At 45.9% G+C, this 72,089-nt stretch overlaps 1 long non-coding RNA gene across 3 annotated transcripts; it reads right to left on the bottom strand.

Annotated features, from left to right (window-relative positions):
* Nucleotides 1–28,507: 28,507 nt before the first annotated feature.
* On the bottom strand, nucleotides 28,508–30,411 carry LOC109750638 (uncharacterized). 3 transcript variants are annotated; one of them, XR_012188745.1, is made up of 4 exons: nucleotides 30,050–30,411; nucleotides 29,422–29,591; nucleotides 29,053–29,325; nucleotides 28,508–28,983 (listed from the first exon to the last, which is right to left on the bottom strand). It is a non-coding gene; the product is annotated as an uncharacterized lncRNA (long non-coding RNA). The 3 variants fall into 3 exon arrangements; XR_012188746.1 differs by having other exon boundaries at nucleotides 29,053–29,275; XR_012188744.1 differs by having other exon boundaries at nucleotides 29,053–29,591.
* Nucleotides 30,412–72,089: the final 41,678 nt, after the last annotated feature.

Genomic DNA, 72,089 nt, shown 5'->3' with positions numbered 1-72,089 from the left:
AAGGTATTGTCTTGGGGCATAAAATTTCTGAAAGAGGTATTGAAGTTGACAAAGCTAAAGTTGATGCTATTGAAAAGATGATGTGTCCCAAGGACATTAAAGGTATAAGAAGTTTCCTTGGTCATGCTGGTTTTTATAGGAGGTTCATTAAGGACTTCTCAAAAATTTCTCGGCCTCTGACTAATCTCTTACAAAAAGATATTCCTTTTGTCTTTGATGATGATTGTGTAGAAGCATTTGAAATACTTAAGAAAGCTTTGATTTCTGCACCTATTGTTCAGTCACCTGATTGGAATTTACCCTTTGAAATTATGTGTGACGCTAGTGATTATGCTGTAGGTGCTGTTCTAGGACAAAGAGTTGAAATTAAATGTTATACAATATGCCAGTAAAACTCTAGACAGTGCTCAGAGAAATTATGCTACTACTGAAAAAGAATTTTTAGCAGTCGTATTTGCTTGTGATAAGTTCAGACCTTATATTGTAGACTCTAAAGTAACTGTTCACACCGATCATGCTGCCATTAAATACCTTATGGAAAAGAAAGATGCTAAACCTAGACTTATTAGATGGGTTCTCTTGCTACAAGAATTTGATTTGCATATTATTGATAGAAAGGGAGCTGAGAACCCCGTTGCAGACAACTTGTCTAGGTTAGAGAATGTTCTCGATGACCCACTACCTATTGATGATAGCTTTCATGATGAACAATTGGCTGTCATAAATGCTTCTCGCACTGCTCCATGGTATGCTAATTATGCTAATTACATTGTTGCTAAATTTATACCACCTAGTTTCACATATCAGCAAAAGAAAAAGTTTTTCTTTGATTTAAGACATTACTTCTAGGATGACCCACATCTTTATTAAGAAGGATTAGATGGTGTTATTAGACGTTGTATACCTGAGCATGAACAGGAACAAATCCTACGCAAGTGTCACTCCGAAGCTTATGGAGGACACCATGCTGGAGATAGAACTGCACATAAGGTATTGCAATCCGATTTTATTGGCCTACTCTCTTCAAAGATGCCCGTAAGTTTGTCTTATCTTGTGATGAATGTCAAAGAATTGGTAATATTAGTAGACGTCAATAAATGCCTATGAATTATTCACTTGTTATTGAACCATTTGATGTTTGGGGCTTCGATTATATGGGACCGTTTCCTTCCTCTAATGGGTATACACATATTTTAGTTACTGTTGATTACGTTACTAAGTTGGTAGAAGCTATTTCATCTAGTAGTGCTGATCATAACACCTCCATTAAGATGCTTAAAGAAGTTATTTTCTGAGGTTTGGAGTCCCTAGATATTTAATGATTGATGGTGGTTCACATTTTATTCATGGTGCTTTTCGTAAAATGCTTGCTATATATGATGTTAATCATAGAATTGCATCTTCGTATCATCCGCAGTCTAGTGGTAAAGTAGAATTGAGTAATAGAGAGCTCGAATTAATTTTGCAAAAGACTGTTAATAGATCTAGAAAGAATTGGTCAAAGAAACTCGATGATGCATTATGGGCCTATAGAACTGCATATAAAAATCCTATGCGTATGTCTCCGTATAAGATGGTTTATGGAAAAGCATGTCACTTACCTCTCGAACTAGAACATAAGGCATATTGGGCTATTAAAGAACTCAATTATGATTTCAAACTTGCCGGTGAGAAGAGGCTATTTAACATAAGCTCACTTTATGAATGGAGAACTCAAGCCTATGAGAATGCCAAACTATTTAAAGAAAAAGTTAAAAGATGGCATGACAAAAGGATACAAAAGCGTGAGTTTAATGTAGGTGATTATGTGTTGCTATTCAACTCTTGTTTAAGATTTTTTTGCAGGAAAACTTCTCTCTAAATCGGAAGGTCCTTACGTTATCGAGGAGGTCTATCGTTCTGGTGCCATAAAAATCAACAACTTCGAAGGCACAAATCTGAAGGTGGTGAACGGTCAAAGAATCAAACATTATATCTTAGGTAATCCGATAAATGTTGAAACTAATGTTATAAAAACCGTGACCCCGAAGGAACACATAAGGGACATTTTCCAGAATGTTCCAGACTCCGAAAAGGAATAGGTATGTGGTACGGTAAGTAAACCTACTCCAAAACAGTTCTAATGGCAATTTTTCTCCGTTTTGGAATATTTAAGAAAATAAGAAAATAAGAAGTAGTCCGGGAAGGACACGAGACGTCCACGAGGGTGGAGGGTGCGCCCTACCCCCCTGGGCGCGCCCCCTGCCTCTTGGGCACCTCGTGCGCTCTCCGGACTCCATTTTCTTGCATGATACTTCTTTTGGTCGGTAAAAATTCATTATATAATCTCTCGAAGGTTTTGACCACCGTACCACGCAAATATCCTCTGTTTTCGTTTCGAGCTGTTTTCTGCCAGAGTTGTCAAGGCCAGGCATCATGTCGTTTCCCCCCGCCTCCAACAATGAGGGCAATGATGCTTGGCTAATGAAGATGGAGCTGAAGAGAGAAGAACCCGGGGAGATCAACAAGGATGAAGGAATCAAAAGGGCCAAGGAGGATCAAGCGCCGACAGCAGAAGAAGAAGACATCCTTCCACCTCTCTTTACCTCCACTGAGATTGAAGCTTTCAAGATGATTGAGTTAGCTCGTATACAAAACAAGTATCTCACACGTGAAAATATTTTGTTGAAGGATCATATCATCGCACTCAAAGGCATTATCCGCAAATTGGAGGATCTCCTATGCTCGATGTGCGACTACCCATGATCATCATCACCCTCCTCATCAGCAGAAAGAAATTGACCACATGGGTATGGGCACTCCCCTTGGCAACTACCAAGGTTGGGGGAGGTGCCCCGGTATAGTATCACCATCACACTCCTATCTTTACCGTTTTTCTTAGTTTGATCCTTTTGGTAATATCTTAATCTAGTGGAATAAAGTTTTAGTATGATCTAGTTGTGAGTTTTGCTTTATGATCCCTCTGTGTAATCGAGTCCGTGAGCTATATATAGTAAAGATTAGTGTTGAGTCAAGGGCTTGATTATTTTACTACGATCTTGAGGGAATAAAAATAAAAGAAAGAGAAAGAATAAAAAGAAATAAAGAGATCATATTGATCTTATGAAGAGTAATGACTTCACATAAAAAGAGTATGATGAATAAAAATTGTTGAGAGTTGACAAACACAGTTTTGGTCATTGTTGCAATTAATAGGAAGTAATAAAGAAAGAGAGGTTCTCACATATACGTATACTATCTTGGACATCTTTTATGATTGTGAGCACTCATTAAAATATGACATGCTAAAGAGTTGATGTTGGAAAAGGAAGACAACGTAATGGGTTATGTTTTCTTATATCTGAAATAAAGTATATTGTCATGGATCATCCAACATGTTGAGCTTGCCTTTCCCTCTCATGCTAGCCAAATTCCTTTCACCAAGTAGAGATACTACTTGTGCTTCCAAATATCCTTAAAACCAGTTTTGCCATGAGAGTACACCATACCTACCTATGGATTGAGTAAGATCCTTTAGGTAAGTTGTCATCGGTGCATGCAATAAAGTTTGGGCTCTAAATATGTATGATTTATTAGTGTGGAGAAAATAAGCTTTATACGATCTTGTGATATGGAAGCAATAATAGCGACGGACTGCATAATAAAGGTCCATATCACAAGTGGCAATATAAAGTGATGTTCTTTTGCATTAAGATTTCGTGCATCCAACCATAAAAGCACATGACAACCTCTGCTTCCCTCTGCGAAGGGCCTATCTTTTATTCTTGTCTTATACCTTGTGCAAGAGTCATGGTGATCTTCACCTTTCCTTTTTACACTTTATCCTTTGGCAAGCACATTGTGTTGGAAAGATCCTGATATATATATATATATCCAATTGGATGTAAGTTAGCGTGAACTATTATTGTTGACATTACCCTTGAGGTAAAAGGTTGGGAGGCAACACTATAAGCCCCTATCTTTCTCTATGTCCGGTTAAAACTCCATAACCACAAGTATTGCGTGAGTATTAGCAATTGTGAAAGACTAAATGATAGTTGAGTATGTGGACTTGCTAAAAAGCTCTTACATAGACTCTTTCCAATGTTATGATAAATTGCAATTGCTTCAATGACTGAGATTATAATTTGTTGGTTCTCAATGAAGTTTCTGATTCATACTTGACATTGTGAATAGATTGTTACTTGAGAATGAGAAATCCTATGACAATATCCATATATATGTTGCTGTTATAAGAATGTTCATGATGCCCTCATGTCCGTATTTTATTTTATCGACACCTCTATCTCTAAACATGTGGACATATTTATCGTTATCGGCTTCCGCTTGAGGACAAGCGAGGTCTAAGCTAGGGGGAGTTGATACGTCCATTTTGCATCATGCTTTTATATCGATATTTATTGCATTATGGGCTGTTATTACACATTATGTCACAATACTTATGCCTATTCTCTCTTAATTTACAAGGTTTACATGAAGAGGGAGAATGCCGGCAGCTGGAATTCTGGGCTGGAAAAGGAGCAAATATTAGAGACCTATTCTGCACAGCTCCAAAAGTCCTGAAACTTCACGGAAGTCATTTTTGGAATTAATAAAAAATACTGGCGAAAGAATCCACTAGAGGGGGCCCATACCCTGGCCACAAGGGTGGGGCGCGCCCTACCCGCCTGGGCACGCCCCTGCCTCGTGGGCCCCCTGGCAGGCATCCGGTGCCCATCTTCTGCTATATGCAGTCTTTTACCCTGGAAAAAATCATAAGCAAGCTTTCGGGAAGAAACTGCGCTGCCACGAGGCGAAACCTTGGCGGAACCAATCTACGGCTCCGGCAGAGCTGTTCTGCCAGGGAAACTTCCCTCCGGGAGGGGGAAATCATCGCCATCATCATCATATAGATCCTCTCATCGGGATTGGTACCTGTGGGTTACTAGTAGTGTTGATTACTAGTAGTGTTCATCTCTTGTATCCAATCTTTGTCCCAAAGCCTCAGATTGGTACCTGTGGGTTACTAGTAGTGTTGATTACTCCTTGTAGTTGATGCTAGTTGGTTTACTTGGTGGAAGATCATATGTTCAGATCCATTATGCATATTAATACCCCGCTGATTATGAACATGAATATGCTTTGTGAGTAGTTACGTTTGTTCCTGAGGACATGGGAGAAGTCTTGCTATAAGTAGTCATGTGAATTTGGTATTCGTTTGATATTTTGATGAGATGTATGTTGTCTTTCGTCTAGTGGTGTTATGTGAATGTCGACTACATGACACTTCACCATTGTTTGGGCCTAGAGGAAGGCATTGGGAAGTAATAAGTAGATGATGGGTTGCTAGAGTGATAGAAGCTTAAACCCTAGTTTATGCGTTGCTTCGTAAGGGGCTGATTTGGATCCATATGTTTCATGCTATGGTTAGGTTTACCTTAATACTTCTTTTGTAGTTGCGGATGCTTGCAATAGGGGTTAATCATAAGTGGGATGCTTGTCCAAGAAAGGACAGCACCCAAGCACCGGTCCACCCACATACCACATTATGAAAGTAACGAACGCGAATCATATGAGCGTGATGAAAACTAGCTTGACGATAATTCCCATGTGTCCTCAGGAGCGTTTTCTCTATATAAGAAATTGTCCAGGCTTGTCCTTTGCTACAAAAAGGATTGGGCCATCTTGCTGCACCTTCTTTACTTTCATTACTTGTTACCCGTTACAAATTACCTTATCACAAAACTATCTGTTACCGATAATTTCAGTGCTTGTAGAGAATACCTTGCTGAAAACCAATTATCATTTCCTTCTGCTACTTGTTGGGTTCGACACTCTTACTTATCAAAAGGACTACGATAGATCCCCTACACTTGTGGGTCATCAAGACTCTTTTCTGGCGCCGTTGCCGGGGAGTGAAGCGCCTTTGGTAGGTGGAATTTGGTAAGGAAAAATTTATATAGTGTGCTGAAATTTACTGTCACTTGTTACTATGGAAAGTAATCCTCTGAGGGGCTTGTTCGGGGTATCTTCACCCCGACCAGTAGAGCAAAGAGTTTCTCCTCAACCTACTGAACCTACTGAAAATGTTTAGTTTGAAATTCCTTCGGGTATGATAGAGAAACTGCTAGCTAATCCTTTTGCAGGAGATGGAACATTGCATCCTGATTTGCACTTAATCTATGTGGATGAAGTTTGTGGATTATTTAAGCTTGCAGGTATGCCCGAGGATGTTATCAAGAAGAAGGTCTTCCCTTTATATTTGAAGGGAGAGGCATTGACATGGTTTAGGCTATGTGATGATATGGGATAATGGAACTACAAACGATTGAAATTGGAATTTCATCAGAAGTTTTATCCTATGCATCTTGTTCATCGTGATCGTAATTATATATATAATTTTTGGCCTCGTGAAGGAGAAAGCATCGCTCAAGCTTGGGGGAGGCTTAAGTCAATGTTATATTCATGCCCCAATCATGATCTCTCAAAAGAAATGATTATTCAAAAATTTTATGCTAGGCTTTCTCTCAATAATCGCTCCATGCTCGATACTTCTTGTGCTGGATCTTTTATGATGAATACTATCGAATCCAAATGGGATTTACTGGAAAGAATTAAACGCAACTCTGAAGATTGGGACCTCGACGAAGGTAAGGAGTCAGGTATAACACCTAAGTTTGATTGTGTTAAATCTTTTATGGATACCGATGCTTTCCGTGAATTTAGCACTAAATATGGACTTGACTCTGAGATAGTAGCTTCTTTCTGTGAATCATTTGCTACTCATAAGTCTTTGCGCAAGCGATAGGCCGAATTTTAATATGGAGGTGATCGAGACCATGAAGCAAATATTTTCGTTCATGGTCTCGATCACCTCAATATTTTCGGATCTTTTCGTAGCTCGGATAATATGGAGGTGATCGAGACCATGAACGAAGGAGGACGATTGTCGGGGCTGCAGCTGCAATTTTTTATGACTGTTTTCACTTAGCTTGCGATTTTCCTATTTCTAGATTCGAGCATTCTAATAGAGAAGCAAATAAAGTTGCTCATGAACTTGCCAAGTTAGCTAGATTTTCCGTCATTTCTGATTGGCTCGAGGAACCACATAATGCAATTGTACCAATCCTCATAAACGATGTATTGGTTATTTCTAATGAATAAAGCTCGAACTTTCTTTCAAAAAAGAAGTGCAAACCTGCTCACACCTAGCACGTATCAAACCTGAATGTGTTCCCACTATGCAGGTTTTAGTACTAGTGCTAGTACTAGGTTATAAAAAGGGGAACTAGTACCTAGCCGAAAATCACTCTACCTTCCTCCTCATAAGTCTTTCATGTTCGTCCGTCCTTGCCATGGCCGGTGTGCAGAGCTCTAGGTCAAGAACTCCTCGTAACAAGGGAGCGACGACCAAGGCTGCGGAAAAAAAGAGGGCTCGCCGCCTTGCAGAGACCTCGAGAGATCTCTCACGGACAGGCAAGGGTCCTAAGAGCGCCCTAGCCGCGGAGGCAAACATGTTGAGCGGGCGGCGCTGGAGTCATTATCCCTCGTCGACATGCCCGATCAGCTCAATAAGCAAAAGGAGTTCATCGACAGCTTGGTGGAGCTAGAGCCTCGATGACATGCCCACTGAGCTCAATGAGCAGGGGGAGTTGACCGCCGGCTTGGTGATGCTGCTGAAGAAGAGCATTGCCTCGGATAAGAAGGCGACCGGTGAAATCCTGCAACTTCAGGAGGACAAGGCGAAGCTATGCCACAAGCTCGACCTGTTGAAGGAGGAGAACGCCGGCTGGAAGAAGCTGCATGAGAAGAGTAGTTCCTCGGTGAAGATGCTGCACGCCCTCGTCATGGAACAAAAGGAGGAGTTAGCGAAGCTCCGCATCGAGCACCCGGCTGCTGTCAAGGTATGTAATGCGGCCGTGGAACAGATGATGAAGGCTCGCGATTAGAAATCCCGCGTCATGGACAGAATGAAGAAGATGGCGGAGGAGAAGCGCGAGGAGATGCAGGTCGTGGAGGCGATGAAGAAGCAGTTACGACTCCGTGGCCAGCAACCCTTCATGTAGTAGAGAGCAGCGCCCCAGACTTGTGTGTGCGTCTTCCTTCTTTTTGGGGGGATAATCTTCCTTCTTCTTTTGCTCATGTGTTTCTTCTTTTGCTTCGGTTGTTTTGCCACACGTTTCATGTTCTCCGCGAGGCATGAATAGAACAATGCTAACGATAAGCGGCGCCATGGGATTGATGACTAGCAAATTAGATCATTTTTTATCGCCATATCGCACTGGGCTGCCATGTTTTCGTGCTCCTCCGTCATACTAGTACGCCAGTGGAAAACTTGAGTATACTGCACGGTTCTTTGCTCCTCCTCAGGTCGTCCGCAACATTTATATAAGCAGTCAAATCACAAGGCCCCGCCTTCCAGCAGTAACGAGCCGTCAAATCACAAAGGCCGTCGCCTCTCGTGAAATCGACCAAGCGAGACTGCCCCGCCCTCTAGTCTTTTAAATATATACTTTTGTACAGTAGTAGTATCGATGGATTGCGCCATGGAGCAAAACTAACAAGATGAAATTAAAGAAAAAAGATGGTACATATAGAGAGAGCTCGTCGCCAAATTATGCATACTAGTCGTCCACCCGTGCATTTGCACTGGCTAGCATATTTATTGTAGGGTCAAACATAAACTTTCATGGAAGGCAATGCATGTGTGGCCTTAATAGACGTACTCTTGAATATAAAGATTGCCAAACTTGTTCTTTTGAGAAGTTATAATGCATTTTATAAATTTGTTCCTTGAGATTGAATTCAAAATTAGGATATTCCTTAACTTAGTACTTTGCTCGATAGCGATCAATTATAGGTCTTCTTCAAAAACTTGTTCGGTGAATTGCATAGTACACAATTAGATTTTGCTATGATTTGTGGGTTTTCTATGATTTTTCGTGGCCTTAATGGATGTACTGTTGGATATAAATATTGCTAAGTATGTTCTTTTGAGAAACCACAATCTTTTTTTAAATTTTTCTTGAGATTAAAATTAAAATTATTATCATATATCCCCAAACTTACTACTTTGCTTGATCAATTATAGAACTCTTTCGAAAACTCCTTGGGTAAATTCTATAGACAACAGTTAGATTTTGCTATCATCTGTATTTTTTTATGAGTTTCATTTTGTGTAATATAGTCCCTCTTTTCGGAATTACTTTACGCTGAACTAGATGTATTTAGGCAGTAGTTTATTTGTAAGGAGTTGTGATGTCCATTTAGAATATAATTGTCAGGAAGATAAAAATAATTATCCTGATTTTTTGTTACTCTTTTTTGTTAGCTACTACTAAAATTGATCCCGTATAGTCCACTAAAATAGAAATTGTATTTTCTGTAGTGAGTTACACCGTGGCTGCTTAGATGTGCGCATTTTTATTAGTCACAGATTTTTGGTAGCATGAGCGGCGGGTTTCAGCGGCCGCGGTCGATGCTGCCATCGTGTCTAGTGCGCACCCCTCTGACCGGCGCCATGAGAGCGGTTGCGCCGGTGTCTATCATGGACAGTGCATGCATCATTAACCTTCTATAGTCCTCCACAGCGAATCACATCGCATTACCGGCCGGAGCGCCAGCCATCTGGCCGTTCCCCTTTGCGGTGTGGTACGCCGTCTCGGCCGAAGCTGCAATCTCCTCCGGCGCCCGCGTTGCTGAGCGGAATTTCCTCATGCAGCAGCAGCGCCGACAACTCCTATCCATCTACCAAAGAAGCGGCATTATCTTATTCATTCAGTATGAATCTTTTCCTCTTTACTGTGCGTTTGCACGAACAGGTGCATATCTCCCTTTGCCTTACCATCTCCTCTCTGTATTAAATAAATTTGAGCAGCGTATGTTTGCATCTTGCTATAAACTGTACTTGAGAGACGATGGTAGAGGAGCCATCAAGGAAATTGCTGGCAGATGCAGCTACGAAATTACTTGTTCCGGTTTTTTCTATTATTTGTGAAATTGGATATGATTGGTAGGCTATGTAAGAAAGAAATTTATAGTAATTGAGAAAATGATCTTGGTTCTTCAATGGTTCTTTAACTTTAGAGCCACGTCCCTAATGCATACATATATAACTGATATTGATTCTATGAAGTCAGTTGTTTACCTGTAAATGCAGAGAGAAGTACCTTGCTGACAAGTATAATATTTCAGAGATAACCATTTAAAACAATTAAAAAAACCAATTTAAAACAGATAAGGGTGCTATGTCCCTGATCAATTCCTACCAGAGTTGGCACCTGGTACAAATTTGGCAAACAGGATGGAGAAACTCTACTACTGTTTCTAATTAATAGGGACGCACTTACGGAGAGAAATAAGCTCCTAATGCTGGTGATCAAATGCTACAACAGAATGAAACATGGAGTCAACCATGAACTGCAGAATTGTTCTTTTGGCTGTCATGCTTTCTTCATATAGCAAGCAACAAAGGTAACTAAGAGTGAATTGTTTTAGACTATTCAGAATTACACCAAACATTTACTTCTGAATCATAGAGAGAATAATAACTTTACAAACACAAAGGCATGCCTTTATGTTTATTAAAAATATCTTAAACAATGACGAAGTTCATATAAATACAAATGTGATGCTCCCATCTATTGTACTACATCCTAAATTATTTGGATCTCCACTAAAGCGACTTGTCTTTCGAGTCCTTAATACACCAGACTTCTGGATGCCTTTGTTTAGTGATTTTTAACCGACACAACTAAGCCTTGTCCTAGGCCTTGAATCATTGTGCTCCTGATTACCTTCCTTTTCTGTTTTTTCCTCATGGTAATTGTTTACTGGTTTGCTATCAACACCAGCGCATTTGCGTGTTATGATACGCTTCCTCTTGGGGCTTGATTCCATAGATTTGGTTTTGTTTATTTCCTGACTACCTTCAGCTTTTGATTCATCGTCACGATGTGCAGCACGAACTGTGCTCCGTCTCCTACCCCTTTTAGTCTGGTCAATAGTGAGTTCATCATCCTCTGGTTCTTGCTTTATAGTTTTTGAAAGTGATAATTTGTTCACTTGCTCCTGCGAAACATTTATACCAGTTAGAGAGGTGTACAACAACTATGAAAGAGCATGAAAACGCACCAAGAAACTTACATGGTTATCATTCTGAATTCCTTTCTTCTTAGATCCCTTATCAACACCAGTAAGCCTTACGCTGTTCTTTCAATAATTCAAAGTTCCATCTTTTTCCGAATCTCCGTCTTCAATAATACTTATTGTACGCTTTCTTTTGGGGCTAGATTCCTTGAATTTGCATTCATCTTTCTCCTGGCTATCTTGTTCTGATTCTTCATCAGAATGTACAACGCGACATGTGTTCCTAGTCCTAGCCTTTTTAGTGCCCTTCGTAGGGTTCTACAAAAACATGACAAATTGAGTTAGTTTCCATAAACATTCATTGTAAAATATGGCATGCACATATACAAAATATTATGGAGCATCGTAGTACAAATAGACGATACCTGTTCAACATTAGCATGTTGTACTGATGAATCTTCTTCAGAATCTATGAAAAATATTCTATGAATAGTGTAATCTTGGTAACCGTACTTGAAATTATAGTCATTCAGTCTGAACTAAAAAATCAATCTCTGCCCACATATTTTCTGAATTTTTTCTGCCTGCTCATGGATATCATAGTCATCCCTATCTATCAAGAATCTTGCAGATTGCTTAATCAGTTTTTTTGCTTCTGTCTCAAACATGGTGCAAGTTGTTATTGCAGTATGATCACATATCTCTAGCTTAAGTTTGTACCTAGTAACAAAATGACACATGTGGTTAGTGGAGGATAAGTTACTACCTAAAACTGAGATATTATCAAATTTACCTTGGACATGTCCTCTCAGGTTCTTTCTCACATTTTGGACAGTAGAAGTGATTCCCTTCTTTTTGTAGTTTTTTGTTACATTTGCCGCATCCTATGTAGTACCACTCATCTGATGTATTAATTGACTTAATGGTTGCTTCTGCAGTATAGAACTTTTACTGTCCATCGTAGGTTAAATTAGCACATAAAACATATGAAAAAAAAGAATTTAAAAGTTAATCATAAACCTGTTTTTCAGATTCATATGCAACTTCAGTTATTTCTCTTAGTGTCTTTCTGTTATAAAGCATTTGTACTTGAATTGTTCCTTGCAAGTGGGCTTCAGCTCTGTTTCCTCTATGATATCATCTTCCAAGGAATACCTATTTTCGCATGAGGTAAGTATACATATTATTGCGGAAAAATAATTGCACCTCGTTTGGAGCTCAGCTGTTTCAGGGATATCCAAATCAATATATACTTTGGTCGCACCTGTAGATGACAGCGAGTACTCTGCAAGCACTTGATATCAAATTTCGAATACAAAAAAGGCATGTATAGCACTACTTACCCTTGATTGATATAAATACAAACCTTTCAGTTTTCTGACAGTTGTTGATGTTACTATGACAACACGTCCCATGGAATCTTCATCAATTTAGTTGACCTTACACTACTGCAGGATGCTGCTAACGTGACACTACGATCAGAGAACCTTCGACGAAACTGTGTGCGATGCAATAATCGCAAACGGTGGTGTAAAATAATCGTCAAAAAAGGTGCAAACCGTTTGCGATGGAGGATGCATCAAACACGGTTCAGATATTAGTTGCGTGTGCGATGCAGGGCATACGGTTGATCGGTACGAACTGTTTGCGATTAGATAGAACAACAGAAACGGGCAGCCATATCAATGTGTGTGTGATATACGGCATACAGTTCGCTCCGATGAACTACTTGTGATGATCGAGGTGACACAAACGATTCGGCGTAACAAGATGTGTGTGATACCTGGCAAACAGGTCGGTAATCAGAATTGTGTGCGATCATTATAGACAGCCCATACGGACTTTTTTTGTGAATTGTGTGCTCATCAGGGCACACAGTGCAACAAACCAACCTGTGGGCGATAATGTAGAAGATCTCTGTCGAATACTTATTCCTAACCGTCTGCGATGAGATCGACAGGATAAACAGAGATAACAAATTAATATGAGCGAACGGAAACAGAGATATGTACAGTCTGCTTAATTTAGTCCTTCTCGTTGTTGTTGTTGTTGTTGGATGGCCCCGCGACATCGTCTTGGCGAGGACGCTTCTTGCCGCTGACGGTTGGCTTTTCATCGCCGCCGCCGCCGTCATCGTCGTTGCTGTCGTCGTCCTCCTCCTCCTTGTTCGACCATTCCTCATCATCATTGTCGTCCTCTTCTCCGTCCTACGACGGCTCCTTGTCCGTCTGGTTGTCGTCTGACGACTCCGGAGGCGGCGTCCCTTCCATGATCCAGATATAATTGAGGTCTGGGCTCGACGCTGGACTCGTGGAAGACGAGCGGGATGATTCCGATGTTGACCTATCATCGGGCGCCAGACTACTGGCCGAACTGTCGTCATCGCTGTCGCTTGACATGGCTGCAGACTGTGTGCAAGTGTGTAGCGCGGCCTGCCAGGGACGATGAAGATGGTGGACACTTAAGCGGGGTATGCAGAGAAGAGGAAATGCCAATTGAAGCGGGGGTTGACGTATTATCTAACCGCTGATATAATCAACCGCAATTATTTGTACCCAGTCGCTCCAAATTCCTGGGGTTGCGCGGGACTCCTATTGGCTGGTTTATTTTTTCAGGACAAAAAGAAGGAACGAGTTTTGGGATTATGCACCGGTACCGGTATGAACGGAGTAGGATAGTTGGCAAGCAATACATTGAGGTCCTCTTATTGATAAAGCCAGTAATAATCAAACTACAAAGGAAAGGGAAAAAGACAAAGGAAAATATCTGCGCGAATCTTCGCGTAACATCAATGGCATAGGACCTAGATGTGCATTACTTAGACCACATCTAGATGTGCTTTAGCAATACTGTCAAACAAAACCCCTAATCATCATTGCAAACAGCGCATAGAACATGGCTAATGCGACAACCAGAACTACACATGCTAATTCCTTCTTGTCTCCTACTTTCATCTGTTGCCTGTGATTGATTCCTTCTTGCTTCATCGTACTGATTGTACATTCCAGATCAGCCAGTTTATTCTTCAGCTTTACGTTATCTTCTGCGAGCTTGGTGATAACACTCTGAGCCACGCCATTCTTCATCCATCCGGTTAACAAAGGCACAAGCCTCATATCCCTGCCAATGTTAAATAGTATTCAGGATGAGCGGTGGTATTAACTGAAGTAAAATGATGAACTTAGCACTAACCTCTAAGGGGTAACTGAGAAAACGCCTGCCAATGTCGAATCCCTCCATGCATACACGTCGAGCGGGAGTGTGCTCGTGCACACAACTCAGCTTTTGGTACTTCTCGGTGGCGCAAAACTTGGAGTCAAACTCGTGTTGCGGGAGTCTGGAGTCATGCTCCGGATCCGGCGGCAGTTCGCTTTCCTGTGGGGGAGGGGGTGTCATTCAGGACGGATTCAGCAAGGAGCTATACTTTGGATATGCTAAAAAAGATCGGGATAGATTGGAACCTGACAGAACGATTTGGATCCGTAGTACACCTGCCTTCTGATGACCTTAGGCAAGTGCTCGGCGGCGACAGCCGTCGTGGCGGTGATACGAGCAGGAGCAGCCGCACCGAAACCATCAGCACCACTTGTCCGCATTCCCCCAGTGGCAGCGCCACGCGAGGGAATTTGGAGGCTATGTAGGGATTTGGGGGAAATGGGGAAACTGTGGGGATAAGCTAATGGTCAGGAACTACTCATGGCACTATATGTTGTATACGGCACACTGTTTATACATGTCGTTTGTGTTAGGTATTACAACGTCACAAACGATTTCCGCACCAAACCGTGTGAAAAGATAATGTAGGTTAGACACGGTTGTCGTTACATAACTGTATGTGATGTACTACCCTGTCTATATAATTGAGTTACAGTGATACCGTGTAAACAGCCGCTCTGCGGATATCCGTCAAAAAAAGCCGCTCTGCATATAGAGATGGCGGCGGCGGCTAGGCAGCGGCTACTGGAGAAGAGGTCAATCCTCGGTCGGCGGGCGGTGGCGGCGTCATAGGAGGTCAGTCCTCGGTCTGCGGCGGGAGATAGGAGGAGCTCAACCATCGAGGTTGGCGGCGGCGTGATTCGAGCACATCCATCGCGGTCGATGGCGGATAGTGGAGGTCAAACTTCAGGCGGCAGCCGCACTAAGCTTCGCTCCATGACCCTGCTGTCTCGGCGTGCCGCTGCATCGCGCTTCTCTGTCTGCTGGGTGGAGGTCGCCGCGCGGCTAATTAATTAAGGTATTCTTTTTATGAGTGGCTTAATTAAGGTATTCAATTCCTCAGGGTAGTGTTATACTAGTACTCTGCATGTAATTGACTGGCCATTAATTTTTGTCATTGCACGTCTGGATAACAACATGGAGCGCCCTCAGTAATTATGAAAATAAAACCTTGTGATCTATGCACGCAACATTGGGCCGTAGTTAATCCGTGTATTAATGTTGTTGTTTTGTTTTTAATTACCATTCGTGTGGTGGAGATGGAACGATCTCGATGGATGAAGAATCGGAAAACCGCAGATTTTATCAGTGGCGTGACAGAGTTCATGAATTTGGCTAAAAGTATAAAGAGGAGAATTGGTGATGCGGATTACATCGTGTGTCGATGTACTGATTGTGCCAATACAGAGTCACATGAAGTTGCAGATGTCCAGTTGCACTTAGTCTCTAGGGGATTCATGGATGGATATACACGTTGGACCAGACACGGTGAAGAGGAGGTCATGGATGAAGATACCCAGGGCAGCAAGATGCCAAACCCCGATCAGTGTCACATGGATGTTGAATCTAACATTGGGGTAGAGGCGTCAAGCTACCAATGGAACACCGAAAAGCCGAAACGCCCACTAGAAAACCAAGATGTCGATGCAGATGACGACGATCTTGATATCCCAGATTTTGCTGCTATGATTGCAGATTTTGAGGGCCCAAAAAGGATATGATTGGGTACAAGGATCTACCAACCATTGATGCATACTCCAAGAAAGAATTGTATCCAGGTTGCAAAAAGAAATATTCCAAGTTGAGTGCCACCCTGGCGCTTCTCAGATTTAAAGCAGCAAATGGTCTATCAAACAAGGGCTTCACAGAGATGTTAGGTCTTTTCAAAGAAATTCTTCTGGAAGATAATGTGCTCCCCAGAAGCACGAATGAAGCGAAGAAAATTGTTTGCCCATTGGAACTTGAAGTATAGAAGATACACGCTTGTGTGAATGATTGTATATTGTACCGTGGTGAGTACAATGATTTGCGTGCTTGTCCCACATGCAAGCATGCACGATACAAGCACAGGAGAGCAAAGGACAAGTACAAATTGGACGACGAGATCAAGACATGAATCCTGTTCAAGGTTGTTTGGTACTTGCCTTTAATTCCAAGGTTGAGGCGTTTGTTTGCAAACCCTAGAGAGGCAAAGAGGTTGCGGTGGCATCATGATGAGCGAATTGCGGATAAGTTTATGAGGCACCCAAAAGATGGGGCTTAGTGGGAGTTAATCGACAACAAGTTTGAAAAATTTGCCAAGGATCCTAGAAGTATAAGCCCCGAGGAGTGTACTGACGGGATGAATCCTTTTGGCGATATGAGCACCAATCACAGCACATGGCCGGTGCTTCCGTGCATATATAACCTAGCTCCTTGGTTGTGTATGACGAAAAAATGCATTATGATGTCAATGATTATCCAAGGCCCGAAGCAACCTGGAAATGGCATCGACATTTACTTTCAGCTACTGGTAGAAGAACTGCTAACAGTGTGGATAGATGCGCCTGCTGTAAAATGTTATGATGCTTACAGAAAGGAGATTTTTGATCTACATGCGATGCTGGTGCACACCATTCAAGATATGTCAGCACTGGGCAACACATCGGGGCAGAAAACAAAGGGAGATGTAGGGTGTGTCACATGCATGCATAGGACAGCTAGCAGAAGACTTCCCAACTCGCACAAAACCATTTATTTGCGTCATCGTAGGTTCTTACGGAAAACTCACCCATACCAAAAGATGAAAGCTGAATTTGATGGTACGGCAGAGGCAGGTGTGGGCCCAAGACCCTATGAAGGGGAGGTGGTCCACAACATGGCTAAAAAAATAATGTTGTGCTTGGCAAGAACCACCCTTTGACGGTGAAACATACACCCAAGGGTCAAGTGTTTAATAAGAAATCGGCGTACTGGAAATTACCTTACTGGGAGATTCTACGTGTACGTCACCGCATCAATGTCATGCACGTGGAGAAGAACGTATGTGAAAGCATCCTTGGTACTCTGCTCAAGATTAAAGGTAAAAGAAAGGATGGTGACGGTTCACGGCTCGATATGCTTGCTGATCAGTCAAAATGCAAGAGTGAAGCAGAAGATGATGACAAATTCATCAAAGCTCACGAGAGTTAGAATTTCAGTACAAAAGAAGCAACACAGTTCTTCACTTATTTGTTGTCAGTTAAGACACCCTCTTCCTACTGCGCAAACATCAGAAGTCTCGTGGATGTGAGCTCATGTAAAATGAAGTTGGGACACATGAAGTCACATGATTGCCACGTAATGTTGACACAAATCCTCCCAGTGACCATCAGGAATCTGATGGACAAAGATATAAGAAACACACTCATTGACCTCTGTGATTTCTTCAACCAACTATGGCAGAAAGTTGTAGATCCTGAAGAGTTGGATCATATGCAAGATGATATTGCAAGAATATTGTCCAACCTAGAGATGTTTTTCCCACCGTCATTCTTTGATGTCATGGTCCATCTCACTGTGCACCTTGTCTACGAGATAAAGTATTCTGGTCCTGTGTTTCTTCGCAACATGTATCCCTTTGAGCGGTTCATGGGAATACTGAAGCGATTTTGTCGGAACCGAAACCATCCAGAGGCAAGCATCCTACAAGGTTATACCGCGGAGGAGGTGATTGAGTTTTGCACCGAATACATGAAACAAAGACCTATAGATTTGCCCCTCTCTCGCCACAAGGGAAGGCTGAAAGGTAAGCCGGTCCTTGCTGGCACGCAAATGGCTGCACCCGGAGAATTGGCAGAGAAAGCCCATTTGACGGTACTGCTTAACAGCCCAGTTCTTAGCGCTTATGCCGAAGAACACTTGGCGGAGATTTGCCAAAGCTTCTTACCGATGGTGCCTTCATCAGATGTGGAGATGAAGGAGCACACTAAGAACTACGCCGAATGGCTGAAGAATCGTTTGGCACAAGGATCCATCGATGATATTGCTACGTGGTTGGCACAAAAGCCATCACCTACGGTGTTGACGTACCAAGCATATGACATAAATGGATACACGTTCTACACTGAGGAACGTTATCAGAAGACCTTATATCAGAACAGCTGTGTTCAAATAGAATGCATGACTATAAATGAAGCTGATAAAAGGGTATACTACGGAACCATCAAAGAGATTTGGGAGCTTGACTATATGAAAGTTAAGGTGGCATTATTCAGGTGCGCATGGATCCCTCTTGGTCAAGTAAGGATTGATGAGTATAGGAAGACCTATGTTAACAGGACAACGATGGCATATCACGCGGACCCATTCATTCTTGCCAGCAATGCTACCCAGTTTTTCTTTGTGGAAGAACCCTTGCATAAGAACTGCCATTTAGTGATGCATGGGAAGAGAAGGGTACTGGCTGTCGACGATGTTGTCGATGAGGACGAGTACGATGAATTTGATGAGTTGCCAGCCAAGGGATCACGCACCCGTGTAACAGAGAAGCGTAAAATCATCAAAAACCCAAGTTCATTCGGGGTCAACGTAATGATCCCAGTTCCCCCATGTACATGGGAATTAAGCCGTAAGACTAGTCTTTATGCCTACCCTGCAACTTAATTCGTTCAATTTAGATCTGTCGTGTGTATTGAATTTATGAGTTATGCCCGGTTTTCTGTTGATGTAAGAACCGTTAATATGTTGACCTTGATATGTTGTCAGCTCAGGCAATGAATATGAACTATTTTTTGTTGTTGTTGTTGTTGTTGTTGTTGTTATTATTATTATTATTATTATTATTATTATTATATCATAGAGGTAGCACACTCAATTGATCTCACTACAGTATGTGTGAACAAAAATATGCAATCTGGTTTGCGAATGGCACACGGTTCGTTGATGAAAGCCGTGTGCCGACCAAACTCCGCCCACGATCTGAGTTGTGCTTTCTGATTGGCCAGAACCCAAACCCCACGGATCATACGTCTGCACCAATGGATGCTCCTAGATCAAACGGCGACCCTCATCCCTTTCGACAGCACATGCAGTTCCGGTTGTAATTTTATTTTTATGCACAAAATGCACGTTAATCTCAAAAAATGTCTTAAATATAGGTAACGATACCTGAAATGCGCCAGAAAATCAAACCCGTGGTATAATGGTTATTGCATACCGTGGAAATTTTTATGAGGCCAAACGACGAAGTCACAGGCCACAGAAGTTTGAATTGACACGTCTCCTTTCGGAAACCATGATCCTTCATGTGAGATGCTCCGGTTTGGAAGGAGCGGTCATCAAAACTTGTGCCAAAATTTACCCATTTTTTCCACGGGGTCGTGAGAGCACGCCACGGGCACACATTGATTTTGATGATGTGCGAACTCCATCTGAATTTCCTGTAATTAAAATACCAACTAGGCCTACGCCAGTGGCCGTACCTTGCAGCCGAAATGTTTGAAACTTGTCCACGCTTCTCAAACAAACGGATGAAAACTCACAAAGCAAAGCACAAATGATCTGTACACCTTCTTTGCTAGGCTGATAGTAAGGGGGTATCATAGCTAGTATCATGCATGCCAACTAGGCAATTTTGATGAGCTGTCATAGAATTAAATGAAGAAAGAGAGGGTTAAGTATGATATCATGAAACCGTATCATAATAAATGCTATGCTACTAATAAAGTACTACATGTGATACTACTCTATGATACTATGCATTGGACTAGCCACAGTGGGAGTAACTTCAGCAGTAACATCGAGTCCACCTCAACAAAATTTCTTATGTGGCAATGAGTTAATGAGGAGGTAGTTTGAGTAACTTTGCTAGTTATTGTATAACATCACATGTCCCAATGCAATATGAGTCTATAACCTAATTAATAAGGCTTTGCATGTTACCATACTTATGTTAGTACCCACTATAAAAGGTAGTAACATAGTCTATCGATATGTGTATGTTACTAGTGTATGTTACTCTCTTTTGTGGCTAGTCTTAGAGCAAGTACAATAGAGTGACATAAGCAGCCTATAAGGAATAGAATAATATATATGGGCTTATTAGTTGGAGGAAATTAAGAGAAGAGGAGAGAGAAGAGAAGCGGGCTCTTGGTTAGTAGAGCCAACTGCAACACGAGACCCAAGACACTTTGTGAGGATGTAAGGTGGGCCAACTATTGATAAACTAGTACGTATTTAAAACTTATTATTGTACATGCCGGCTAAGAGGTTGGCTGTATTTGACATGGCAACTTCTTATAGCCAACCGTTGGCTGTATTATTAACCATGCTCTTAGTGAGGTAGCTAGTATATCTGAGACTAGCTAGTATCATACTCCCTCCTTTCCGGTTTATAGGGCTCAATTCAAAAATCTCACCAACCAAGGTAGATGGTGAGTGGTGAAATACTTTTTGTAGTTTGCAAAAACACCCAATTAATGCTTTTGTTTTCCTCAAAAAATTATGTTTACTAATGTATTAATTGCAATACATGCATGCATAAAGTATATGCATTGGTCAATTTTCTCTTAATACTTGCATGCAATGATTTAATGCATCTTGGAATCTGAACATGTGATGGGGAACAACCAAATTGAGCCTTATAAAATGGAAAAACTAAAATTTTGAGATAAGCCTATAAACCGGAAAGGAGGGAGTATATGTGCATGATACTAGTATATGATCGGTAATACCTCTATAATGCGTGCATGCATAGTATCATAAGTTAGTATCTTAGGTTTCCTTATTAATTGTCATGCATGACACAAAGTAGTACAACATTTAATATGATACAGTATCATGATATGATACCACACCCTCTCTTTCCTCATTTAACTATGTGCCACATCATCCAAAAAGTCTAGTTGGCATGCATGATACCGCTTGACACTCCCATATTATGACCAGTCTTAGGGTGGCCATAGTTGGGGTATCATAGCCGGTATCATGCACTCGGGAATAGCAAATATGATGATGTGGCAAAGAAGCAGTAACATAGGTAGATACCGTAACATATATATATATAATAAATGCTATACTACTTTGTGTCATGCATGACCATAAATACGGTCATCTATGATATATACTACTCAATGATACTATATATGCACTATGAAGGTACATACGTAGTATCATACACTGGTATCATATGCATGATACTATATATAGTATATGATACTCCCCACTATATAAGGCTGCCCATAGTGGTGGTATCATAGCCGACGATGTCATGCACTCGGAAATAGCAAGTATGTTGATGTGGCAAAGAATTAAATATATATAGAGAGAGAGGGTTAGAGTAACATATAGGTATATACGGTATCATGTTAAATGCGATGCTAATTTATGTCATGCATGACAATAAATATGATCTATGGTACTATACTCTATGTATTATACTATGCGCTATAATTAATTAAAGGTAGTATCATACACTAGTAGCATATATATATGCATGATATTAGTATATGACACTCTCCACTATGAGTAGCCTAAGTATATATAGCCTAACTAAAATACCCACATGTAGTTGTAGTAGGGTTTTTGACTTTAATTAATTATATGCACTAAAATGCAATGCAAGGTAAGTGCAAAAAATGACTTAAACATAGCAGACGACCTAAAATGAGCCGGAACGATGTAGCTAGTAACTGAAGATTTGCAGTCCGAAGTGCCGCATCTCCTTTTGGAAACTATGATCCTTCTTGTGAGATGCTCCGGTATGGAAGATGCAAGCACCAAAACTTGTGCCAAACTTTACCAATTTTTTTCCATGCGATCGTGAGACCATGCGACAGTGATACAATGATTTCCGTTATTTTCCGGACTCTATATGCATTTCCTGAAATTAAAATACCAACAAGGCCTACGCCTCTGGCCGCACCTTGCGGCCGAACTGTTTGAAGTTTTTTCCCGTTTCTCGCACAATGAATGAAAACTCGCAAAGTCGCACACAAATGATCTTGCTAACACGCACGTGTAGTTGCGACTATATATATACATACAAACGAGATCTCTTTTTTGCATATTCAAAGTTTAAGATTGCTAGCAAGGCCTGCCGCCTGGTAAAATGTACCAGAAAATCAAACCATAGGGTACAATTGTGATTTTTTACCATGGAAAAAAATTGGAGGCGAAACGATGAACTCATGTTTTCATTCGAACAAAAATATGGTGTTAGGTAATGTAAATGTTTTCAAATAGCACGTGGTTCACTCACGAAAGTCGTGTGTCCACTAAACCGTGGCCGATGCTCCCCCCTTCTCTGCCATGCGCGCGATCTGAGTCGTGTGTTCTGATTGGCCAGAACCCAAACCCCACGGATGGTACGTCTGCACCGTTGGATTCTCCTTGATCGAACGGTGATCCTCATCCCTTTCGACAACACATGTAAATGTTTTCAAATAGCCCCTCCCAAAAAATGTTTTCAAATAGCACACGGTTCACTCATGAAAGCTGTGTGCCTACCAAACCGTGGCCGATGCCCCCCCTTTGCTGCGCGCGCGATCTGAGTCATGCGTTCTGATTGGCCAGAACCCAAACCCCACGGATCATACGTCTGCACCATTGGATGCTCCTAGATCGAACGGCAATCCCCATCCCTTTTGACAGGAAATGCAGTCCGGCTAGGAATTGATTTATATGCCAAAATGCACCGTAAATGCCAAAAAATGTCTTACATATAGCACACGAGACCTGAAATGCGCCAGCAAATCAAACCCGTGGTATAGTTGTGATTGCTTTACGTGGGAAAAATTTAGAGGCAAAATGATGAACTCACGTCTTCATTTCAAAATTAGTACGTCTTCATTTCAAACGAAATTATTCTGTTTGTGCACACGAGCGCTTAGAGGCAACCTTTGCATAGGCCTCTCCGCGCGCACGGCGACCGGGGATATTTTTCACCCTTTTCACCTAGGCCGCCAACACCCCCCCTCCCACCGTCCGCCCGCGTTTCACTCAACTAGTCCACCGAATCTCCATCGCCAGCTCCCCCTCCCCCAGATCCACAGCAAAACCCTCTCCGGCGCCGTCGTGCTCACCCCAGCCATGTGCCCGCTCTTAGGCGTCAAGCCTACCTCCACTGCCATTCCCAACAAGCGGTGGCCCGTGCCTCGCCCTCTTTGTTTGCTCGCCAGCCACCCTCGAGCATATCGATGCAGTAACCCTCGCCTCTCTTGTGGTCCGGTCGGGTTTGCATTAAGAAGCCTGCTAGTTACTGCTCTCCATCGCGGTGAGGCATATTTCCTCGCAATCCCTCTTCCAATTTCGTTCCGTATGTTCCCAAATTTGCTATAAAATAAAGATGAGCGTATATATGTTCATTATCTACCTTCCTTACTACATATAAGATGTATTTGTTCCAATAAGTTACTGCCTATTTATAGATCGCAGGCGCCCGAGTCACACAAACTTAACAAATTAGCCGTATATTTTTCTAAATTATTGCATGTCATGTTTAGAAAGCTTGATACCAAGTTGTTAGTTTTATGCTTATCCTCCTTTCCTGAGTTTCGCATGTGTTCTCTGTAGATGCCAAGTAGCAGCGACAGCACTCATGCTTCAGGCGATGTATCTTCATCTGGTTTGGACAACCCTAGGTCTTCAGCAGATTGTGAGGGATCAAGTAATGTTGAACGGGATAGAGCTGCAACAATTACCCTTCTGGTCAGGACACGGAGGAACGCTCCAAGGAAGCCTACACACCAGCCTAAAGGTGTATATGAAGTAACCGAGATTGATTAAAGTCTTGGGCTCCAACTAAACCAGATAAAGCACGCACGAGGTTCAGGAGTGTGTGTGGATTTGTTGGCAGGGTAAGGCTCAACATTAATCTACCAGGGTTTCGGAAGGCTGACACAGAAACACAGCGAAGGATAGTCCGGGAGATCATGGATTACTTCAATGTTCCAGAGCAGTGGAGAATGCAGGTGGAACACGCTGCACTGAAGAAGGCTACGGATGCTTGGAGAAGCTGGAAGCACGTGTTGTACAAGAAGTACTTGAGTGAAGGCAAGGACCGAATCCCCGCATACCCCCAAATTACAAAGGCAGACTGGGCAAATTCAAAAGGGTCGGGGCAACCAAAGAGTTTGCTGAGAAGAGTTTCAAGCAATCGGAACTTCATAAGAAGAACATACACCCCCACCGTATGGGTGTGGCAGGATACTACGGCATGAAACTGATATGGGACCAGGAGGACAAAGCAGCAATAGCGGTGGGTGGGAATCCGACCTTGAGTGAAATCAGGGGCGAACGCGCCAGATACTACTTGCGGGCATGTGCAAAGAGGCGTGATGATGGAACTTATTACTTTGAAAACTCACGTGATGCCGAACTGTATCAAGTGATGTTAGAGGCTTCTAAGATCCCTGGAAGGCTCTACAGGAACTCAGGGCAATGTGACATTTTGTCCGTTGCTCTGGAAACAAAAGAGCCCCCTGGCCGTGCAAGGGGTATAGGTGTTAATGTCCCACACAAGAGGGCTTTCACACTCAGCAAAGAAGAGAGGCTCAGCATGAAAAAAGCGAGGAGTGAAATGAAGCAGAATGCATTGTATGAAAGGTTGAGGAAGGAGATTTATCTGGCTGTTCGAGAGGATGTTGAGGAGTCAATGATGATGCAGAAGACTCTAACACTGTCAGATAGCCAGCAGATGGGAGGGGAGGTGGGCATGGAGGATGCTGCTTATTGCGCGACAACACTGCACAAGAGTAGCTGTGCATCAGCTGGCCCCAGCGACACTGAGACTGCAGCTGCTCGTGATGATGCTATATCTGATCTATCTGGAATGAAAGACAGACTGAAGGGCGTGCTTACACATTATGAAGGTACATTAAAATGTGCAACAGCCTGGGTTTGCCCACCCTTCTTGGAAGATGGCCTCTTGTTGGACAATGTGCCATTGAAGCCGGGCTGTGTGAAGTGCTACGTGACTGAAGTAAAGCCTGGATTCAATGAATTTGCCCTGAAGAATGTCGTAGGAGACTTCGATGAGCAAAGGACCTTGGGAGAAACACTGTTACATGACATCAAGTGTCCACGAAAGGAAATAGAGTTCATCGATGAGATCACTGAAGCCCCGCCAAGAGCAACCACTGTCACCCCTCAACCGGTGACGCTCTCCTTGCCACAGCAGCTCTCGCGGGCTGATGCATCAACCTGTGATCAGCCGGCCCGACTTTGTGGCATACATGCCATGTCATCCTCCGCCCCAAAGCAGCAGTGGCAAGGCCTACAAATGCTGAAGACGCACCACCGGTTCAGATGCCGGCCACTGAAGCAGCGGGGGGAGACCCAGCTGCAGCACATGCTCAGCAGACCAACCTGGTGGAACGGAGTGCTATGCAGTCTGATACTTCGGAACCGCCTGCAAAGCAGTCTACAGGTCCAGAATCGACTGCTCATCAGTCCGTCGGTCCGCAGTCGCTTAATCAGCATACCAATGCGTCAGCACTTCCTGCTCAGCAAACCAACGCGTTGGCACGGCCTCCTCAGCACACCGATAAGTTGGCACCACCTGCACAGAAACCCGACATAGCTTCAACGCATGGTCAGCAGTCTGATGCCTCTGCTCCTACAGCCCAGCAGTCCGTCACAGCAGCACCGCCAGCTCAGCGATCCGGCATAGATAAACCGTCTGCTAAGCAGTCCGTCCAAGCTTCATTGTCTGCTCGGCAGTCTACCTTGTAGGCAACCAAACGTTCTGCCCGAAATGCTTCAAGTACCAAGAAGTAAGTTGCCAAAAAGGCTACACCCCCGAGGAAGCACGGCGTGAAAGTGAAGAGGAAAGAGAACGATTGCCTCTTACTTAAAGCAGTCATCGCCCAGAATCAAATTAACAGCAGCTTGTTCGAATCGGGGAGTAATATTACTTCTAATGCCATGGATGATGAAGAAGTACGTTTGTTGCTTGCTAAAAGTAAAGCAGACGTACTTCAAGCACGCTATTACGTCCATGGCCAGCCATTTCTTGTTGGCGAATACTTTGATGAGTGCAGCTCCAGTTGCCACGAGTTACATCAATATTGCATGGATCTAATGTCAGTAGGTCAGCATGGTTTGCTAGTCCACTACAATAGAGATCATTTCCGACACGATGTTGGTTCCATGTGAGTTTCGAGGACTTACATCTCTTCTTCAACTTCAACGTGCTCGATGCCAATCTTGTTAGATGCCTGATTTTGTAAGTACTTAACAAACTCTGATCAACTTCTCCATACAAGGTTGTAAATGATAAACCGCTAACTGCATTTTATTCTTCTCAGGGGATTGAACACGCGGAGAAGAAAAAGGGAGAGTGTGTATTTCATAGATCCTGAATTAGCAAATGGCACAACAATACATGGTAAGGACCTATGGGACTGGGCCATTAACACGGTCGTCCGTCTCTTCGAAAACACGTCCCATGCAGAATCATTTCTCTGGCCATATCATGAATGGTAAGTCAAGTAAACAACCACGCATACACATATTGTCTTTCAGGTTTCGACATAATTCGTAAGTACATGGCTTTTCTTAATATGTAGCAATCACTGGATATTGGTATTCATTCCAAACAAGAACACAGTTTACTACATCAATTCTCTCATAGTCAACAAACGCTCAGGATCTGACGCATCTTCAGCAATTCATGGATAGGTATTGAATTCTATGATGTTGAAATTAATTTCCATTCATATCTGGTTCAATAATTAATGTTGTCAAAATTCATCATCATTTACAGTGTGCTCGCATTGTGGAAAACTAAACCAGGGAACCTGTTCAAGAGGGGACTACCTCTGCAGCACGAGATCGTTTCTCCAGTAACACACTGAAATCCGTTATTTTTGAAAAATTTATCCAACAGTCTGCAAATAACTTTCCTTATGCTAGTTAAATGTTCAAGCTTCTAAACAGACCTCTTTCTATTTTGTCCAAAGAAAAAATAATACATCTAACACCAGTTAGGTTGTTCCTAATAGGACAAATACATGACTAATTCTGTACAAAAGATTTCAGTGTCCTCAGCAAGAAGCAGGGACCAACCTTTGTGGATACTATGTTTGTAGACACAGGATCTCCATCTGCAAATCTGCTGATAGTTGTGACGATCCTTGCGAATTAGTACCAGTAAGTCTATCTTAACTAATATCTTCTACTCCACTCATATGGCACATTCTGATCTTCAAAATACTGTAGCTCATCTTAAAACCGAGGACCCCTGAATCGCTCCCGGCTGGTGAATTGTTGATGGTTCAGAGATTTATCAGCGACTTCTTCCTGGATCACTACATCAATCCCACTGGTGATAATGAAGATTTCAGCATGCCTTCTCCTGAAACATTGAGTAAGAGTTAGCTGCTAAACATATACGCATGGATCCATTGTTTTCCATCTAATGAGGTCTTTGTATTTCGTACACTATGATTAATTATGTAATGCATATATGTGTGGACAAATCATTGGAATTTAGCTACCATATGTTCAATTGCAATTGCTGCGAAATCCGAGGAATGTTCTCCCCGTGGACACTATTTATTCAATTGAATATTGTGGCGAATTTGCTTTTTGCGTGCCAATTCAAAATGCGATATTTTTGTTTATTTGTTCAATTGAATATTGTGGCGAATTTGCTTTTTGCGTTTCGATTCAAAATGTGATATTTTTGTTTATTTGTTCAATTGAATATTGTGGTGAATTTGCTTTTTGCATGCCGATTCAAAATGGGATATTTTTGTTTTAACCTGGCAATTGCTCCGCACACGGTTCAACTAAATGAGTGTGTGCAATCCACATTGGAAAGCATACGTCAATCGTAGCGGAACCGTCGGTGATACACAGCAGATCGCAAATGATTTGCAGCGCTACTACATGTGCGTAGGGTCTCCGGAACCGTTTTTGATATTGCGTTATCGCACACAAGAACTCGGAGTAAACCGTGCCCAATAGAAAATACAATCCCAGTCGTAATTTTTTCAGGAAACGGGTGGGATCCCAACGAAAAGCACACGTCACTCTTGTGTCAACCGTCGGTGATACCCAACAAATCATAAACGGTCTGCAACACTTGTATGTGTGCGAAGGGGCTCCTGAACCGTTTGTGATTGAACATTATCGCAGACGGTAATTGTTGGGAAACGTGCGATGGAGTCTTGCATGGCAAACGGGGTACGCAAAAAACTCGTGTGCGATGGGGCACAAATCGCACACCGTTCATATGTTGGCCCATGTGCCTTACATACTGTTTCCCAAATGGTTCATTACGACAGACCGTATGGTTTCACTGCGTCATTACAAATGTTTAATCACTGATACCACACGTGCGAAAGAATTTAGTGTGTGCTGCATTGCACACGATTACATTTTGGAAGGCCTCTGGATCACTTCTCCATATCCCCGACGGTTTCTGGGTCGTGTGGGAAGGACACCTTATCGCCCACACTCACTTGGCGACGGTCCCAAATGTCGTCGCGGAAAGGGGTTAAAAACCGTTTGTATAGAACCAACGCACACTAGTGTTATTACCACGGACTAATATTAACTTTTTGATCCCTGTATATTCCAACAGACATGACTATGAGCAGCCATGATATTTTATTCCTACCGTTTTATTTAAGTGTACTTACTCAATTTGAAGTACATTATCTCGAATCTTGGAAATCCCATGGGTTGTCTCCATTTCTTCAATATTCCCTATATAACTTCCTGCCCCAATGACATCTGCTAAGTAAGGTGGTGTTAATATGTGGTGAAGATTCAAGTTCATAATTTAAACAAATACAATCGTACCGGAAAAGTACATCCTCTGGCCATCTCTTGTGGAAAGAACTTCAATACTACAAAACATGGAACTTTGTTATGCTATTCTGATATTTTTAAGTCCTTAATCTCTTGAATTTTTGTTGTGTGCAAGAAGTTAATAATCTTGTCGCCTTCGACTGTATTGAAATTCATGGCAGGTGTAACCTTAAAATTCTCCATCATGTATACTAAACCTTCTTGGATCAATGGCCTGAAATTGTTAACCATATGTTTCATTACCTTGGCATGTATCATAGTGCCCTGAAACATTATAATGCAGCGAGAAGATGCATTGGTATCTAAATCATAGTGACCTAATTATGTTGGAAAAATATATCCTTTTACTAATAAACTGACCTGTTCATCAAGCAGTGTCATGTCAAGGCTAATTAGTTCATTGTTATTGAGGTTAACGACGTCCCATAGACTAATTACTCTGACCTTCACTTTCCAGGAATCCTTCCCATTGTTAATCGCATCGAGCATATCGTATGCCATTGTTTCAATGGAAAACAAAAGAATTTGACCTGTAAGCGAACACAATTTTGAAGATTAGAACTTGTTATAGTCTCAGCCAAATCAAAGACTTTATAATTGGAGAGAAAGATTAGTTTGTATGACATAGGAAGTGCAAAGCCTAACAATGTGATTGAACCAACGAAAAAATAATCGTTAGAAAACTGGGTGAAAAGCAACTAAACAGAGGCAACCGTCGCACCAAACAGGAGAAGCTTGACCAATGACGATGCTGACAAGGAACAGAGCGACCTTGATTTGAGATGGTCTATGTTAGGCTACATGCTTAATTTATAAGCTAGCCTTATGGGCTTAGTTCTGCTCGAAGCCGATCTCCGTGATGGAGCATATGTGAGAAGATTATATTTGAAACTGAATACCTAGATTTTTTTTAATCCAATCTAGCAAAAAAATCAATGTGAGAAGAGGAACCTGATCCACATGAGGAAAATAATTTTAACGTGATAACCTCATTGAGAGCAAGAGATCCATGCCCCAACGTCCTTGCTTTTTTGCGGATCCATGCCCCCACGTCCTTGTTGCAATTTGAGGTAATGATAGAAGAGTCCTTGCTGCAATTTGACGTGAGGAGAGAAGAGACCCGAGAGTTTGAGAGAGAGAGACGTGATTAAGAAAGGGATCCATGCCCAAATTCCTTGCCCCAATTTGAGAGACATGGATCTGGTCATCATGAGGAGATGCGGAGAGACCTGGGAGTTCGAGAGAGAGAGAGAGAGAGAGAGAGAGAGATGAGAGATCGAGAAAGAGATTACGATTGATTTAGGTCTCTTTTTTGTGAACAAAGGTTCTCTTGTTTTGGTTATGGAAGAGACGGTGGAGAGCGCTATGAGCCTTTTGTTTTGACTCAGCTGTCGAATGATGCTGGGCTTTGTGAATCACTCTGGTTAATAGGCGAACTTAATTTTTTCAGCCGCAAATTGTATGGGTTAATCTAGACCGTAATAACTCGGTCCCATCATTAGATGTACGAGTCCTATTTTCTAATTAATGTGGGAATTATTAGGGAGTCTCTAATTAGTAGAAGTATAAAAGTATAGATAGATAGATAGATAGATAGATAGATAGATAGATAGATAGATATAGATAGTACTATTAAAAAAGCTAGTACGTGCTTAGATGGGGTGCTAAAGTCTATTAAAGAAATTAGCATTCCTATTTAATTCTTTGACAACTAAACTCCTTCATGCTTTGGGTAAACTTCTCTCATTTAAGTTTTTTTAGAATTACATCTCATTTAAGTGTTTTGCGTATGTGGCATGGTTAGAGCGTGGTTAATAGTATAGCCAACTGCTGGCTATATGATGTTGGCCATATATATTGTACGTATATAATGTGAAGAAACGAGTGGTAGTACTACCAACTACAAGATGAACTGTAAGAAATACTAGTATGTACGTACTGAAGAGTTAAAGTAACGAGAAGGAACATAACATAGTTCTGCTGGGGGCTGAGCACTACACACCCCTCAAACAAAACTAAGCACCCTGAAATTAAACTAAGCAACTAATCCGGTAGACACAGCATTAGAACCGCCATGAGCAACGACACTGCCGCCTTACTCGGACTCCTTGTCCACGTGCTCGACTTCGTCCTTGTCCCTCTTCCTCTTGGCCGATACTTCTTTGCTTGAACCGCACACTTGGCTCTCGCTCTTCATCCAACCCTTGTAGATATTGAAACAAAGGTAGGCATCCATGGCAGCGTACTGTATGTGGTCTCTATCTAGTACATTCCACTGCCATGTAAGATGAAACTCGGGCAGAGGTTTTGTCAGTTTACCGTATGAAGGATCAACCATGGCTCCTGCCAGGGTCAGCATTGAAGGCTGACGAGAGGGCACCAGCCCATTCTTCTGGAGGTCGAAGGGCTGGCCTACAAAGAGGCCTATCCGACTCAGGACTCTTCTGTCGTTCATAAAGTCTACAGTAACGAATTTGACTTTGCCGCCCGCGAGGAAGTTCTTAAAATCCTCGCACTCAACGTTGGCATGGCATATGTGGTTGACCAAGCACAAGTTATGCACGCAAACCTGGATCACGGTAGACTTCTTCCTCTCTTCCTCCTTTAGATTCTTCTCTTTTCCTAGGACTGTGGTGTACTCAACATCTAGCCTGGCGACCCACTCATTACCATTTGACTTTTTGAACATGCGTCTGAAGCGAGCAAGGCATCCTTTCACCGTCGCGGAAGAACGGGTGTAGATGATGTCGAACTCATCGCCGGTGATGGTTCTAACCTTGTAATCACCGCCGATCATGGAGATTTGGGACTCCATGGATTTGGGAGGAGGGTTAGGATTAGTGCAACTGCTGTAATGTGAAAGGACGGGACGAGTAGGTGTTGGGAATCGTTGCATGGAAAACAAAATAATTTCTACGCACACGCAATGATCTATCCATGGAGATGCATAGCAACGAGGGGGAGAATGTGTCTACATACCATCCGTAGTCCGTAAGCGGAAGTGTTTGACAACGCAGTTGATGTAGTCAAACTTCTTCTAGCTCCGACCGATCAAGTACCAAATGCACGGCACCTCCGAGTTCTGCACACGTTTAGCTCGGTGACGTCCCGCGCATTCTTGATCCAGCAAGACGTCGAGGTAGTAGATGAGTTTCGTCAGCACGACGGCGTGGTGACGGTGATGGTGAAGTGATCCTCGCAGGGCTTCGCCTAAGCTCCACGAAGATATGACCGAGGGTGTAAAGTATGGAGGGGGCGCCGCACACGGCTAGTGTGACACCCCAAAATTTTGGCCTCATTTTATTTATTAAAATGTTGCCAGGAAATAAAACTTTTCCAAATTGTCAAGTTTTACCTTTTGTGATTTTGGATTTTTGCCTCTAGTGGGAGAAACCTTCAAAGGTATTGTTGGATTTGTTTACTCTCTTTTATAAAACCATTATTTATCAGTGGATTCAAATGTTGCAAGATTTATTTATTCAAAAAGCTTTATCTCTTTAAAATGATTCCTTTTGCATTTGGGGCCTATTTGCACTACAACCACTTGACAAATGCTTTTAAAAATTCCACCAAAATTTGGGGATGTCATGTGATGTTTCCACATCACTTTTATGCAAAGATACCTTCTGGCCATTGGAGATTTTGAGCTCTACACCAATTTTTCCAATCTGGTCCAGTAGGCACTTTTGCACTGCAACCCATTTAAATATTTCTTCAAAAAATCTTCCAAGTATTTGGAGATGATAGTGGATGCATACAACTCATCTTCAAGCAAAAACCCAATGATGTTCTTTGGAAAATTTGAGTGGATCAACCTCTTTTGCTTTCTGGTCCAAATTGGTGATTTGTACTGCAACCATATTTTTCCTTGCTCTAGTGACCCTGAGCTTTCTCCTACTTGTAGCCCTCCCTACCAAACTCTTAAGTCCAAGAGATTGGGCTCATTGGAGGTTTTGAAGTGCATGCCCTAAACCCTTCTGTTTTCTGTCCAGAACTGGAGTTTTGCAAAGCTTGCACTATCAACTTTCTGTTTTTGCCAAACTGACCCTACCACTATCTCCTGTGTCTAAGGAGGCACTGATCTGGAGTTTTTGGCCACTCCAAGAGTTGCCTATGTGCATCTGGCATTCTGTCGAACACCTGGTGTGCACAGCCACTTTTGGCAAGCTCTCTGGTTTGCACTATGGACTTGAACCCCTGACCTACCCACCTTGTCCATTGAGTGCCTTGCTACCCCTACCTCCGTCCTGTGTAGTGCCAGCTCCACCCTCGAGCTCTAGAGCGCGCTGGCATTGCGTCGAACAGGTGCCGTGCGTGCTCTGGGCGCGCCCAGAGCGCACGTTTTGCACGCGCGCGCACTACGCCGACACGCCGCACTGCCGCACGCGACGCGACCCGACCCTGGCTCCCTCTGCATCGCTGAGCCACGCACTAGTCGCCCCCCTGCTCCACGATCTCTCTGGCGCCCTGCTGCGCCGTTGGCCGCGCCCTGGCGGCACGCCGGCGTCGGCAGTGGCCTCTGCCATGTTCGGCGCCGCCCAAGCCACCAGCGCACGACAGCTGCCCCGGAGCACAGGCCGTGCTTATCCTCCCGCTCGTCGGAACGCGTTCGTCGCCGCCACGATGCCCTGCAACTACAGGAAAGCGGTCGCCGGCGATCTTATCTGCTGCCACCGCGGAGCCAGCCTCGTCACGCTATATAAAGGGTCCCCGAGCCCCTCCGAGCACTCACGCGACTTCAGACACTCCTCGTAGAGCTTCCCGCGTAGTGAATCGAACAGTAGTGGTCGTCTCCCTCAACTCCGGCCAGCCCGGCCGCCGCCAAGCTCCGGTGCGATTCGTCGCAACCGACCACCCTCTCGCCCAACCAGCACCACCAGTCGCTCCCTCTGGTCCTTGCGGAGCTGCCTAGCTACTCATCTTCGATCAGAGACCACCGGAGCACAAAAAGCACTTCACCACCGCAGCTTTCCTCCGCCGCGGAGCTCGCCGCCGGCGACTCCTTCCACCTCCGCCGACCCATCAACCACCCCGAGGACCGCCTCGGTCTTGCCGTTCCATTCCCGCCCGCAGATGCCCTCGAGGAGCCGCCGTCCGTCGCCGGCGATCGCCGGAGCCCCGCTCCCGTCGGGCAGAAGAGAAGAGAAGGAGGGAAGGAACGGTCGAACCTGACCAGTGGGCCCTCTGGACCCACTGTCAGTGACCCACGCAGCGCCCTCTCTCTGTTTAAGTGGAGGCGCAAAACCCCCGAGTGCGTTTCCTCTGCTGCGAAAGCGTATTTCTGCTGAAACGTTTTCCTTTTTTTTCTGGTTTTATTTAAAAACAGAGTTGACTAAACTTTGACTGGCTATAACTTTTAAAATAAAACTCCAAATGAGTTGATTCTTTTTCCTACCTCTCTCAAATTTCATATAGTTTATTTTAAGCTTTATTTCAAAAATATTTGAGACAGGTTTTGGTACTGTGTTTGAAATATTTGTATTTGTGTATTTTGCAAAATAGGATTTTTGGAGAAAAAGGAAAGCTTCCAATAAAGTGCATCCTTTGCATACTCTTGAAGGCAAGCATTTCTGAACTCTGGCATAATATTTGTTGTGGTGTTTTGATGCGATCACAGCACCTTTTGACTTGGAGTAGATGTGGCAGTTTATGTATCGATGTAGTCTCGTGCATGAGTGCACTTTGGAGATTGTTTGTGGCCAGCAATGGATACCCTAAGGATTTGTATCGCCCTCGTGAGCTTCTCTTGCACACCGGTAGGAAGCGGGAAAGTCGTGGTCTTGGGTAGACACGAGCTTGTCCCTAATCCCTCGTTGAGACGAGTATGCCCGGCATAGCATGGTGAGGCTCGAGGAGTGGTGATTTATTTCACTAGTGGTAATATTGTTGGTGGATACTTGGATCACCTGAGTCGGTTGTAGACCGAGTCTTGTTCAGTAGCTTCCTTTGTCGGTACCACCACTTGTCCCTGCAGGGGACAGGGTATGGTTCAGTAGGTTGTCAACCCTTTTCCAAAGCACACACCGTACAGAGAGGCCGTGATGAAGGTCCCGTGGCCAAGGATTAAAGCCTGTCATTCGGTCCGGGGGCATGGGTGTTTCGGTTGTAGCCGAAGGGGATAGCTTCCCCAGTTTGCGCGCGGTATAAATTTTGTGATCCCATGCTACGTCGAGGTTGTAGCCTCCCCACTTAGAGTTTTGCTTGGCAGGTGTCATGGGTGATTCCAGACACTGGTGAGTTAAGCTGGTGTGTGCAGGTCAGGCGTGTTTTCAATCAAAAGACCGTAGACGGAATTAGTCCTGAGGAACTGAGTAATCCCGTTACTCGTGGAAAATGGTACTCCCTCTGCAGAGGATATATCCTGTCAGATAGTCCTGTTCTTAAGTAAAGGCCACAACCCGAGTTGAGTCTCTGTAATGGCATTCGGATGGAGAACGATTTAATTAGAGCTTAGTAATGGCATTCGGATGGAGAACGATTTAATTAGAGCTTAGTAACGGAATTCGGATGGAGATACGGCTTGACTAAATTATCGGTTTTCGGATGGAGAAACGATTGTACTAAATTTTGTTTATGATTATGGCACCCTTGGATTATGATCTTTATTGTTTTGGACTAACCATTTATATTACGTATATTATTGAGTATCCCTGGGATGGTTCTACCTCCTGGATATTCACTGTGATTATTCTTTTATAAGCCCTTTATGTGGTGTCGCTCAGACGCCCGACTGCGGCATTATTATTTCTGCGTTTTCCGCTCGAGGAGTCATTCAGACACTCGTTTGGCACCAGTATTATTATTTCTGCATTTTCCGCTCAAGGAGTCATTCAGACACTCGTTTGGCACCAGTATTATTATTTCTGCATTTACCGCTCGAGGAGTCATTCAGACACTCGTTTGGCACCAGTATTACTATTCTGCATTTTCCCGCTCGAGGAGTCATTCAGACACTCGTTTGGCACCCAGTATTTTATTTTGGTATATTTTTTATCCATATGTGTGCATCATGATTTTTTTTTTGTATATTTCGTGACGGATGTATGATCATCTATTAAACCTGGAGTATGTTTGATATATTATACCCGTGTTCTTAATGTTTGCGAGTACATTCAAACGTACTCACTGGCTTGTCCCTGGCTATTGTCTTGGCCAGATTCCTTGCTTGGAGTTAAGCATCGCGGTGACAACCTCGGAACCTACGCTGTTGACGTTTGCAGCCTCGCGAAGATAGGAGTTATCCTGGTCAGCTGTTCTTGTGGGAAATGGAGCCCCATAGACGCAGATGTTTCCAACCGCTTCCGCCCTCAACCATTAGAAACCAAGTGTTGTACTCCCAGGCCTAAATGGTCTTGTACTACATATTTTTGTTCCTTGCTTGGAATTCTTGTATCAAGTTGGTACCTCATCAGCTAACAGTAATCCTGGGGCTGGTGAGCACACAGGCCGTTTTTCTGGGAATTTATATCCCAAAAATCCGGCCGTGACAGCTAGGCAATTGTCTGGTGTGTGCTAGGCGCCCCCTCCTCATATATATAGAGGTGAGAGGGAGGTAGGAGCAGCCATAGGAGGCGCCCAAGTAGGAGGAATCCTACTTGGAGTCCCTCCCAAGCCCGCGCTCCCCTTGCCATATATAACCGAGGTGGGAGGAAAGAGGGGGGAGAGGGAAGGAAGTAGGAATCCTAATCCACACTTTCCTTGCCCTCCCCTCTTTCCTTCTCCTCCTCATAGAGCTGGCCTCTATAGGGGTGCACCAGGGCTGGTGTGTTCCCTCACTTGGCCCATAAGGCCCATATCTTTGTCGGGGGGTGGCCGAAACTACTTTCCGGTGACCCGATAAGTACCCAGTACTCTCCGGAACACTTCCGGTGTCTGAATACCATCGTCCTATATATCAATATTTACCTCTCGACCATTTCGAGACTCCTCTTCATGTCCGTGATCTCATTCGGGACTCCGAACAACATTGGGTCACCAAATCACATAACTCATATAATACTATATCGTCAACGAATGTTAAGCGTGCGGACCCTACGGGTTCGAGAACTATGTAGACATGACCGAGACAACTCTCCGGTCAATAACCAATAGCGGAACCTGGATGCCCATATTGGCTCCTACATATTCTACGAAGATCTTTATCGGTCGAACCGTTATGACAACGTACGTAATTCCCTTTCTCCATCGGTATGTTACTTGCCCGAGATTCGATCGTCGGAATCTTCATACCTAGTTCAATCTCGTTACTGGCAAGTCTCTTTACTCGTTCCGTAATACCTCATCCTGCAAATAACTCATTAGTCACTTTGCTTGCAAGGCTTCTTATGATGTGTATTACCGAGAGGGCCCAGAGATACCTCTCCGATACTCCGAGTGACAAATCCTAATCTTGATCTATGCCAACCCAAAAAACACCTTCAGAGATACCAGTAGAGCATCTTTATAATCACCCAGTTACGTTGTGACGTTTGATAGCACACAAGGCATTCCTCCGGTATCCGGGAGTTGCATAATATCATAGTTGAAGGAATATGTATTTGACATGAAGAAAGCAATAGCAATAAAACTGAACGATCAATATGCTATGCTAACGGATGGGTCTTGTCCATCACATCATTCTCCTAATGATGTGATCCCATTCATCAAATGACAACACATGTCTTTGGTTAGGAAACTTAACCATCTTTGATTAACGAGCTAGTCTAGTAGAGGCTTACTAGGGACACAGTGTTTTTTCTATGTATCCACACATGTATCAAGTTTCCGGTTAATACAATTTTAGCATGAATAATAAACATTTATCATGATATAAGGAAATATAAAATAACAACTTTATTATTGCCTCTAGGGAATATTTCCTTCAGTCTCCCACTTGCACTAGAGTCAATAATCTAGTTCACATCGCCATGTGATTTAACACCAATAGTTCACATCTTTATGTGATTAACACCCATAGTTCACATCGCCATGTGACCAACACCCAAAGGGTTTACTAGAGTCAATAATCTAGTTCACATCGCTATGTGATTAACACCCAAAGAGTACTAAGGTGTGATCATGTTTTGCTTGTGAAGAAGTTTGGTCAACGGGCCTGCCACATTCGGATCCGTATGTATTTTTCAAATTTCTATGTCACCAATGCTCTGCATGGAGCTACTCTAGCTAATTTTTCCCGCGTTGAAAACGTATCTAGATTGAGACTTAGAGTCATCTAGATCAGTGTCAAAGCTTGCATCAACGTAACTCTTTACGACGAACTCTTTATCACCTCCATAATCGAGAAACATCTCCTTAGTCCTCTAAGGATAATTTTGACCGCTGTCTAGTGATCTACTCCTGGATCACTATTGTACCCCCTTGACAAACTCATGGCAAGGTACACAACAGGTTTGGTACACATCATGACATACTTTATAGAACCTATGGCTGAGGCATAGGGAATGAATTTCATTCTCTCTCTATCTTCTGCCGTGGTCGGGCTTTGAGTCTTACTTAACTTCACACCTTACAATACAGGCTAGAACTCCTTCTCTGACTGATCCATTTTGAACTCCTTCAAAAATCTTGTCAAAGTATGTACTCATTGAAAATCTTATCAAGCATCTTGATCTATCTCGATAGATCTTGATGCCCAATATGTAAGCAGCTTCACCGAGGTCTTTCATTGAAGAAATCTTATTCAAGTATCCTTTTATGCTATCTACAAATTCTATATCATTTCCAATCAGCAATATGTCATCCACATATAATATCAGAAATGCTACAGAGCTCCCACTCACTTTCTTGTAAATACAGGCTTCACCATAAGTCTGTATAAAACCATATGCTTCGATCACCTTATCAAAGCGTATATTCCAACTCCGAGATGCTTGCACCAGTCCATAGATGGATCGTTGGAGTTTGCACACTTTGTTAGCATCTTTAGGATTGACAAAACCTTTTGGTTGCATCGTATACAACTCTTCTTTAAGAAATCCATTAAGGAATGCAGTTTTGACATCCATTTGCCAGATTTAATAAAATGCGGCAATTGCTAACATGATTCGGACAGACTTAAGCACCGCTATGAGTGATAAAATCTCATCGTAGTCAACACCTTGAACTTGTCGAAAACCTTTTGCGACAAGTCGAGCTTTATAGATAGTAACACTACCATCAGCGTACGTCTTCCTCTTGAAGATCCATTAATTCTCAATGGCTTGCCGATCATCGGGCAAGTCCACCAAAGTCCACACTTTGTTCTCATACATGGATCCTATCTCAGATTTCATGGCCTCAAGCTATCTGTCGGAATCTGGGCTCATCATATCTTCTTCATAGTTCATAGGTTCGCCATGCCTAATAACATGACTTCCAGGACAGGATTACCGTACCACTCTGGTGTGGATCATGCTCTGGTTGACCTACGAGGTTCAGTAGTAACTTGATCTGAAGTTTCATGATCATTATCATTAGCTTCCTCTCTAGTTGGTGTAGGCATCAAGGGAATGGTTTTCTGTGATGATATATTTTCCAATTCGAGATAAGGTACAATTACCTAATCAAGTTCCACTTTCCTCCCACTCACTTCATTTGAGAGAAACTCCTTTTCTAGAAAGGTTCCATTCTCGGCAACAAAGATCTTGCCTTCGGATCTGTGGTAGAAGGTGTACCCAATTATTTCCTTAGACTATCTTATGAAGATGCACTTCTTCGATTTGGATTCGAGCTTATCAGGCTGAAGCCTTTTGACATAAGTGTTGCAACCCCAACCTTTAAGAAACGACATCTTAGGTTTCTTGCCAAACCATAGATCAGACGGTGTCGTCTCAACGGATTTAGACGATGCCCTATTTAACGTGAATGTAGTTGTCTCTAATGCATAACCCCAAAATGATAGTGGTAAATCGGTAAGAGGCATCAAAGATTGCACCATATCTAATAAAGTACGGTTATGATGTTCGGACACACCATTATGCTGTGGTGTTCCAGGTGGCGTGAGTTGTGAAACTATTCCACATTGTTCTAAATGAAGGACAAACTCGTAACTCAAATATTCACCTCCCCGATCAGATCATAGAAACTTTATTTTCTTATTACGATGATTCTCCACTTCACTCTGAAATTCCTTGAACTTTTGAAATGTTTCAGACTTGTGTTTCATTAAGTAGATATACCCATATCTGCTCAAATCATCTGTGAAGGTCAGAAAATAACGATACCCGCCGCGTGCCTCAACGCTCATCGGACCGCATACATCGGTATGTATTATTTCCAATAAGTCACTGGCTCGCTCCATTGTTCCGGAGAATGGAGTTTTAGTCATCTTGCCCATGAGGCATGGTTCGCAAGTATCAAATGATTCATAATCAAGTGATTCCAAAAGTCCATCTGCATGGAGTTTCTTCATGCGCTTTACACCAATATGACCTAAACGGCAGTGCCACAAGTATGTTGCACTATCATTGTTAACTTTGCATCATTTGGCATCAATATTATGAATATGTGTATCACTACGATCGAGATTCAGTAAACCATTCACATTGGGCGTATGACCATAGAAGGTTTTATTCATGTAAACAGAACAACAATTATTCTCTGACTTAAATGCATAACCGTATCGCAATAAACATGATCCAATCATATTCATGCTCAACGCAAACACCAAATAACATTTATTTAGGTCCAACACTAATCCCTAAGGTAGAGGGAGTGTGCGATGGTGGTCTTATCAATCTTGGAATCATTTCCAACACACATCATCACCTCGCCCTTAACTAGTCTCTGTTCATTTTGCAACTCCTGTTTCGAGTTACTAATCTTAGCAACTGAACTGATATCAAATACCCAGGGGCTACTATGAACACTGGTAAAGTACACATCAATAACATGTATATCAAATATACCTTAGTTCACTTTGCCATCCTTCTTATCCGTCAAGTATTTGGGTCAGTTCCACTTCCAGTGACCATTTCCTTTGCAGTAGAAGCACTTAGTTTCATGCTTGGGTCTAGCTTTGGGTTTCTTCATGGGAGCGGCAACTTGTTTGTCACTCTTCTTGAAGTTCCCTTTCTTTCCCTTTTGCCCTTTTTCTTGAAACTAGTGGTCTTGTTAACCATCAACATTTGATGCTCTTTCTTGATTTCTGCCTTCGCCGATTTTAGCATTGCGAAGAGTTCGGGAATCGTTTTCATCATCCTTTGCATATTATAGTTCATCACAAAGTTCTAGTAGCTTGGTGATAGTGACTAGAGAACTCTGTCAATCACTATCTTATCTGGAAGATTAACTCCCACTTGATTTGTGACGCCCCCGATTTGACCGTACACTAATCATGCACGCAAATGTGTACGACCAAGATCAGGGACTCACGGGAAGATATCACAACACAACTCTAAAACATAAATAAGTCATACAAGCATCATAATACAAGCCAGGGGCCTCGAGGGCTCGAATACAAGTGCTCGATCACAGACGAGTCAGCGGAAGCATCAATATCTGAGTACAGACATAAGTTAAACAAGTTTGCCTTAAGAAGGCTAGCACAAACTGGGATACAGATCGAACGAGGCGCAGGCCTCCTGCCTGGGATCCTCCTAACTACTCCTGGTCGTCGTCAGCGGCCTGCACGTAGTAGTAGGCACCTCCAGTGTCGTAGGTGTCGTCGTCGATGGTGGCGTCTGGCTCCTGGACTCCAGCATCTGGTTGTGACAACCAGATAGAAAAGAAAAGGGGGAAAAGAGGGAGAGAAGCAACCGTGAGTACTCATCCAAAGTACTCGCAAGCAAGGAGCTACACTACATATGCATGGGTATATGTGAAAAGGGGCATATCAGTGGACTGAACTGCAGAATGCCAGAATAAAAGGGGGATAGCTAGTCCTGTCGAAGACTACGCTTCTGGTCATCTCCATCTTGAAGCATGTAGAAGAGAGTAGATTGAAGTCCTCCAAGTAGCATCGCATAGCATAATCCTACCCGGCGATCCCCTCCTCGTCGCCCTGTTAGAGAGCGATCACCGGGTTGTATCTGGCACTTGGAAGGGTGTATTTTATTCAGTATCCAGTTCTAGTTGTCATAAGGTCAAGGTACAACTCCGGGTCGTCCTTTTACCGAGGGACACGGCTATTCGAATAGATAAACTTCCCTGCAGGGGTGCACCACATAACCCAACACGCTCGATCCCATTTGGCCGGACACACTTTTCTGGGTCATGCCCGGCCTCGTAAGATCAACGCGTCGCAGCCCCACCTAAGCACAACAGAGCGGTCAGCACGCCGGTCTAACCCTATGCGCGCAGGGGTCTGGGCCCATCGCCCTATGCACACCTGCACGTTGCGTACGCGGCCGGAAGCAGACCTAGCCTAGTGGCGTTCCAGTCCAATCCGGCGCGCGCCACTCAGTCGCTGACGTCAAGAAGGCTTCGGCTGATACCATGACGCCGGGATACCCATAACTACTCCCGCGTAGATGGTTAGTGCGTATAGACCAAATGGCCAGACTCAGATCAAATACCAAGATCTCGTTAAGCGTGTTAAGTAACCGCGAACGCCGACCAGGGCCAGGCCCACCTCTCACCTGGGTGGTCTCAACCTGCCCTGTCGCTCCGCCACAAAGATCCACTTGCGGGTACTCCTACGAGCCGACCCGACTTTAGTCACCACATGTATCATGTATATAGTATATAAGTATATACTCGTGATCACCGCCCAGGTGATCACGACCCGATAGTATAGCACAGCAGACGGACAAGAATGTAGGGCCACTGATGGAAAACTAGCATCCTATACTAAGCATGTAGGATTGCAGGTACAGGTATCAACAGTAGTAGCAAGGATAGGCTATGCATCAGGATAGGATATCGAAAAGCAGTAACATGCTACACTACTCTAATGCAAGCAGTATAGAGAAGAATAGGCGATATCTGGTGATCAAGGGGGGGGGGCTTGCCTGGTTGCTCTGGCAAGTAGGAGGGGTCGTCGACTCCGTAGTCGAACTGGGCAGCAGCAGGGGCGGTCTCGTAGTCTACCGGAGAGAAGAGGGGGAAGAAACAGTAAATACAATGCAAACATAAGCATGACGATGCGTGACATGACAATGAGCGGTGCTAGGTGTGTCCTAACGCGACAGTAGGTGGTACCGGTGAAGGGGGGGAACATCCGGGAGGTATTCCCGATGTTTCGCGTTTTCGGACAAACGGACCGGAGGGGGAAAGTTGCTAGTTCGATAGGTTAGGGAGGTGTGGTGGACGAACGGACTGCGTATTCGGATTCGTCTCGTTGTTCTGAGCAACTTTCATATAGAAAACATTTTCATCCGAGTTACGGTTTAAAAGATATGAATTTTCAAAGTTTATTTGAATTTCTGGAATTATTTGAATTAAGCAAAAATGAATTATGACGTCAGCATGAGGCAATGCTGACGTCATCAGGTCAACAGAGCGACTGACCAGGTCAAACTGACCAGCGGGCCCCACCTATCATAGACAGTGGGCTAACAGAAGATTAAACTAATTAATTTTTAGTTAATTAACTACTGGGCCCACCTGTCAGTGAGTGATTAGATTAATTAATTAGTTTTAATTATAAAAACATTTTTCTTTTCTCTTTTTTTTTAATTTTGTGGCGGGGCCCACATGTCAGTGGCTGAGCCTGCCCAGTCAGCACGTTGACTGGGTTGACCCAGTCAACGGGGCCCACGGGGCCCACGGGCAGTGGCACTGGGGGCGGCCCCAGGCCAGCCACGTCGGCGGCCGGCGCCGGAGCAACTCCGACGAGCCAAACGCGGCGGCGCGGCTCGGGAGGGGCGCGGGTTTCGCGCACAGGGGGTCTGCGGGGTCGTGGCTAGGCGCGTTCGACGCGGCTCGGCGCCGCGCGTCCAACGGTGGTGGCCGGAGCGGCTGGAACGGGCAGGGGCGAGCGCTACGAGCTCGCCGGCGGCGAGGTACTTCGGGCTGGGGCGGGTGCGGCGTTAGGGCGCGCGAGCGGCCGAACTAGCTAGCTAGGCGGGTGCTACACGGTGCGGTCGAGCTAACGGGCATACGCCCATGACCAAATGGTCACCGGAGACCCGCCGGCGACGAGCTCCGCGGCGCGGCGTTCGGGCGCGCGTGGGGAAGTCGCTAGGGGGCGCGCGAGAGAGAAAGGACAGGGGAGGAGGGGGAGAGGCTCACGGCGAGGCTGTAGGGGGACGGCAGCGTGCTCGGGGAGGCTCGAGGCGGCAAAACGGGGCGGCGATCGACGGCGGTCGTGCGGGGAAGACGAGCTCGGGGAGGCCGTTGCAGTGGCTCGGAGCTCCAACGGAGAGGTGGAGGTGGTGTAGTCGAGGGCGGCGACGGCGTACGACACGGCGAAGTGGCGATTGGGGCACGGTGGCCGCGGGAACGACGGTGAACGGCGGCGAGCACGCTCGGGCAGTGGGGATCGAAGGGGAGAGGGAGGTGGATCTGACGGGGGAGGCGCAGAGGCCGAGAGGGAGAGCGGGGGGTGAGTGGGAGAGGGGCCCGAGGAGGCGGGGGGGCTGGCGTCCTTATCCTCCCCGTCGCCGGCGAGGGGGTGCGGCGGGGACGGCCCCTGTTCCGACCCCGGTCGGGGGAACAGGGAAGGGGGCGAGGGGGAGTGGGAGATGGGCTAGGCTGGCTGGGCCGGGGGTCGGCCCAGTTGGGCCAGGGGTCCAGTGGGGGGGAGGGCCTTCTCTTTTTTTTCTTTTTCTTTGTCTGTTCTGTTTTCTGTTTTCTTTTTATTTGTTTATTTTCTTTTCTGTTTTATTTCATTTAAAAGTATTTAGGCATTTTATAAAAATGTGTTTTGTCCACAATAATTATCAGTGCAATTTCTGGCAGGGCCCGAACATTTTTGTTTAAATTTTTGAAAACTTTTATTTTCCACTTTTAAATTTAATTGAAGTTTGAATTAGGAGTTTGAAAAGGAATGTGAAACAAAAATGTGATCAAGCCCTGTTTAGCAACATGATTAGCTTAATCACAGGGAGTTACTGTAGCATGATTCTCGGGGTGTTACAAATCTCCTCCACTACAAGAAATCTCGTCCCGAGATTTAGGAGGTAGAAGGAAACAGTGCGGGGTATTCTTCGCGCAGACGATCCTCTCGTTCCCAAGTGGCCTCATCTTCAGAATGGTGCGACCACTGGACTTTGAGAAACTTGATCGCCTTCTGACGTGTGCGGCGTTCAGCTTGGTCGAGAATGCGGACCGGATGCTCCTTATAGGAGAGGTCTTGCTGCAATTCGAGCACTTCATGATCCACAGCTCGGATTGGATCCTTGAAGCAACGGCGGAGCTGTGACACATGAAACACATCGTGAACCTGAGAAAGGTTCGGCGGTAGCTCCAGTTGGTATGCCACTTTTCTACGCCTTTCGAGAATAGTGAATGGGCCAATATAGCGAGGAGCTAGTTTGCCCTTGATCCCGAAGCGGTGAGCACCCTTCATAGGTGTGACTCGAAGATAAGCCTTTTCGCCAGGTTGATAGACCATGTCTTTATGATGACGGTCATACTGACTCTTCTGACGTGACTGAGCAGTCTTGAGATTCTCACGAATAATGCGGACTTGTTCTTCGGCATCTTGGATAATATCCGGACCGAAGAGTGGACGTTCCCCAGTTTCTGACCAGTTCAGAGGGGTTCGGCACTTTCGTCCATATAACACTTCGAAGGGGGCCATCTTCAGACTAGCTTGATAGCTATTATTATAAGAGAACTCAGCATACGGGAGAGATTCCTCCCATTTCTTGCCGAAGGAAATAACGTAAGCTCGAAGCATGTCTTTGAGAACTTGGTTGACGCGTTCAACTTGTCCTTGCGATTGAGGATGAAACGCAGTACTGAATGAGAGATGAGTTCCCATAGCTTCTTGGAAACTTGCCCAGAATCTTGAAGTGAATAAGCTGCCACGGTCTGAGCTGATAACCAATGGAATACCGTGGAGTGAAACAATCCTGGACATATAGAGCGTTGCCAACTGGCTAGCAGTGATCGTTTCTTTGACTGCCAGAAAATGTGCAACTTTGGAAAGTCGGTCAATGACGACAAGAATAGCATCATTACCTTCCTGTGATTTGGGAAATCCAGTGACGAAGTCCATTTCAACAAGGTCCCATTTCCATTCAGGAATAGAGATAGGTTGCAGAGTTCTAGCAGGCCTTTGATGTTCTGCTTTGATACGACGGCAAACGTCACACTCAGCAACATAACGAGCAATGGCTTGCTTCATATTAGACCACCAGAATCTCTGACGGATGTCTTGATACATCTTTGTACTACCAGGATGGATACACAGAGGCGTATCATGAGCTTCTTTCATAACTTCCTGTGTCATATCCAGGTTTTTCTCTGCACATGGCACCACTAGGCGGCCCTTGAAGTATAGGGTGCCATCTTCAGCAATGGTGAAGAATGAGGGCTTTCCTTCTGCGAGGTAGCGCTTAATCTTGTGGGCTTCAAAGTCATACTTCTGTAGCCTTTTGATGCTATCCACGAGATCTGGTTTAGCAACTAGGGTATTGAGGGAACCCTGGGTAACAACGTGGAGGTTCACCTTGCCAAACTCCTTAGGAGGGGGAGTGAGTGCACCCGAAGGAACAATATGGAGGTTCAGCTTCCTGAATTCTTCAACAAGCGAGGGCTGAACTTTGTGAACCTGGAGGTGGTTGCAGTAAGACTTGCGGCTCAAGGCATCAGCCATTACATTAGCCTTGCCTGGCGTATAGGAAATACCCAAGTTAAAGTCTGCAACAAGCTCCATCCATCTCTGTTGACGGAGGTTCAGATCTGGCTGAGTAAACAGATACTTCAGACTTTGGTGGTCAGTGAAGATCTCGCAACGATTACCGAGAAGGTAATGTCGCCACTGCTTCAGCGCATGAATGACAGCAGCAAGTTCGAGGTCGTGAACTGGGTAGTTCTCTTCGTGAGGGCGCAATTTCCGAGAGGCATAAGCAATCACTTTGCGGTCTTGCATTAGGACACAGCCTAATCCTTGACGGGAAGCGTCGCAGTAAATGACAAAGTCCTTCTTAGTATCAGGTGGAGCTAGAACTGGAGCAGAAGTCAACTTGTCTTTGAGTGCTTGGAAACTTTCCTGACATTTGTCTGTCCATTGGAACTTGACACCCTTATGCAACAGGTTAGTCAGAGGCCTGGCGATCTTAGAGAAGTTCTCGACGAATCGACGGCAATAGCTGGCGAGACCGAGAAAACTTCTGACTTACTTAACGTTCTTGGGAGGAGTCCAATCAAGAATAGCCTGAACTCGCTCGGGGTTGACGGCAATACCATCCTTAGAGATGACATGCCCAAGATAGGTTACTTCCGGTAGCCATAATTCACATTTGGAGAACTTGGCATATAGTTGATGCTCTCGTAGCTTCTCCAGCACAAGTCGAAGATGTTCGGCATGTTCTTCTTTGTTCTTGGAAAATACCAGGATATCATCCAGATAAACCACGACGAACTTGTCGAGGTAATCCATGAATATATAGTTCATCAGACGAGAGAAGGTGGCTGGAGCATTGGTTAAACCGAAAGACATGACGGTGTACTCGTATGAACCATAGCGAGTCACGAAGGCGGTCTTTGGGATATCCTCTTCGCGAACACGGATCTGATGGTAGCCCAACCTCAAGTCGAGCTTAGAGAACACTGACGAACCCGCCAGTTGATCATACAGATCATTGATCCGAGGAAGAGGGTATTTATTCTGAATGGTAGCTTGGTTTATAGGACGGTAGTCTTGAACCAATCGGTTAGTCCCATCCTTCTTCTTGACAAAGAGAGAAGGTGCTCCCCAAGGAGAGCAACTTGGGCGAATGAATCCTTTGCGAAGAGATTTGTCGATTTCCTCCTTAAGCTCAAGGAGTTCATGCGGCGGCATTTTGTAGGGTCGCTTGGCTATAGGAGTGGTGCCTGGTTTCAAGTCGATGATGAATTCGACAGCTCTAGCAGGGGGAATCCCTGGAAGTTCTTCAGGGAAGACGTCGAGGAATTCACGCACGACGGGAATGTTTTCAATGCCCTCGAGTGGTGCAGCGTTCAATGCATTCAATGCATAGAGCCTTGCCTCGGCATTTTGCACCAGATGAGCTTGGTAAGCAACTATTTCATCTGAAGGGTGTAGCAGATGGACGGTCTTAGTGGCGCAAACTATAGAAGCGGTATGCGCTTTCAACCAACCCATACCCAAAATGAGGTCGATGTTAGACGACTTCAGGATAATGGGAGAGGCATAGAATTCCAGCCCTTCGATTTCCACGGGGACATCGATGCCAACCAAGGAGGTTTGACACTGTCCCACGGGGGTTTTGACCAATACAGAGTTGTTCATCTCCTCACATTTAACGTCGTGCTTGTATGCAAAATCTTCTGACATGAATGAATGCGATGCACCTGTATCAAATAAAACGGATGCTGGTACTGAATTTACGAGGAGTGTACCCATCACAGTAGCAGGCTGGTCTTGAGCTTCGTTGAGATCAACGTGGTTGGCATGAGCACGACCATAAGACTTAGCATTGTTGTTGCGGGGCTGATTGTTACCACGGCCAGTTGCTGGAAGGGCCAGTTGATTCTGGTTCTGGTTGCATTCTTTAGCACGGTGCCCTGGTTGACCACACCTGAAGCACAAGCCATTATTCGGATTGGGAACAGGAGCTTGGGATGGTGGAGCTGGAAGTCTTGACTGCCTAGATGGTGGTGGAGGCAGACGAGGTGCAGCATATGTCTGCCTTGGGGCAGATGCATTTGGACGGTACATGCTGTTCAGGATCCATATCTTACGCTTCTGTGAGGGCGGGCCCGAAGATGAGCCCGTGTCACGGTTGCGCCTGTGAGAGCTCTGGTATTCCTGCAGACCAGTTTCGACATTGATGGCCTTGTTCACCAAGGTGGCGAAATCAGCAAAGTCATGCACTAGAAGTGCGAGCTTGATGTCAGCTTGAAGGCCATCACGGAACTTCTCCTGTCTGCGTGCATCAGTTGCAATGTCTTCTTCAGCATAGCGGTACAAGTCCAGAAACTCCCGCTGATAAGCTTCGACAGTTTTGTTGCCTTGGGTGAGGTTGCGGAACTCACGCTTCTTCCGGTCCATGACTCCCTGAGGAATGAAGCGGGCATGGAAAGCAGCTTGGAAGTCTGGCCATGTGATGATTGTTCCAGCTGGCAGAGTACGCCTGTGGCTGTCCCACCATTGAGCTGCGGGTCCCTTCAAGAAGAAGGAAGCAAAGGTGACATAGCTGGCAGGGGCTACATCAGCAGACTCCATCTCATAGGTGATGTCACGGAGCCAGTCATCAGCATCCAGAGGCTGAGTTGAGCTGCGATAGATGGTTGGGTTGAGGCGTATGAAATCTTGAAGAGTCACTTGGGCTGGCTGCTGGTTCATATTGGGGCGAGGGAACTGAGCCATCATATTTTCCATGAATTGGCGGTTCAGTTCAAACTGTTGGATCATACCAGCCATGTACTCAGGTGGTGGTGGGGCATCGCCACCACGACCACGACCACCTGGTCTAACCATCCTGCTAATATATAACAGGGGTAGTTCAGCATTGAGAAATTTGCAATGACAAGAATCATTCATGATGAAACATGCATAATGAAAGGAGCACGATAGCTACTACATAGTAGTCGGCATAACTTACAAAAGGGGTCATGCATAGAGTTCAGTACATAGAGTTCAGTACATAGACTAAAACATCATAGGCGGCACACAGGCTCGCGGCGACTGCAACTAATACTACAAGCAAGCCTACATCAGTCCCAAGAGGTACTGTGGAGGTAATCGTAGCCCGACAGCTGGTAGTGAGGCAACGGATAGCCCTCGACGTCAGCAGACTGGGGGCCGCGGATACTCAGGTGTAGAGCCCGACGCTCAGGTGGCAGAAGAGGGCCAAGTGCGGGAGAGTAGCCTCCCACCTCTGGCCAACCGACACCGTGGGGCATCACGGTCCTGGCTGGGTAGATCGCAGTACGCGGTACCTGTCCAGATCGGACAAAGGGGTGCAGCAGCGTCAGGGCACGGTAAAGGTGCTGACGGGTGGTGTACATCTCGTGGCGAAGAGCTCGGTTAGCTCGATCCAGCCCATCAGCATGCAGAACTAGGTTCTGATGGTAGAAGGGCTCTCGGGTGACAGTGGAGTAGGCAGCAGTATAGTATCCCTCCGCACCATCATCGGATGCGATAGCAATGTGCCTGAAAGGGGAGGTGTCCAACTCCCGATACTCTCCACGAAGACGTGTCAGAGCAGCATAGGCAGCATTGTGGACAGCCATATCGATGGTCACACCAACACCATGTGCGGTGTGCAGCACAGTAGTGGAGTCGTACTCCCGAGAGTAGAGGTGGACAATGGCACGGTACTGCTCCTGGTTAAAGTCCTGGTACTCCTCGTAGACGGTGTACTCAGGGTGCCAGCGATAACCCAGATAGGTCATCATCTCAGCTAGCACCGCAGGTGATCCCGAGGAACCAATGGCCGTCGTGTGGCGCACGACCTGCCTCGAGGGTTCCATCTGAAAGCAAAGACGTTTCAAAGGAGTCAAATGACAGTGTGTGAATTGTTCAAAATACTACTCTAAGGAACAACTATGGTTTATCCAACTTTGGGGTGAATGCGGTCACGGGATCCTAGTGTTAAAGTTAGTAAATTCGTTTAACCCGAGTAGAAGAGAGTTCAGAGTCCCAGAGTAAAGGTCGAGGAGTAAAAGATACTAGAACCACCCAATGGCGATGTGGGCCCGTAAGACACACAGCCATGTTAGTAAAAGTTTTGTAATGTCTAGACTCGACTTCGGCCAAGGAGTGTGGATAGGGGGATTCCTACAGGCAGTCGGCTCTGATACCAACTTGTGACGCCCCCGATTTGACCGTACACTAATCATGCACGCAAATGTGTACGACCAAGATCAGGGACTCACGGGAAGATATCACAACACAACTCTAAAACATAAATAAGTCATACAAGCATCATAATACAAGCCAGGGGCCTCGAGGGCTCGAATACAAGTGCTCGATCACAGACGAGTCAGCGGAAGCATCAATATCTGAGTACAGACATAAGTTAAACAAGTTTGCCTTAAGAAGGCTAGCACAAACTGGGATACAGATCGAACGAGGCGCAGGCCTCCTGCCTGGGATCCTCCTAACTACTCCTGGTCGTCGTCAGCGGCCTGCACGTAGTAGTAGGCACCTCCAGTGTCGTAGGTGTCGTCGTCGACGGTGGCGTCTGGCTCCTGGACTCCAGCATCTGGTTGTGACAACCAGATAGAAAAGAAAAGGGGGAAAAGAGGGAGAGAAGCAACCGTGAGTACTCATCCAAAGTACTCGCAAGCAAGGAGCTACACTACATATGCATGGGTATATGTGAAAAGGGGCATATCAGTGGACTGAACTGCAGAATGCCAGAATAAAAGGGGGATAGCTAGTCCTGTCGAAGACTACGCTTCTGGTCATCTCCATCTTGAAGCATGTAGAAGAGAGTAGATTGAAGTCCTCCAAGTAGCATCGCATAGCATAATCCTACCCGGCGATCCCCTCCTCGTCGCCCTGTTAGAGAGCGATCACCGGGTTGTATCTGGCACTTGCAAGGGTGTATTTTATTCAGTATCTAGTTCTAGTTGTCATAAGGTCAAGGTACAACTCCGGGTCGTCCTTTTACCGAGGGACACGGCTATTCGAATAGATAAACTTCCCTGCAGGGGTGCACCACATAACCCAACACGCTCGATCCCATTTGGCCGGACACACTTTTCTGGGTCATGCCCGGCCTCGTAAGATCAACGCGTCGCAGCCCCACCTAAGCACAACAGAGCGGTCAGCACGCCGGTCTAACCCTATGCGCGCAGGGGTCTGGGCCCATCGCCCTGTGCACACCTGCACGTTGCGTACGCGGCCGGAAGCAGACCTAGCCTAGTGGCGTTCCAGTCCAATCCGGCGCGCACCACTCAGTCGCTGACGTCAAGAAGGCTTCGGCTGATACCACGACGCCGGGATACCCATAACTACTCCCGCGTAGATGGTTAGTGCGTATAGACCAAATGGCCAGACTCAGATCAAATACCAAGATCTCGTTAAGCGTGTTAAGTAACCGCGAACGCCGACCAGGGCCAGGCCCACCTCTCACCTGGGTGGTCTCAACCTGCCCTGTCGCTCCGCCACAAAGATCCACTTGCGGGTACTCCTACGAGCCGACCCGACTTTAGTCACCACATGTATCATGTATATAGTATATAAGTATATACCCGTGATCACCGCCCAGGTGATCACGACCCGATAGTATAGCACAGCAGACGGACAAGAATGTAGGGCCACTGATGGAAAACTAGCATCCTATACTAAGCATGTAGGATTGCAGGTACAGGTATCAACAGTAGTAGCAAGGATAGGCTATGCATCAGGATAGGATATCGAAAAGCAGTAACATGCTACACTACTCTAATGCAAGCAGTATAGAGAAGAATAGGCGATATCTGGTGATCAAGGGGGGGGGGGGGGCTTGCCTGGTTGCTCTGGCAAGTAGGAGGGGTCGTCGACTCCGTAGTCGAACTGGGCAGCAGCAGGGGCGGTCTCGTAGTCTACCGGAGAGAAGAGGGGGAAGAAACAGTAAATACAATGCAAACATAAGCATGACGATGCGTGACATGACAATGAGCGGTGCTAGGTGTGTCCTAACGCGACAGTAGGTGGTACCGGTGAAGGGGGGGAACATCCGGGAGGTATTCCCGATGTTTCGCGTTTTCGGACAAACGGACCGGAGGGGGAAAGTTGCTAGTTCGATAGGTTAGGGAGGTGTGGTGGACGAACGGACTGCGTATTCGGATTCGTCTCGTTGTTCTGAGCAACTTTCATATAGAAAACATTTTCATCCGAGTTACGGTTTAAAAGATATGAATTTTCAAAGTTTATTTGAATTTCTGGAATTATTTGAATTAAGCAAAAATGAATTATGACGTCAGCATGAGGCAATGCTGACGTCATCAGGTCAACAGAGCGACTGACCAGGTCAAACTGACCAGCGGGCCCCACCTATCATAGACAGTGGGCTAACAGAAGATTAAACTAATTAATTTTTAGTTAATTAACTACTGGGCCCACCTGTCAGTGAGTGATTAGATTAATTAATTAGTTTTAATTATAAAAACATTTTTCTTTTCTCTTTTTTTTTTAATTTTGTGGCGGGGCCCACATGTCAGTGGCTGAGCCTGCCCAGTCAGCACGTTGACTGGGTTGACCCAGTCAACGGGGCCCACGGGCAGTGGCACTGGGGGCGGCCCCAGGCCAGCCACGTCGGCGGCCGGCGCCGGAGCAACTCCGACGAGCCAAACGCGGCGGCGCGGCTCGGGAGGGGCGCGGGTTTCGCGCACAGGGGGTCTGCGGGGTCGTGGCTGGGCGCGTTCGACGCGGCTCGGCGCCGCGCGTCCAACGGTGGTGGCCGGAGCGGCTGGAACGGGCGGGGGCGAGCGCTACGAGCTCGCCGGCGGCGAGGTACTTCGGGCTGGGGCGGGTGCGGCGCTAGGGCGCGCGAGCGGCCGAACTAGCTAGCTAGGCGGGTGCTACACGGTGCGGTCGAGCTAACGGGCATACGCCCATGACCAAATGGTCACCGGAGACCCGCCGGCGACGAGCTCCGCGGCGCGGCGTTCGGCCGCGCGTGGGGAAGCCGCTAGGGGGCGCGCGAGAGAGAAAGGACAGGGGAGGAGGGGGAGAGGCTCACGACGAGGCTATAGGGGGACGGCAGCGTGCTCGGGGAGGCTCGAGGCGGCGAAACGGGGCGGCGATCGACGGCGGCCGTGCGGGGAAGACGAGCTCGGGGAGGCCGTTGTAGTGGCTCGGAGCTCCAACGGAGAGGTGGAGGTGGTGTAGTCGAGGGCGGCGACGGCGTACGACACGGCGAAGTGGCGATTGGGGCACGGTGGCCGCAGGAACGACGGTGAACGGCGGCGAGCACGCTCGGGCAGTGGGGATCGAAGGGGAGAGGGAGGTGGATCTGACGGGGGAGGCGCAGAGGCCGAGAGGGAGAGCGGGGGTGAGTGGGAGAGGGGCCCGAGGAGGCGGGGGGGGGCTGGCGTCCTTATCCTCCCCGTCGCCGGCGAGGGGGTGCGGCGGGGACGGCCCCTGTTCCGACCCCGGTCGGGGGAACAGGGAAGGGGCGAGGGGTAGTGGGAGATGGGCTAGGCCGGCTGGGCCGGGGGTCGGCCCAGTTGGGCCAGGGGTCCAGTGGGGGGGAGGGCCTTCTCTTTTTTTTTTCTTTGTCTGTTCTGTTTTCTGTTTTCTTTTTATTTGTTTATTTTCTTTTCTGTTTTATTTCATTTAAAAGTATTTAGGCATTTTATAAAAATGTGTTTTCTCCACAATAATTATCAGTGCAATTTCTGGCAGGGCCCGAACATTTTTGTTTAAATTTTTGAAAACTTTTATTTTCCACTTTTAAATTTAATTGAAGTTTGAATTAGGAGTTTGAAAAGGAATGTGAAACAAAAATGTGATCAAGCCCTGTTTAGCAACATGATTAGCTTAATCACAGGGAGTTACTGTAGCATGATTCTCGGGGTGTTACATGATTCAAGCGATTGTACTACCGAGACATTCTGAGCATATGCTCACTTGGTGTGCTATTCACTACTAGGAAAAGGGCTATAGATGGAATGGCCACTAATGGCGCACCAGACAAGTGGTGCGCCACTACTATATAGCAGTGGCGCACCATGTGCTGGTGCGCCATTAGTGTGAAAGACACTAATGGCGCACCAGACACATGGTGCGCCACTAGTAACAATTTTTATTTTATTTTTCCAAACATACTAATGGCGCACCAGGGCACAGTGCGCCATTACTAGTTCTAACTAGTAATGGCGCACCGGCCTCATAGTGCGCCACTACTTTTTTTTTTGCAAAACTACTAATGGCACACCAGTGTATAGTGCGCCATTACCAGTTTAAACTAGTAATGGCGCACTGTTCCCCGGTGCGCCATTAGTGTATATTTCATGGACACTTGATCTCGACCCCCCCTCCATCTCGATCGCTATCCCACCTCGCCAGATCCGGTCCCCCTCGCCGCCGAGCACCCCCCACACCCTCTACCCCGCTCCACCGGCCGCCGCCGACCCCCCGCACCCTCCCCCGCTCCACCGCCGCCGACGACCCACTGCACCCTCCCCTGCTCCACCGCCGCCGACGACCCACCACACCCTCCCCGGCCCGCTCCACCGCCGCCGACGACCCCCCGCACCCTCCCCGGCCCGCTCCACCGTCACAAATGAATGCAACTAAAATTGCAAAAAAAAAACAAATTTGATTATATTTTCAAATAACAAATTTGATGATATTTTCAAATAATAAATTTGATGATATTTTTTCGTATTCATAAATATTTTCAACTAACAAATTTGATGATATTTTTAAAAAAATTGTTACTGTTTTTGTAAAAAATTATTACTGTTTCATATTCATATTCATTTTCTAAAAAATTATTAGATGCAACAAAAATTAATAATAATAATAATAATTACTTATGGCGCACCTCTGCCTGGTGCGCCATTGCTATATAAAAAAAAGATTACTAATGGCGCACTGATCGTGGGTGCGCCATTGCTATGTAAAAAAAACATTCTAATGGCGCACCGCTTTGGGGTGCGCCATTAGTGAGTTTCCCCCCTTAGCTAATTCCTCCCTCTCCCTCGCCAGTCCACTCGCGCGCTCACCTGACCCACGACGCCGCCGCCCCGACCCCCGCCGGACTCCGCCCCCGCCGCCCCCGCGCCCGCACCACTGCAGCTCCCCCGCGCCGCCGCCCCACCTCGTCTTCCACGCGCCAAATCGAGCGGCGGCCAGGTAAATCCATCCTGACCCGCCCGCGTCCACCTCGACCTCCCTCCTCCCCTCCATTCCCGCCGCCCCACATCTCTTTATGGCTCCGTTTGACGGACTCCTCCACCTTCCCTTCTCTCTGCAGGATCGGACGAACTCCATCATCGAGCAGAACCGGGGCGAGCTCCAGCCCTACCCACCTGCGTCCAGCGCAGGTATGCTCATCCCCTTCCCGCCCCCTTCGGCTGCCGGCTTCTGCCCTCCCTCTCCCCTGTCCCCCATCTCTGATTGTTTTCTTTTCCTGTATGAATCTTGCTTTTTGATGGTTTCTTCAACTGCAAGTTCATTGAATTTACAATGTGATTCACTGGTAGTTGTCAATGTGTAGGTTTTGTAGTTGTGCTGATTTTAAAATTGATGTAATTTACACGAAGATTTAACTGTGATAGTAACCCATGATGAAGAACAGCGACTGACCCAAATTGGGAATTCATTCGACTGGCACCCACCAGTCCCTTTTTGGTATGCAATGGCTCAACATAGCAGAGTGGATGATCCATTGGATTTTCAATCGACAACTACAGGTAGCCTGCTATAGTGGTGGATTTTCTCTAGCCTCGGCAGCAGCAGTCCAACAACAGATTCACCAAATGAGTTCCGATTAGCGGTCCTACCATGTAACTTCTAAATCACTTTAACGGGTGCACATGACTTTCCGATTCAAATTGTGGCTAATAATTGATCAAAGATGATAGAGTAACAACCAGATTGATCCGAATTCAATAACCATCAGGAAAATTTTACTACATCTACAAGAGATTGGAAGGATCTTGCAAGCCCTCCCTCAACACCTGAATACTCTGCACACATCAGCAGTGTACCTTGGTGATTTTACAAGTGGACATCCTCTTTGCAATCAGGTCGGCCGGTCACAGCCCTGTTCGTGGCCATTAACCGGCCTGATTTAAAGCCGCACCCTACGACCGTGTCATCGGTTTGGGACACTTCATGGAGTTTTGCTGCACAATTAACTGCGTGTGCTCATCAAAAGCTTAGTAATAGTCATTGCTAGGAACATTAGAATTTGATAAATTGCACGATAGTTGGCATGAGAAAAGGATAACTATGTTACATTCTGACTGAACTGCTTGGTCGCCTTTGTGGTTCAGGGCTGAATGATGTTGGCATATCCAGGTTTTCCTCGTGTGAAGCGCCTAGCAGATCAGTCTACATCCATCAACTTAGAGGGCTGCTATGCAGTTGTGTTTAGTGAAGTAGTTAGTGTACTGTACTTGCAATAGTTTGCTTGGTCTTTCTTTGGTTTCAGTTAAGTTATTGTCAGATTTTCCTCTCCATTGCTCTGAGTGGTGCTTGTGTTTCTACTTGCAGAAATGTACCATGAGTGGTACAATCTAATTTACTATTGCTGCTATATACATCAATGCTTTACTACTAGCCCATGAGTGGTGCTTGTGTTTCTACTTGCAGAAATGTACTACTTTGGAATTTTGTCAACTTGTGATGCTGCTGCTGTACCCCGAGAGGCCCTTGAGTTTGCCAAAATGTTGATTAACTTCCGTTCCGGCAAATTCGGGTACTCCATATGTCCTATTTTCAGCAAAGGTCATGCTGAAATTTTCCGTGAATTTTAGCATGACATTGCTAAAAATAGGACATATGGGGCACTTGCGACTAATGCATGGGGGTATCTTAGTACTTAATTAAGTAGGATCAACTGCCTCTTGTGTTATACATATAGAAGTGTGATATCTACTAATAGAAGTGTTATACATTGCTAAAAATAGGACATATGGGACATATGGGGTACTTAATTAAGTAGGATCAACTGTACTTAAAGAAAGAGATGTTTTTAGGCCAACTCCACTGGGCCTGGCTGAAAATGCACAAGTGTGCATGACTAACAATATTCTATTGTAAAGCTAAACAGGAAAGAGGAACCACTCATCCTAACCATTTGCTCTCAAAATTACCACTTCACTTCTTACTACTGAAAATCTTAGACCATCTCCATTCACCAATTGCTCAAACCAGTTCGAAGGGCGTGTTTTCACCACACTGTGGATTATCTTATTGGACCCAACAGAGATGTAGTTTTGAATTATGAACATAGGAAATGTCGTCATCGGACGACGAAAGTCTCCCGGGGGAGTGCGACTGGTGCCACGACGGTCGAGGTCTGTGCAACAGGCCTCACCTGGACGATGATCGACGCTTCAGCATTAAGCTCGAGGAGACCTTCGAAGTTGAAACGGTACGCAACGACGACAAGTGTTTTTTCATAATTAAGCATGACTTCAACTATTTCAACGTGTAATTTCATCTTTTACAATTCGAGTATAGTTTATCCCATGCCATGCAAGACGCTATGTCTTGGAGAGGATGGATTTTGAAGATCATGAAAATTTTGAAACGAAGAAAATTCACCTAAGGACACATCATGATGTGGATTTTGAAGTAAATATGTATAATGCTGAGAGCGCAACCCATTTTGGTTGCAAAAATTGGGAAGCATTTTGCAAGATGTATGGTTTTGATGAGGGTATGCTTGTCACCATGGATCTTGGTGATCCTGACATCGACCAAGACAATATTGACATTTGGGTCCTTGTTGATACGCCTCCAGTTCTACCGATATGTGAGTTTCTCAAACATAGTTAATTATTAACTAATTTATATTGTTTATTTCAAAATAGTTGACAACTTATTTCCATTGACAGCTTATTTTGATTGTTCAAAAAATGTGCGGAACATGGTAGACAAAACCCATTACACCGATGGCTCCGAGTTAACTTATCAGGAGAAAAATCATCTGGTCGGATTTTGTACTGATCTTGAGAATTACAATATCTACAATCAAAGTCCTCAACATTATGGTCAATACGTGCCACTAGTGCACGTGTTGAACTACGGTAACTACCATGGAGATACCCTGGTAAGATTTTTTACTATTACGACATCCGTGCATCTTTTGCATACTTCTAAAACTAGTACATCATTGCTAACTATGAAGTTATTACTATGTTTTTCAACAGAGAATCCCAGAGGATTGTGTGCCTCATTTGATGTATCAGAATGGCAGCCTTCGTGTTTTGAACTTATATCCAGGTCATCCTACGAATCTCAACTATCCATACCAGATTTCTAGAAGAAGTGGAGACATGCTAATCAGAGAATGGAAAAAATGTATGGACAGTCGTAAGGAGGTTCTTGGAAGCAAAAGGAAGCACCGCGCAAGAATTGGAGACAGGATGATCTCCATTCTCCATAATGGAGAGTGTCACGACCGGTTTTTCAATAAAATAATTATTGAGAAACCAATCCCTGTTACGGACCAGCGAGGAAGAATTCCTTCTCACTGATAGACAATACATTGGTCACAGAAGAAAAAATACCAGGAGTACTAAATATAATACAAAGTTGAGCAGAGACCGCCCAACAATTTATTACATGCACGCCGATAAAACAATACGGCGGATAGGGTGGCAAACTTCTAACTCACGATAATAACGGTGGTGGAAATATCATCGCGAAGCGAGTAACATGATTCCAAAATACTACAACTCTTCGAGCGTCGGAGGGAGGCTCGAGAATACTTATTGCGGGTGGTGGAAGCGTAAACGATACAAGTGACCAATATCCGGGATCGCGCAGGACTGACTGGGACTCCTCTAGGCGTCGGACGCGCTATCAAACTCTTCATCCAAGAAATCGCCTTCATCAACATCTGGCCAAATCAACAAGCCAGGTGAGTACTATGAAAGTACTCGCAAGACAGTTCGGACATAAGGCATAACAAATGCAATCATGAAACACATGAATAAGTTAACCAGTGCGATCAGACATAGAGATAATAAATACTGGGTGCCAAGCGAGGGTCTGAATGACGCCTCGAGCGGAAACTTCAGAATAGTAATACTGGTGCCAAACGAGTGTCTGAAAGACTCCTCGAGAGGAAAATGCGGAATAATAATACAGGTGCCAAACGAGTGTCTGAAAGACTCCTCGAGCGGAAAATGCGGAGTAATAATACAGGTGCCAAACGAGTGTCTGAAAGACTCCTCGAGCGGAAAATGCAGAATAATAATGCCACAGTCGGGCGTCGGGGCGACACCACATAAAGGGCTTATAACAGAAAGTAAAGACAGTGCATGCCACAGTCGGACGTCTGAGCGACATCGCATAAAGGGCTTATATTTAAAGTGAGAAACGAGTACACGCCACAGTCGGACGTCTGTGCGACGTCACATAAAGGGCTTATATTGTAACACAACAATACAATAGTTCGGGAATATAATTTATCACAAGCACGAGACAAATATAATGTTAGTCCATCCACAGGAATAACAATGAAATTGAATTTACCACTTGAGCTTGATCACCGGGGGCAAGTTTTCACACGGATAGATTTGGATATAAAGTCTACATTACTGATCATGGATACGATGATTTGGAAAGAATTGACTCTGCAGAGTTTGTACTTAACCACAGCCAACGGATTTCGGTAGTCACGGGGACTAGTTCCGTCTACGGTGTTCTGGAAGGAACACGTCTAACCAGTACACACCCAATTTAACCATCCGAAGCCAGGAATCACCCTCGGCAACATTCAGGAAAAACCCTGAGTCGGGGAGGCTACAACCTCGCGTAGCATGGGATCAAATTTCTATACGCGCGCTATAAGGGGGTGCCCCCCCTCTCGGTCCCAACCGGAAACACCCATGCCCCCTGACCGAATGACTGGCTTTAATCCTGGGCCAAGGTACCATCATCCCGGCCTCTCTGTTTGGTGTGTACACGGAAAGAGGTTACCAACTTACTAAACCGTATCCTGGCAATGAGACATGTGGTAGCACGGAAAGGGGAAGGGACGATAACACGGCTCCAACCACGTTAACGTCGGAAAAGTCGGATGACACAAGGCTGGCATGCTACAACAGTACCACCTTGCTGCCCTTCATGTCACCACATGATTAGGCCACCTCTCATCAGAGGTCATCGCAACTTCGGAACAACCGGGTTGTTGCCTTACAAGCAACGAGGTATTTATCGACACTCACATGCCACGCACAAACTTTCACATGAACATGCAAAACATCTGCCATATCAAATGTTCAAACATGCTTGCCTGGTTCGGAGAAGTCGGAGTCTAGCTCGGCGAAGTTCGCGGCTCCGTCCCCTCTCCCGGAACCTACGGCAATCACGAAACGGGGTACTAACGTGAAAACCAACACATGCACAGAAACTTTGCCAAATATTTTTCAAATAAATCCCATAAAAAACTAGACAAAATTTGGAGATTGACAGAAAAGAATCACTCAAAAGTACCTTTTCATTAAAAAGTTATAAAGGTTTCTGTCCAGGGACCTTTCTGTAATGAAACAGAAAAGTTCCAGGGTTTTAACTGAGAAAACAGAAAACGCTTCGGCTGGGAATGCGCAAGCGCAAGGAGAAAACGTATTTTTCCCGAAGGCGCCAACAGAAAATGGTTCGGGGGAATAAAACAGAGGCTGACACGCGGGGCCCGCATGTCAGGTTTGAAAGTTCGCCGGCGCCCGAAGACGGCGATGGACGCCTGCATCGAACCACGGCGAGTTAGGAGAAACGGAGGGTACCAAGAGCTTCAGTGTCTTCTTCCGCGTCGGTGGGTGGTGGACTCGTCCAACGGGGAGCACCACGTCGACGGCGACACTATCTCCGGCGGACGGCGGTTCAGGTGAGGTTGGGGAACTCCGGTGGAGGGCTGCAAAGTACGAATTGAGGCGCGGGTCAGAACGGGTGATGCAAGGAGAAGCTACTGGCAAGAGAATGGGGGCTGCGGAGCACACACGGGGGCGAATCGGGCTGGATCCCGTGGCGGATCGCGGCGGCCGGAGTCGAGGAAGGAGACCTCCTCGGGGCTCTTCCAGTGGCTGGGCGTGCTCTAGGGGAAGTGTAGGGCTGGTGGGTGCTCGAGTAGAAGCTCGGGACCTCTATTTATAGGCAGATCGACGGGGTGGCCGTGAACGGAGAATCTCCGGCGAGCGATTACGACGGAGCAGTGGGTTGGCAGGGGGTTTGAGCGGTCGAGCAGCATCAGTGGATGTTACGGGGCTCGTTTTGCAGCTAAACGGAGCTGGCCCTGGCGTAATGGCGTCTGCCCATGGTGAGGTGACCGCACGGGCTCAACGGCGGCAGAGAGCGCGCTCCGCGCCCTGGGGTTCACGACGAGAGCGGCAGCGCATTCGGGGGAGTGGACGGCCACGCGGCGGGCTCCGGTGGTTTCGGCGGCGCTGGGTGGAGTCGGCGGCGCCGTGTCTCCCGCTGGCGTCCGCAAAGCCGCCGCCGGCGTCGGTCACGGGGCGGCGCACCTTCTGCTGCTCGTCGCCAACGCCCGCAAGATGCTAGGCACTCGTGCGGTGCAGGAACAAGTGGGCGAGGACGAGGAGCAAGGCGACGCGAGGGTACTGGCGAGATCGATGCCCGGCTCTGAAGAAAACGACAGTGAGCACTGACTGAACTCTGAAGTTAACTGAAACTTGACAGTGACCAAGCATTGCAGGTGTTCGATAGTAGGTTTTGGTAAAGAGATAAATTTTTCTGGAGCTGTAACTTGGTGAGATGATCACTCAAAGCACCCAGGGGCTGCATGAATTTACTTGGAATTTTTGGAGAAAGTTTTGAATGAATTTCACCAAATTTGCCAAATCTGGTCCAAACTTGCAGCTGATGTAGTTTGAAAATTTTGAACTGGAGACCAGTGGATCTTCATGGTTCTAGGTTGAGGGTTCAAAGTACTAGGAGGGGAAAGAATTTTGGTGGTAAAAGTCCAAACAGAAAATGGAGTTCCTTTGTAAATCTCCAAGTGCTATAAAAGAAGACAGAAATTTATTTGAATAGAATTTGAATGGAAATGATCACATGAGGAGGTTCAACTTGCTGGATTTGATGCAAAACATGATCCAAAGGTGAGGGAAAGGTTAGGAGAGAGGATTTGCACTTATGCCATGGCAAGAAGGAATAGTTGAAAGTGGCAAAGTACTTTCCAAAAGCCATAGTGCATTCTCAAAAATATTTCAAAGGTTATTTTCTCAAATGAAAAACATTTTGTCTTGAGTCCAATGAAAAGCAAGAATCTCCAAGACCAAAGGAGGATCTTGGGTGAATTCAAATAAAATTTTTGCCATAAGGAAAATATTTGAGAGTGAGAGTTCTCTTGAAGAAAATTTTTAAATCACCCCCTTCAAGTCAAATAAAATCTTTTGAAAAATCCAAATAAAAACTTGGGTGTCACAACACCTACCCCCTTAGGAAAAATCTCGTCCTCGAGATTTCTGCTGATCCTCAAATAGATATGGATACTCTGCTCGGAGGAAATCTTCCCTTTCCCATGTGGCTTCATCCTCGGTGTGGTTGCTCCACTGGACCCTGAAAAACTTTGTCGTTTTCTGACGGGTCCTCCGTTCAGACTCTTCTAAAATCTTTACTGGCCTTTCTCTGTAGGTGAGATCTGGTTGCATATCAATGTCCTCATGAGGTACATGTTTCTCCGGGTTACTCACACATTTCCTCAACTGCGAGACGTGGAATACGTCATGGACGTCTGATAGCTCCTTGGGTAGGTCTAGCTGGTAGGCTACCATGCCTCTTCGTGCCTTCACACAAAATGGTCCAATAAATCTTGGGGCTAGCTTCCCCTTAATTTTGAACCGTTGTAGACCCCTCATAGGAGATACTCGGAGGTATACGGAATCACCAGGTTCAAAGTTGACCTCACGATGCTTCTGATCATAGTAGCTCTTCTGTCGGCTCTGTGCTGTCTTGAGTCTGTCCCTGATTTGTTTAACTTTTTCCTCGGCCTCCTTAAGCATATCTGGGCCGAAGATACGGCTGTCACCTGTTTCTGACCAATTCAATGGGGTACGACACCTCCGTCCGTACAATGCTTCAAAGGGTGCCATTTGCAAACTGGTTTGGTAACTGTTGTTGTACGCATATTCGGCATACGGCAAACTCTCTTCCCAACTGGATCCATAGGTGAGCACACAGGCTCTTAGCATATCCTCTAGGATTTGGTTTACACGTTCTGTTTGTCCATCTGTCTGAGGGTGGTATGCTGTACTGAAAGCTAGTTGCGTGCCCAGAGCTTGTTGTAGGTGTTCCCAAAATTTGGAGACGAATTGGGTGCCTCGGTCTGATATTCTAGTCTTTGGGACTCCGTGCAAGCAAACTATACGGGAGAGATAGAGTTTTGCCAGTCTTTGTGTGGAGTAGGTAGTCTTCACGGGAATGAAGTGAGCAACCTTGGTTAGTCGGTCTGTAATGACCCATATGGCGTCATTTCCACGCTGTGATCGGGGTAATCCGACAATGAAGTCCATTCTGATTTCATCCCATTTCCACTCCGGTATCCTGTTAGGCTGGAGTAGCCCTGCTGGCTTTTGGTGCTCGGCCTTGATGCGCTGACATGAATCGCAACAAGCAACGAATGTGGCTATATCTCTTTTCATACCGTGCCACCAAAATCTTTCCTGAATGTCCTTGTACATTTTGGTTCCTCCAGGATGTATCGAGTATGGAGCGGTGTGGCTCTCCTTCAAGATCTGTTGCTTGAGTTCCTCAATGTTAGGTACGCAAAGTCTGTCCCGGTACCATAATGTACCTTCACTGTCCGTGACGAATTCTGAAGTCTTACTACGGTTCATTTTCTTCTTTATGCCTTTGATACTGGGATGTCCCTGTTGAGCCTCCTTGATTTGTTCCACTAGGGTGGGTTGTATCTCCAGGTTCGATATGGTGCCCTCAGAGGCTAACATCATGTTGAGCCGAGTGAACTCTCGCTGAAACTCAGGCCTCAAGTGTTGCTGACCGTCACTGTCCGGGCTGGGGTTTCGACTAAGGGCATCGGCCACTACATTTGCTTTTCCTGGGTGGTAGTGGATGCCGACGTCATAGTCTTTGACCAGTTCCAACCAGCGTCGTTGGCGTAAATTCAGCTCTGGCTGTGTGAAGATATATTTGAGGCTCTTATGGTCCGTATATATTTCACAACGATTTCCCAACAGAAAGTGCCTCCACTCCTTGAGTGCATGTATAACTGCTGCTAGCTCCAGGTCATGTGTTGGGTAATTTTCCTCGTGTTTTCGCAGTTGTCTGGAGGCATATGCGACAACTTTGCCATCCTGCATTAGCACACATCCGAGACCTTTTCGGGACGCGTCACAATATACTTCAAAACTCTTGTGTATGTCTGGCACAGTTAAGACTGGTGCGGTTGTCAGCTTTTTCTTGAGTTCTTGGAAGCTCTGCTCACATGCTTCCGTCCATACGAATTTCTTGTCTTTCTTGAGTAACTGTGTTATAGGTTTTACCACAGTGGAGAATCCTTCAATAAATCTCCTGTAATACCCGGCCATCCCTAGGAAACTCCGCACATCTGTAACATTCGCGGGTGGCTTCCAGTCTAGTATGGCCTTGACTTTTTCTGGGTCTACGGCCACGCCTTCTTGGTTCAAAATATGGCCCAAGAAACCAACTTGTCTTAGCCAAAATTCGCATTTGCTAAATTTGGCGTACAACTGATGCTTCCTCAATTCTCCCAAAACAATTCTGAGGTGCTCAGCATGTTCTTCTGGTGTCCTCGAGTAAACCAGAATGTCGTCAATGAATACCACCACAAATTTGTCCATGAATTTCATGAATACTTTGTTCATGAGGTGGACGAAGTATGCGGGGGCGTTTGTTAGACCAAAAGGCATCACTGTGAACTCGTATAACCCATATCTGGAAGTGAATGCTGTCTTGGGGATATCCTCTGTTCGTACCTTCAGTTGATGGTATCCTGATCTCAAATCAATCTTTGAATATACTTTAGCTTGTGCGAGCTGGTCAAACAAATCATTGATCCGTGGCATCGGTATTTGTTTTTGATGGTGACCATATTGAGGGCTCGATAGTCTATGCATAGTCTCAGTGTCCCATCCTTCTTCTTGGCGAACAATACGGGGCGAACCCCATGGTGAGGAGCTGGCTCGTATAAATCCTTTGTCCAATAATTCCTTTATCTGCTTCTTCAACTCCACCAATTCTGAGGGTGCCATTCTATACGGCTTCTTATAAATGGGAGCGGTGCCAGGTGCTAATTCAATGCTGAATTCGATCTCTCGGTCTGGTGGCATACCTAGTAGTTCTTCCGGGAACACATCAGGGAACTCGCATACCACTGGCACTTTTCTTAATTCTGCGATGTCCATCTTGTTCAGTTTTGGTTTCTGTGATCGTGGCCTTTCTTGAGCGGAAACTCTTATTGTCTTGCCGTGATGGTGAGTGAGAATCACTGTCCGATTGAAACAGTCGATGAATCCTTTGTTGGTGGTTAACCAGTCCATTCCTAAAATGACATCCAGTCCTTTACTTTCCAACACGATGAGATTCGCGTGGAATGGTAGTCCTTCGAACTCAATGACCACTCCTTGGCAGTAACCCTGAGCAATTTGCTTATTTTCGGGGGACTTGATGATCATAGATTTTTCCAAGGGGAGTATCGGAAAACCATGTTGCGAAACAAAACTCTTCGAAACGAACGAATGGGAAGCTCCAGAATCAAACAAAACCGTGGCAGGTACTGTGTTGACAGGGAACGTACCGAGCACGATGTCTGGGGCATCTGCGCTTCTTCCCTGGTCACATGGTTCAAGTGACCCTTCCTGTGGTTGTTGCTGGGATTGAAGTTGTTGCGCTTGGGGGCTGGATTGTTTCCACCATTGTTCGGCTTGCGTGCCGAGTCTCTTGGCTTCGGGCACTGTTTAGCATAATGCCCTTGTTGACCACAAGCATAGCAGGTGACCCCTGGACGGTATGTGAACTCCTTGTCTCTGGCATGAAATTGTCCGACGGGTCTTGGCTTAGTAGACGTGGATCTCCTCGTGTCTGTCCTTGGGACCTCGGTCTTGCCTCGGTTGCTGCGGGCAAGAGTCGTCTTGTCCCTCTTCCGCTTGCGGATATCTTCCAGACTACGGCGCTCATTCTCCAGGGTGATGGCCTTGTCCACCAGTGTCTTAAAATCCGGAAAGGTGTGTACAATCAGTTGGCATCTTAATGCTGGTGCCAGGCCGTCCAGGAATTTTTCCATCTTCTTGTTTTCTGTCATGTGCTCGTCGTAGGCATAACGAGACAGTTGGGTAAACTGGCCGTTGTATTCTGTGACGGTCATGCCTCTTTGCTTCAGGTCATCAAACTCTCTCTTCTTGATCTTTAGGATGCTCCTGGGAATGTGTGCCCCACGGAAGCCTTCCTTGAATTCTTCCCAGGTGATGTTGTGTTCCCTGGGGTGCATGTGTAGGAAGTTTTCCCACCATGCTGCGGCTGCTCCAGTAAGGTAGTGTGGTGCATAAAGCACCTTCTCATGATCTGAGCATTGAGCGATAATCAGTTTCCTTTCAATCTCGCGAAGCCAATCATCGGCTTCCAGTGGCCTGTCGGTGTGAGCAAAAGTTGAGGGGCGAGTCTTCTGTAACTCAGATAACTTGGAATGTGGTTGATAGGGTTCACGGTGGTTTCCCATATTGATGACATGGTTCATCATCTCCTGGTGCTGTTGCTGGCTTTGCTCGAAGAGACGGCATACTTGAGATAGTGCCGCTTCGCTGTCCTGTTGGCTGGACTGACCCTGAGTGAAATTGTTGCTGGTCTGTGTTCCATAAACCTCTTCTGGCTGATTGGGCATAGAGCGAGTCCAAGGGCGAGACATTTTTCCAGTCTGGGGTATCATTTGCAAAACCCATGAGAAAAACCGTGTAGCGCAGGAAAACCCTTGCAAAGGCAATAATCCAAAAGGGCTTCAAGGTTTTCAAGAAACACAAATGATTTTCACGGAGAAGAAGTTCTTAACACAAATCTTACATGCGAAAGCAAATACAAGATACAGCACTCAGGTTGTGCGTACACAAACCTGACATGTTATTAAAAACTAGCGTACTACTCCGGAAGGCAGCAAACACACCAATACAAACTAGCGTACAGATAAAAAAAACACATCATACAAGCAGGCATAACACGCGGCTACTCGGTGCTCTCAGTCGGAGATGGTGAAGATCTCCTTCCCCTTGCCGATGGCAAGGCTCAGCGGTCCAGGAGAATCAACCTCCTCCTCTCTAGCTGGCTCCTGGCGTGAGGCGCTGCGCTGCGGTGATGGTGCGGGGGCGACTGGCGGTAGAGCGCGTGCGGCAGGCGGTGCGGCTCTGACTGGAGTAGGAGCGATGACTCGGTCGAACTCCTCAGTGGTAGGCAGACGGCGAGCAGTGGCCAAAACGGCCGGTGCATACGAGGCTGAAGACGAGACGAATGTCAGAGGCGGCGCTGTGTGGAGAAGCTCCTTCCTGCTGGCAGGACCGCCCCGGACTAAGTCCATGCGGGCAGCCACAAGATCATCTACGAGGTTGTCGAAAGACTCCTCCAGAGCCTTGAGGTACTCCACAACCATCTCGATGGCTTCATCTCGCTCTCCCCGATGGCAGGCGAACGCATAGTGGCTGGTGTAAGGCACATGGCATGGGAGGTAGCGGTAGCGACGAGTCTTCATCATAGGAAGGATGTCCCGAAGGCGAGCTATCGCCTCACGGGCAGCCATCTGCATGGCATGCCTCTCCGTAGGCATGGCCCTTCCCACAAAACGGAAGTGGCGTGCAGCTGAACGTCCTCCCTTGAACTGCACCACAGCCTGGTGCATAGACACGTCGTCACTGAGCTTGTGCTGATAGAGGGTGAACTCCGGGCGAGCTGCTGGCCCGATCGCGAGCTTGGTGATGGAGACGAGGAGCTTGACAAACCCCTCGGGCACGTTGGTGAACACTCGATTCTCACAGCCGCTGCCAGCCATCTACAAAAGTAGGCAAAAATTCTGAGTAGTCATGTCATAAATTTTATGATGACCAACAGAAAATAGCTACAATTGCAAAATGCCGAAGAAGCACTAAAGACGCTAATAACCGATTAGCGATCGCACCTAGTGGCTTCCTACAGTCAGCCTGGCTCTGATACCAAGCTTGTCACGATCGGTTTTTCAATAAAATAATTATTGAGAAACCAATCCCTGTTACGGACCAGCGAGGAAGAATTCCTTCTCACTGATAAACAATACATTGGTCACAGAAGAAAAAATACCAGGAGTACTAAATATAATACAAAGTTGAGCAGAGACTGCCCAACAATTTATTACATGCACGCCGATAAAACAATACGGCGGATAGGGTGGCAAACTTCTAACTCACGATAATAACGGTGGTGGAAATATCATCGCGAAGCGAGTGACATGATTCCAAAATACTACAACTCTTCGAGCGTCGGAGGGAGGCTCGAGAATACTTATTGCGGGTGGCGGAAGCGTAAACGATACAAGTGACCAATATCCGGGATCGCGCAGGACTGACTGGGACTCCTCTAGGCGTCGGACGCGCTATCAAACTCTTCATCCAAGAAATCGCCTTCGTCAACATCTGGCCAAATCAACAAGCCAGGTGAGTACTATGAAAGTACTCGCAAGACAGTTCGGACATAAGGTATAACAAATGCAATCATGAAACACATGAATAAGTTAACCAGTGCGATCAGACATAGAGATAATAAATACTGGGTGCCAAGCGAGGGTCTGAATGACGCCTCGAGCGGAAACTGCAGAATAGTAATACTGGTGCCAAACGAGTGTCTGAAAGACTCCTCGAGAGGAAAATGCGGAATAATAATACAGGTGCCAAACGAGTGTCTGAAAGACTCCTCGAGCGGAAAATGCGGAGTAATAATACAGGTGCCAAACGAGTGTCTGAAAGACTCCTCGAGCGGAAAATGCAGAATAATAATGCCACAGTCGGGCATCGGGGCGACACCACATAAAGGGCTTATAACAGAAAGTAAAGACAGTGCATGCCACAGTCGGACGTCTGAGCGACATCGCATAAAGGGCTTATATTTAAAGTGAGAAACGAGTACACGCCACAGTCGGACGTCTGTGCGACGTCACATAAAGGGCTTATATTGTAACACAACAATACAATAGTTCGGGAATATAATTTATCACAAGCACGAGACAAATATAATGTTAGTCCATCCACAGGAATAACAATGAAATTGAATTTACCACTTGAGCTTGATCACCGGGGGCAAGTTTTCACACGGATAGATTTGGATATAAAGTCTACATTACTGATCATGGATACGATGATTTGGAAAGAATTGACTCTGCAGAGTTTGTACTTAACCACAGCCAACGGATTTCGGTAGTCACGGGGACTAGTTCCGTCTACGGTGTTCTGGAAGGAACACGTCTAACCAGTACACACCCAATTTAACCATCCGAAGCCAGGAATCACCCTCGGCAACATTCAGGAAAAACCCTGAGTCGGGGAGGCTACAACCTCGCGTAGCATGGGATCAAATTTCTATACGCGCGCTATAAGGGGGTGCCCCCCCCTCTCGGTCCCAACCGAAAACACCCATGCCCCCTGACCGAATGACTGGCTTTAATCCTGGGCCAAGGTACCATCATCCCGGCCTCTCTGTTTGGTGTGTACACGGAAAGAGGTTACCAACTTACTAAACCGTATCCTGGCAATGAGACATGTGGTAGCACGGAAAGGGGAAGGGACGATAACACGGCTCCAACCACGTTAACGTCGGAAAAGTCGGATGACACAAGGCTGGCATGCTACAACAGTACCACCTTGCTGCCCTTCATGTCACCACATGATTAGGCCACCTCTCATCAGAGGTCATCGCAACTTCGGAACAACCGGGTTGTTGCCTTACAAGCAACGAGGTATTTATCGACACTCACATGCCACGCACAAACTTTCACATGAACATGCAAAACATCTGCCATATCAAATGTTCAAACATGCTTGCCTGGTTCGGAGAAGTCGGAGTCTAGCTCGGCGAAGTTCGCGGCTCCGTCCCCTCTCCCGGAACCTACGGCAATCACGAAACGGGGTACTAACGTGAAAACCAACACATGCACAGAAACTTTGCCAAATATTTTTCAAATAAATCCCATAAAAAACTAGACAAAATTTGGAGATTGACAGAAAAAGAATCACTCAAAAATACCTTTTCATTAAAAAGTTATAAAGGTTTCTGTCTAGGGACCTTTCTGTAATGAAACAGAAAAGTTCCAGGGTTTTAACTGAGAAAACAGAAAACGCTTCGGCTGGGAATGCGCAAGCGCAAGGAGAAAATGTATTTTGCCCGAAGGCGCCAACAGAAAACGGTTCGGGGGAATAAAACAGAGGCTGACACGCGGGGCCCGCATGTCAGGTTTGAAAGTTCGCCGGCGCCCGAAGACGGCGATGGACGCCGGCGTCGAACCACGGCGAGTTAGGAGAAACGGAGGGTACCAAGAGCTTCAGTGTCTTCTTCCGCGTCGGTGGGTGGTGGACTCGTCCAACGGGGAGCACCACGTCGACGGCGACACTATCTCCGGCGGACGGCGGTTCAGCTGAGGTTGGGGAACTCCGGTGGAGGGCTGCAAAGTACGAATTGAGGCACGGGTCAGAACGGGTGATGCAAGGAGAAGCTACTGGCAAGAGAATGGGGGCTGCGGAGCACACACGGGGGCGAATCGGGCTGGATCCCGTGGCGGATCGCGGCGGCCGGAGTCGAGGAAGGAGACCTCCTCGGGGCTCTTCCAGTGGCTGGGCGTGCTCTAGGGGAAGTGTAGGGCTGGTGGGTGCTCGAGTTGAAGCTCGGGACCTCTATTTATAGGCAGATCGACGGGGTGGCCGTGAACGGAGAATCTCCGGCGAGCGATTACGGCGGAGCAGTGGGTTGGCAGGGGGTTTGAGCGGTCGAGCAGCATCAGTGGATGGTACGGGGCTCGTTTTGCAGCTAAACGGAGCTGGCCCTGGCGTAATGGCGTCTGCCCATGGTGAGGTGACCGCACGGGCTCAACGGCGGCAGAGAGCGCGCTCCGCGCCCTGGGGTTCACGACGAGAGCGGCAACGCATTCGGGGGAGTGGACGGCCACGCGGCGGGCTCCGGTGGTTTGGGCGGCGCTGGGTGGAGTCGGCGGCGCCGTGTCTCCCGCTGGCGTCCGCAAAGCCGCCGCCGGCGTCGGTCACGGGGCGGCGCACCTTCTGCTGCTCGTCGCCGACGCCCGCAAGATGCCAGGCACTCGTGCGGTGCAGGAACAAGTGGGCGAGGACGAGGAGCAAGGCGACGCGAGGGTACTTGGGAGATCGAT

This window comes from Aegilops tauschii, chromosome 7, assembly GCF_002575655.3.
Source record: "Aegilops tauschii subsp. strangulata cultivar AL8/78 chromosome 7, Aet v6.0, whole genome shotgun sequence".
NCBI lineage: Eukaryota > Viridiplantae > Streptophyta > Magnoliopsida > Poales > Poaceae > Aegilops > Aegilops tauschii.
Note: the sequence above shows the minus strand (reverse complement) of the source record. Positions and strands in the feature narration are given on the sequence as shown.